At 41.4% G+C, this 72089-nt stretch overlaps 2 protein-coding genes across 4 annotated transcripts in view; one reads left to right on the top strand and one right to left on the bottom strand.

Moving 5' to 3' along the window:
- The window catches only part of FOXJ3 (forkhead box J3), an 83328-nt gene extending 60129 nt beyond the window's left edge, over window positions 1-23199 (top strand). Inside the window, exons 6-14 of one of the 3 annotated variants that reach the window (XM_063436581.1) lie at window positions 2553-2636; window positions 4598-4696; window positions 5489-5617; window positions 7482-7641; window positions 10505-10909; window positions 14033-14104; window positions 16460-16651; window positions 18391-18498; window positions 22031-23199. In XM_063436581.1, coding sequence (XP_063292651.1) covers window positions 2553-2636; window positions 4598-4696; window positions 5489-5617; window positions 7482-7641; window positions 10505-10909; window positions 14033-14104; window positions 16460-16651; window positions 18391-18498; window positions 22031-22230 — 1449 coding nt within the window. In that variant the 3' untranslated portion in view covers window positions 22231-23199. Of the gene's footprint in view, window positions 1-2552; window positions 2637-4597; window positions 4697-5488; window positions 5618-7481; window positions 7642-10504; window positions 10910-14014; window positions 14105-16459; window positions 16652-18390; window positions 18499-22030 lie in introns of all 3 variants that reach the window. The other 2 variants (XM_063436582.1, XM_063436580.1) reach the window with 2 other exon arrangements.
- A 16078-nt stretch (window positions 23200-39277) lies between these two features.
- Window positions 39278-65062, bottom strand: EFHD2 (EF-hand domain family member D2). Its single transcript, XM_063435768.1, has 4 exons — window positions 64782-65062; window positions 58651-58798; window positions 49933-50067; window positions 39278-39645 (listed from the first exon to the last, which is right to left on the bottom strand). Exons 1-4 carry the CDS (start codon window positions 64979-64981, stop codon window positions 39511-39513), a joined length of 618 nt encoding a protein of 205 aa, XP_063291838.1. The 5' UTR covers window positions 64982-65062; the 3' UTR covers window positions 39278-39510.
- Window positions 65063-72089: the final 7027 nt, after the last annotated feature.

Genomic DNA, 72089 nt, shown 5'->3' with positions numbered 1-72089 from the left:
TCCCCAACTCAACTAGAGCTGGATGGTCCGGGTCAGGACGTCCCCAACTCAACTAGAGCTGGATGGTCCGAAAGCGCACAGTGAAGCTAGCTAGGCTATCAAAGTGACACACCATTGGATCACAGGAAACTATGATTCTACACAGATCCCACAGTTCCACCAACTTCTTTTTCCTTACAGCCACAGCCACGAGGCTCCTAAAAGAAGTAAACAGGCAACAGAAGACCCCCAGGAACACATCCACAGGTCAACCCCCCTTTTTCCTTACAACCACAGCACCGTGGTTCCTAAAAGAGGTAAAACAGGCAACAGAGGACCCCCAGGAACGAATCCACAGGTCCACCCCCCTTTATCCCAAAAGGGGTAAAATACAAACAGATAGACAGACACACTGAAGACCCAGGCAAATCCCCTCAGGTCCACCCCCCTTTATCCCAAAAAGGGGAAAACAAGCAAGACAGAACCCCAGGCAAATCCCCTGCAGGTCCACCCCCCCTTTATCTCAAAATGGGGAAACAGGCAAACAATTCAAACACACCCAGGCAACAGATAGACTAAAATGCAGGTAAACAAGTGAGTAACGAGACACCGGGCAAGATATTACCTGTCTTTGATGTCCTCCCGGGAAGCAGTCACAGACACGTGGACGGGTCAATCAAAGGGGCCGGAACATACCGGTGGCTCTGCAGAAGTCTCTACCGTGTACCTGGAGGTGATCAATCTCCTTTCCTACCCCCAGGATTCCCCCGTCCAACAGTATCTTCCTTAGGACGGCTCACCGGCCAGACATAGCCCGATGCCCCACGTTGGGAGCCAAATTGATGTAGATTAATTTAGAAATAAACAAATATGTTTAAATGTCTATCTGTTCCTGTCCAAATCTGAGATGATTAAATTGCGTATACGCAGAAGTAAGCTCACACTGACACATGGAGTTCAGGTTAAAAGCACTTCAGAAAATTTAATACAATCTGGTTGGAAAACAGTTGTGCAGATCTTTTTAAAAGCAAAATGACATCATCATTGAATATCAGATAATAACAAATAAACATCATTGATTGGATTAAACATTATGTGACTAACTTCGTGTCCACCCACCAATATTATTAATTGGCTCAGGGGTTTGAGTGACCAGCTAGGTGTCCTCCCACCGGGAGGTGGTATTGTTCTGGACAAGGGTGTGGACAGAAGGCTCAGGCGCCATCTTTCCCAGCATGAGGTTTACTCGGTGGAAAGGGGGGCTTGAGCGTCATTTTACACAGTCAGTGATATCAGGCCTCATGTCCAGGTGCAAGGTCTCTTATGAATAGAACATTTCATTACTACTGTGTTCTCGTGGCCTTCAAACTATACTATCTTACAAGTCCTAAGGAGTAGCCGGCAAGTCTTAAGGAGTAGCCAGCACCTCCTGGTACTTGTCCTTGTAGGAAACACGGTCTTTGTCTACTGTATTAATTGGGTTGAGAAGTTCAGTCACGTAAGGTAGTTTTAAAATGAACAAGTTAAGTCATGAGGACAAAATGGAGGATTTGAAGAAGTCAGGTTAGGAGGACAAAATGGAGGATTGTCACAATATAAGGTTAAAATGGAGTTAGTACAATAATTCAATACAAGTACAATAATAATTTTTAATAATTCCACATCAGTTATAGTGCTTGGAGTACCTCTTTACGTACAGTGGAACCTGGGAACTTAAACGGTCCCGTTCTGGAACAATTCGGAAGTTGAACAAAATTAGATTAAATTAAAATTAATTAGAATAAAAAACGTTTCGGTACGCAAAGTTTTTCGGTACCCGAACAAATCATGCCACAGACATGTTCAATTAGACACACTTAAGACAAATTTTAAATGCCAGACAAACAATAATACTCTTCACCTTTCCACTTACGCTATCGACTCTCATCATTACAGGTAAAGTGAAGTTACATTTTCATTTAATTTACTGTACATTTTATTTATTATTATTATTTTCTTATATATTTTTTTTTTATGCATGTAAGGCATTATTATACTATACAATTTGTGTTAAAATGCTGTTGTTATTTTTGGAGTCTGGAACAGATTAATCAAATTTACATTAATTCTTATGGGGAATGTTGATTCGGTTCTCAAACAAATCGGAACTCAAACAGCCTTCTGGAACGGATTAAGTTTGAGTTCCGAGGTTCCACTGTATAACTTTAAAATGGAATACATTTCAATGAAAATGAATCACATGTTTTTTAATTAAGAATTTTATTGAAGAATCTCACCTGTTCCAAAACCAATATTTACGACCTAAAAAGGTTTGTGCTTTGTAGATGGAAGAGTTTGTGTATGTTCATTTCTCTTGTTTGGTTTGCTTAAGTGATGGGAATGAGCTGAGCTGGGTATCAGTTTATTTTCTAAAAGTATGTATTGAAGGCATGAATTAACATCACTTGTGTATTTTGTAGAGTATTTTGTTGTGAGTCTCTATATTACAGATTGCTGAAAATGCTTTATTAGAAATAAAAACCACCCAAAAGAAAAGGTTAACGTGCAACGATACTATGTCATTTTACTTTTAGGGTTCCTATTGGGCAATAGACACAAATCCAAAGGAGGATGCAATACCAGCACGGCCAAAGAAACGGACGCGGTCTGGAGAGCGGGTGAGTTTGCTTTTACCCATTTCTTATCGAACAAAATAAAGAACATTGTTGCTTTTTTAATTAAAAAACTAAGTGGGGGAAACATGGGCTCGACAATGCCTAGCTTCCAATACTAACTATAGCTCTATTCTCATCTCTGAATAAATGGGACAACTGGAATGGACATGTGGGTCCCATAACTTGTTCATTGACATTTAATCGTTAAAAAAAAAAAAAAAAGCCCACTCTGCAATTTAAAATTGTAAAATAAATTCTCTTTCACATTTTTAATAATGTGAAAATATCTAGTAGTATAAATGCAATTTCCTCATTGTCAATGTCCTTATAAGGATATTGCTTCTAGTAAGCTGTTTTTTTGTTTTTGTTTGTTTCATTATCATAGTTAATTATGATCACTCCTGTTTTACCTCTGACTTTGCCATTACTTGGTTCGTAGCTCTGAACTCAGACATATTTCCATGTGTAATTGCCAGGAAGAATGTAAACATTGTTTTCATTGAATAGTGGCTTACTATTGAACCACATGGAATGCTGGAGGGTGTGTAGACTAGTACACATTTATTAAACAGTAACAGTATTACTGACTGTCATAATGTCTTAAGCAATGTCTTAAGCAATGCAGTTTCCACCAATGATGACTTTATAGATTAGAATGTCCTAGATAAAGCAGAGTTGATGCAACACTGTGTTCATTATTTAAACATACAGCAGCTCACACAACATTGCAGCGATTGCTATAAATATAGATAATTAGCCACACAAAGGTAGATTCACAGATGTTTTAAAACTACAACTTCCATGATGCCTTGTCATTCTAAAGGCATGCAAAGACACACAAAACATCTGTCGCTTTGCTCCAAACTCTCTGCCATCCATAATGTATAAACAAGGTAGTTAAAAAAATAATGCATCTTTATTTGTTGAAAAAATGATAACATGCCATAATAAATAGCAGACAGACCTCACAAACAACAGGGCATTTAAAAAAAAAAATGTAATAAGAACATAGTGTCCCAACGACACCAACGCAAAAAGAAATAAAAAAAATAAAAAAATAGAAATGCTTTCCTATGTACTGACTGAATGCGCGCGCGGCTCTTGACGCGCATGCGAATTCAGCCGATAACGTCCAAAGGAGGAGGAGCCCGGAGAAAGGTAAGTGTTTAACCCCTTCATCCCACTTCAGCCCGGTGAAAGGGGGGCCATGAGGGTGGGGGAACCCTCAGGGCACTATAGTGCCAGGAAAATTAGTTTGTTTTCCTGGCACTATAGTGGTCCTTTAACCCCTTAAGGACACATGACATGTGTGACATGTCATGATTCCCTTTTATTCCAGAAGTTTGGTCCTTAAGGGGTTAATGTATTTCTCCTATAGCTTTTAGTATTCATTACAGATACATCCAAGCTCCATTTTCTTTTTCTATGGTCATGTATGGCAAAGATTCCCATATTTCTCGTTTTGCCCGGGACATGTGTATGGCCCCCATTCTCCTGTTCTCCAACCTGGTTTAGTGATATATAAGGTCACAGTTTAGAACATCAAAAACTTGGGCATTGCAGCAAATCATGGATAGCTAATACTAAATACTATATCTTGTTTCCCCCTCTGCTCTAGATGCTATGTATATAGGTATCAATTCCCTTTTTTGAGTTTTATTGGAAGGAGACCTTTGGAAGTCTTTGCCTTTTTTTGCAGAAGCTCCTGACTGTAACATGCCTACTTGGTATTCGGTATCCCAGTTAACACCATCTTTTCCCGCCAGGAGTCTTGTCACTGTCATGCCTAGCTCCGAAACACTTTAGGGGTTTGGTGTGTATAACCTTTCCCTGTTACTTTTTGCTTTGTGCCGATTCAAACCTCCTGTGGCCCTTAAGTGCTTGCAGTGGCGTTACTTTTCTTTTTGTTTTTTCTAGGACATATTTATCTCTGTTTTTAATTATATTATTTTTATATATTTCAGGCCTCAACACCATACGCGGATTCCGATTCATTGGGAATGGATTGTATTCTCTCTGGAAGTGCCTCTCCAAATCTGGCTATCAACACTGTGACTAACAAAGTACGTTTACTTTCTTTCCTTTTTTTCTTTTGATAATTAAAATGCTTCAAGTATTTCAGTTTATTTATATATATATATATATATATATATATATATATATATATATATATATATATATAAAATGTTGGATGGTGGAACTTCATGGGAGTTCTAGCTGTATAGGTCAGTGGCATTACTTTTATTTAATGCACATAGTGTTTCTATTATGTTACTAGATTATTTTATTTATTTGTCTTAGGGGTAGAAGTTGTCACGGGGTTTTAAGGGTTAAATTGTTTGGCAAATCTTTAACCGGCGATTCTCCAAACTCTGGCCCTCTAGATGCCACTGAACTACAACTCCCATGATTCTTTGAATTAAATAGTAGCCAAAGAATCATGGGAGTTGTAGTTCAGCAACATCTGGAGACCCAGAGTTTGTAGAACCCTGTAAATGTTCTTTGTATCTGAGCTTCACCTGGCCCTGTCTGTAACACTTTAAATGATGGGCCTATTCTGTTGTAGAGAACATGGTTTGTTATATATATATATAGATATATATATCTATATCATATCAGCTCTCTGTATGTGCAGAGCACCATGAGTGAAGTCTTTCATCTGCTTCATCAGTATAAACCTTTAATCCACCTTCATGAGGTCTATTGACAGTTGTGTAATATTACTTTTCAAATTTTGTACTGCATGCATCGATCTGGCTTTTTAGAGAAACAGACCCCTGGAGAAATTAACCTGAATAACGGCTTATTAGGCTGGCTGCTGATATTTTCTAATTTTCAAAATTTTTGTTTTCTAGGTAACCTTAATTACCCCAGATCAGGATGGCAATGACAGCCCTCGAAGTAGCCTTAACAACAGTCTTTCTGATCAGAGTGTGTCGTCTTTAAACTGTAAAAGTGTTGGCAGTGTACATAGCTATACGCCGGTAAGCGTTCTGGATCTGGGCACACAACAAGCTCTTTCATTTTTCATCCAGTTCTTTGTTTTGTGCTATTTCTTTCTAAGAATAAGAGTGCTGGCACAATCTCTGTGTTTGTACTGGGTAGGCATTGTGCTTTTTACAGGAGTCCTCAATGCCAGGCTTTTTAACCCCTGAACATCTCGGATTATTTGGTTGTGTTTTTGTGTTTGTCTTGCTTTAATTTGTAATTCGTAAGATTCCATAGTTAGGGGAATGTATGGTTTATCTTTTAGTTTTGCCAAGTATTGGACTAATGGCCAAACAACTTAATATATTCTTTAAAATAACTGTTGGGTGGAAAACCCAAAGCTTTCTACCTGTTTTGAATTTAGAGGTTATTACCACATTTTGAAAAGAGTGATGGCTCTTATTTTTAGTCTAATATTTCACATCCCTGTCACCTGTAGGTCATTAGGTAAATGGCGATTGCCATTTTCATGTTAATGACACACACTCCTTATATGAAAAAGGGGATCATTCTGGATCATATCCCTATTTATGGACATATAAACAAATCCCTTTTCAAATAAGAGGTCTCATGCACCTCAAAGTAGTTAGTGGTTGCTATAGCAATTGAAATCTACTAGGTGACTTTTGGGGTACCTTGCACCCTAAAAGTAACTTTAGAAAATGTCAGAGCTGACAAGGGGCAATTTTTCTAAGCCACTAGCTCGCAGGGATTGTGGGCTACAGCCACGATTAATATAGTGGGGTGTGTGTTATGGTATCTTTTGGTTGGATTTGTACAGGGCCTTTGCTAGCTCAGCTACATGGTTTAATCTATGTACAATTATACCTCCCATTTTTATTTATTTAAATTTTAGATTGTGTTCCTGACCTGTAGGCTGATACCCACATACAGAACAGTATAGTATGTTTATTAAAGGGTGTTGTTACATAAAATCAATTAACAGTACTGTTGCAGTAATGGAACTTTTTAATAGCTAAAATGTTTATTAGTTGTACTAATTTTCATTTCAATCCACTCTGTTTTTTTTTTCAAATTTCTTTTTCATTAAATGCACAGCTGTCCATGCATAGCCTGGCATCCAATACTAATGTCTCACTGTTTCCACATTTACTCTGTGAATGCTCATGCACACCCATGCAGTATATGCTTTAGTAGTGTTTAATGATGCAAGGAATATCTTAAGAATGCAATGCTGGTCAAATCTTTAAATCGGTAGGATGCAAGGTGACATTACTTTGCTGTAAAAGAAGTCTAGCTCTGCCGTAATGTATCTGAATACATATTGGTTGTTATGTTAAGTCTCCTTGTGTGCAATACGATACTACATCTTTTATTATAAGTTTGAATAATAAAGGCGTTACGAGGTGGAAAGAGACACAGTCCAGTTTCTAAAGGAGCATGTTGTACAGTGTGTTAGGGATGAACATTCAGGGGCTGATATGAAGCTGTAGATCCTGCTCACATTGAAAAAATCTGTTTTGACAATTGTCCTGCTACCTGCTTTTTAAACACTCCAGATGAAATCCAGAAAATTGATGATAATGAGTTGGTCCCAACTCAGAGAGCTGAAATTTAATGTCCCCTGCTTTATGGGGTTCAGGATCCTTAGAACGTGCAAGGCAGACATTTTCACTGTCTGGAGTAAAACGGAAGTGCCACATATTGCTTATGTTGGTGTCACTTTTTAGCATCCAGCACTAGTGAAGAATAATAATTGGTGTATGTGTTGGTTGAATTAATTAGTGGGTAATGCACGTTAAAGTAGAAATGTGTATTTTAACTTTAATGCCTACATTATAGAGTTGTGCTCTTCTGCTAACTACCATGTAAACTGTTCCTTAATCTTCTTTTCATTAGGTAACAAGCCATCAGGAGCCATCTGCTCACACATTAACCCAGCAGTCACCATATAACACACAGGAGCAGGAAAAGCATTTCCCTGAATATAATTTCGACGATCTCAGTGACTCATTTAGGAGCTTATACAAGACTGTTTTTGAGCACTCTCTAAACCAAGGTGGGTATCTGTTGCTGTTTTGTGTTTTAAATGTATTCTTTTTTTTTTTTTTTTTTTTTTATTCGTGCATGCCTTTCCCTTTTTAATGAAAATGTTATTTCTGCATTCAATCAGACTTGCACTTTGCTCTGTAGAATAATGGTGTTTGAAAACCTATAGGAATTGATCCTTTATCCAGCCACGCGATGATGATACATGGTGTGTTCTGTATTCCACAACAACTGGCAGCGGTTCACTAATACTGTACTTTGGGTCACTTGCTTAGTCAGAACATCATTGGGTGAAACAACAAGCAATTTTGTATTTATTTTTTTATTTAAAAAAAATAAATAAATTTGGGTGGGGGGAAGGTCTGTTTATAAACTAGGGATATATGGTATGTGCTAGTTCTTTAATATTTAAGTTTATTTAGGTAAACATATTCTTGATGTGCATAAGGCACATCAAGACATTTAGTTAAATTTCTCTCCCCTTTTCAGTATTCTGCTCGTGTTTGCAGTTCATGGCAAAAATTGCCCTCTAGTTGTTCTGATGAAACTGACGGGCTCCATTTATTTAAATACTACAAATTGCAATCTTGAGTTCATTTAGAATGAACCCCAGGTGACATCTTTGTACCTGCGAGTACATTCTTGTTCATCTTATGCCTTACTATCACCAAGTTAGCAAACGCTGGGTTATCCTTGATAACACTAATACACATTATTTATAGCAAAATGAAACCCAGAAAGTAGGGATGTGGGTGCAATAATGGGACACGTTTCTCATAACGGATGAGCATGCTACCTAGTTTGGCTGGTGGAATATTTCATTCACGTCTGACAGATTAGTTATTTAACCAGTGTTAATTGGGGTGAACAGAATGTGTAAAAAAAAAAAAAAAAAAGTTAGTGATTTTCCAGCTATTAAAAATGGATTCATATCAATAAAATAAAAATTCTACAAACTAGTACCTCTGATTAAAACCCTATTGCAGTTTATAGCTAGTGGTGGCATATGTTGATAGTGGTCCCGGTGAAGCAATAGTTCTGTCTCCCTCCTATTCATCATCACAAATTCCCCCAGATTATTTCACTATACCTTGCTTTTATTTTTATAGAAAACTGTCACCGGCAATCCTTGTCCAGTTTAATAAAGTTATCTGTAACAGACATCACTGCACTAAGCAGTTTGCACGCTGCAGTGCTTGCCCATTTGCATTCGTTTGTATTTTAGAGCACATCTGCTATTTTCCAGGAAGCAGTGTGACCTACATAACTTTTTTTTACCTGTGTTCAGATGTAATAGCACAAAAAAAAACGGTGCCATCGGAGTACGCTATATTAATGAGACATGTTTAAGTCTTCTGTGACCATATGTCTCTTTACTGATATCAGTCCCCAGGGAATGTCTTATTAACCTAAATCAGGACTAGATATACCCAGATCTCTATGGCTTCTGACTTTAATTGTGGACGAATGCTACTACTTTATTCCTGCTGCTAATTATCCTTGTAATCGTAGGAATGAGCAAGCAACAGTCACAGTGCAGTTTAAACCCCTTCATACTGCTCTTTGAAGTTTCATCCTGCCACCAGATCGCATTGACTGTAGCACCTGATGTATCCAGTAATCGGTTTATGGCCACCATTGTCCTTCGGTGTCCTATCAGAGAATGGAAGGGAACATCCCTTCTACTTTTTCGACATATTTACATTGCAGCCAAATACATGAACATGTTCCATTATTTAGCGTTTTCATTTTTATACTTGTTTATCAAATGATGCCATCTGTGACCAAATGTCTCTCTTTACTCATACCAGACCCCAGGGTACGTCTTATTTACTGCCACCCGTTGTTTGCATAAGAAATGTCCCACACCACATATTTTCCTTTTGGACTCCTAAAATCCTTGACAGATCTCAGAATTCGTGTGCTTTTTCTTTATTTATTTAAACCCAGACTTTGTAAAACATCTGTGCAAGCTGTTCTTTTATAAATATATTCCTAGATTGAAATATAAGCTCTCCAAATCCCCCATTCTTTGTGCCAGTACCATCAGAAAGTGCGCAGGCCCAGCAGACTGCTGCCCGGTCACGATCAACCTTTGTGAGATTCTATGCGGTTTCCAAAAAGAAAGTGTTATGGTGATTTGCTGCTGTTTTACGGATAAACACATTGTCTAAACGTTCTTCCATTCTAGCTTTAGATCCCTGTTTAACTCCAGCCCGCATTTGATGTGAAAGACTTTTTCTATGAAAATGCATTTTTGTGGCTGTTGGGTGGGAGTCCTGAACATTTTCACACAATGTGTCTGTTCAAGATCCCTCACAGTCCTTTGGACTAGAATGTGCTCTGAAGTGCTCCTTGTTTATTTCATTTGCCAAACTCTTTCTTTGTCATTGTGGAGGTGAGAACATGAGGGTGGACTGGGGGAAAAAACTGGAGGTTTTAGGTTTTTCTTGCCTTCTAATGTCATGTAAATTCTTAGTCTGTCTAATAGTTCACAAGCTATAAATATGGACTTTTTCAATTGGAAAATGGAGGTCTTCCATATCCTGCTCATGACATCTTCTACACCCAATAAGATGGGTTAAACAAAAAAAAAGTAGTTAAAGGTAACAGAGTAAACCAGCAGTTAGGTTGAATATATCCATAATACCTGCAAGATGTACCATATGTGAGCAACGGGTGGCATACGACTAGGAGTTGCAATTTAACCATATAAGGACACATGACGGAGATATTCCGTCATGCTGCCCTTTTACTACTGATCTGTGTTCTGAAGGGGTTAATGTATATTTTAACTGTGTATGCTTCTGCCCTCTATGCTTTGTCTTGGCAAAGTACTTCTCTGGGTGATATGAATATGCTTTCTTTTACAGGTCTGATGAACATGCCTTCGGAGTCACCCCAGCAGACACATTCTCCTTGCTCTTATCAGCACTCTCCTAGCAGCACAATGAGTTCTCAGCAGCACAGTAGCCAAAATAACCTGACAAACAGCCATGCAAGTAACCTTGGCAACACCGTAGGCGACTCCATGGTTCACTTGACCCATCCCCTCCACACACAGCAGTCTCAGCAGTCCCCGCACATACACCACAACGTTGTACATCATCCGCACACGCAGCAGTGTACCCAGCATACATCACACTGTCACCAGCATAGTCCTCATCAAGCACCCCACCCGGCACAGCATCAGCATCTGCAGCACCACCCCAACCATCAGCATCAGACCTTAGCGCATCAGACATCTCTAACACAGCAGCAAATTCCCTGCGGGAACGGTAAGAGCCTATATATTCTTCCAAAACCCTTCATAGAACAGGGGTAATGAACAGGTAGCGGAGGAATTCTGATAATTCTAATCCCACAATACTAGCATTTTTAAAGAGGATCTGTCTTTTTATTGGGTAGGGTGCGATTTATGGATCCAGTTAATAAATATAACTATTGTGTAAGTTGAATTTAATCATGGGAAACATGAGAGAGAGAGAAAGTGTGTGTGTGATAACTTTTTTTAATTTATTTATATAGTGTTGTGCATCACCTACATATCTCAAGTTAAACTTTGAGAAGTCCCCCTTGTGCACAGAAACTCCGATTATCTGATTTCCACAGCTACCCCATAGTTCCCAACATGATATGTAAATGAGCACAGACAAGCATTGTGGTTCAGACTGCATACTGCATTTATGCAGGTTCCCTTCAGCAGTGGACACTGAATTAAACACAAGATCCCAAAGGATCAGTGACCAGAAACCAACCATGTATTCTTTTGACCTTGAGCAAGACAAACAGAGAAGGGGTAGGAATCTGTTTGAGGTGTAAATATTTTTTTTTTAGTTCAGCTTTTGGAAATTGAGAAATGTACATCTTTTTGTGCTTGGTCTTAAACACTAGCAACACTAAACAATTATTTTAAAAAACAAAATAAAGGAAATCCTTTTAGCTATCCCGTTATGCCACCAGTTTGCCAGTATCACCACAACTCCTAGGAGGGCATGTGAGTTGCTTCAGTGGGTGAAAGGGTTCAAAATCACTATTTGCCTGCACTAGATGCAAACTAATGACTAAATTAGCTCTTAGCACCACTTACATCTGTAGTATAAAAAAAACTGCCACCACCAAGGCAACTTCAAAATAGGGTGCTTTAGGTTACCAAAAAAAAAAAAATTGAAGTTAAAAACTCCACAAAACAGTCTAGTAGAATGTCTATGAAATCAAAATTCTATTGAATAGGTCTCCTTGGGAAACGTAGTTATATACCATTCCATGGCAGAACTAGATTTATTATGAAAAGAAAATTGGTACAGTGCATACATATAAAAAATAGACATTTAATTACACCAACAAACTGATAAAAAGGAGAAAATGAACAAAAAATCCTAGTTACTTTCTGACTTACCGTATATTTTCTGTCCCGGGGAGCTTTGTCAGGAAAGTGTCAACTTACTGCAAAATTGAATTTTACTATTTGCATTGTGCAGAGTTTTGATGTTTGGGCTCCCCACAAAAATGTTTTGGTAGATAACTATATTCTCTGAGAGAGACTACAAATTCCAGACCAAAACCAGCACCATGCTGACGAGACCCAGAAGGTCAAAACTGTACATAGCTGGTTTATGGTCACTGATCCTTTTGGATCATCACCTATACTTTGGTCTAAAAAAAAAAAAAAGCGGTGTTTAAAACCGTGTCCCTTGCTAAGATTATCTGCAGAAGTGCAGGGTGGCCCCTGATGCATATCAAGCTGGGACCTCTGGGATAGTTGTGGAGAAATTATCTCATTTTGTGCCCAAGGGGGACTTCAAAGTCCAGTTTGAGATATCTAGGTGATGCACAACATTGTTTTATCACATAAACAGGTGTGTGTAGGTTTATTTAAAAAAAATAAGATATATATATATATTTTTTTTTTCTTCAAACCCATTGCTCTTTTCACTTGCTAGATGTAAATAGATGTCACTAATGCATGCTATAGCAGTAGTGTCAGCCGTGATGAACACATTTTAAAAATCTAAAACTGCCAACACAAAAATATGATCGTTCCTTTTGAACTATCTGGAGTGTGTGTGTTTCATTTATTTTTTTTGTGGAAGATTTTAGGTTTTCTTATGTGCAGCAGTAATTAGTGGCAGCTGTGATGTGCCTCTGTTTTTTCTTAAATTTAATCAAATGATTGAAATCATTTGCAAATAGACATGTTTGCAGTTAAAAGGAAATGTATAGATCAGTACAGTAATGTACAGTTCAGACATGGAAAACCCTAGGCAAACATTGCAAATGAAGAGGAGGAATGTGAACATTGAGACGTGTCGGTTTCCCTTTAAGGACCAATAACGCTCTTATCCCTGATACAACATGAAGCATGCCCAGCTCACTTAGTGTTAGCATGTCTAGACAGAGTATGAAGGACCTGAATGTTTAATGCAGGCAGCATAAAATGTCTTTTGTCCTTAGGGGGTTTAAACAATGACCGTGGTAAAGAGTTCTGTTATACCAGCAATGTTAAAGGACCACTATAGGCACCCAGACCACTTCAGCTCAATAAAATGGTCTGGGTGCCAGGTCCCCTCTAGTTTTAACCCTGCAGCTAAAAACATAGCAGTTTCAGAGAAACTGCTATGTTTACACTGAGGGTTATTCCAGCCTCTAGTGGCTGTCTCACTGACAGCCACTAGAGGCGCTTCCGCGATTCTCACTGTGAAAATCACAGCAATGAGTAATGCTTTCCTATGGGCGGTTTGAATGTGCGTGCGGCCCTTCCCGCGCATGCGCATTCGTAGCGGACGTCGGCAGGGGGAGGAGAGGTTTAAACCCCTTCAGACCAGCAGGAGGGGGGCTCTAAGGGTGGAGGGGTGGAGGGGGGGGACCTAATGACCCTATTGTGCCAGGAAAACGAGTTTGTTTTCCTGGCACTATAGTGGTCTTTTTAAGTCAGAAAATCACTTTCAAGGGTTATTGACATCAGCCCTCATATGGCTGCTTTGCTTCTTCAGATAACTTATACCATCTGTTCTCTCCGGATCTGACTGATGTTACATAATCTTGTGTTTCATTTAAACATCATGTCACACAGGGACATTTTATACCTTTCAAATACAGAGATGTCAAAGTCTGCTGAATGTGACTGATGTTGTTTTTGCTAATTTTGTAGGCAAGTTAGAAGAATTTACCTTAACCGCGTATTTTACATGATTAAATTCAATCTTACATTATAGTACTAAAAATATTTAAAATATCAATGTGGGCTGCATTTGTCTTATCTGATCTCTAGCAAAATAGATGGCCAATTAGTGATTTATCAGGGTTGTTTTAATGCATCTAGTTCCCAGAAGATGAAACCTTATTATTGATAGATGTTTCCGACCTGTTATACCTTTTGATAGATTGGTACTCCACTTTAGATATGCTGAAAGAAAGCTGCCGAATTGCCAGCAGTGCCAATTGGTCCGACGTGGACTTATCACAGTTTCAAGGTATGTGTCCTTTTTCTTGGTTGAATCACTGCAGCATTCGTTGGCCCATTTTAATGAATTATCTAGACTGTACATCTCAAAAGAACCTTCTCAGAATGAGTGGAGAATGCCTGTACAAATCCATTAAACGGTTGCTACAACCACCACGACCACTTCTGCTTTTTGAAATGGTCATGGTGGTTGGAGTCTGTTTCTCAGCTGCATGTACTGAGATATTTGCATTTGTGTGCTGGGGGCTAGTTACACCCCCGGCACAGGTGACTTTGGCAGCTCGATACTGTGTTCCAGACTGCCAAATGTCAATTATGTGCAAAAAAAACCTGTTGTCAGCGTGCACTGCATGATGGCAATGGACATAATTGCAGAGCCTACGAGAAGATGCATTTTCTTCCTTCCTCCCTCCCTCCTACCATCCCTCCCTCTATCCTTATCTTCTGGATTGGTTCTGCACATTTTATAATACACTTTAGGATAATGTTGTTTCATCGTAGGCTGCCTGTCTTATTTGTCCTTAAACAGATTGGGGTTCCATTTTCTTTGCTTAACCTTCTATTGTGAATACCTTTAAGAAAACACGTGGAAACCATTTGTAATGTGAACCTGTGCAAACTTCATAGCCTGGCACCTTTTGGAGCCGTAGTATTTTCCCAGCAAACAAACTATTCTTTTTTTTTTTTTTTTTTCTTCACTCAAAATTTGGCAGGAGAGAGCCAGACTTGGAAAGATTTCCTGGAAGCATGGATTTGCGCAGGGTTTGCACGTCAATATGTACATTTATGGGACTTGCTCTCCTTTTCCAATGCTTTTCTGTTCTTTCTAAATGAACTAGATCGTTTGCGTACAATAAGATATACAGTGCAATTATTTTCTTAGTATTACTCATTGCGGTTTTAAAGTATATGACATTGTCGCTTTATAGAGCAAAAACTATGCATTGCGCTAGCCAGATTGCTTGGCAGTTTGTAGATTTAAGCTATTTTTACTTAAAATATTTTAGCTTATTTTCTGCTCTGTCTGCATAGAGCTAAAAACTGCAAATATGGCCAATGTATGGCAGACACATGGGGCACTGCCAAGCCTGATATCCCATAATTTCTAGTACCTAGAACCAATCATTGAGTTGTCATGCTCTGATTTATGGGAGGTCAACAAGCTACAGCAATTATATTCATCATAAAATAAAGCAAAAGTAAGTTATACATTGTAGTACCTGCATAGGCCGAGCAAAACCAGTTAATGCTCATGATGCCGAATAATTGTTTATTGGGTTGAGCCTGCTGTCTAGTCTTGTGATCGAATTCTAAGTAGACTACTGCTGCTAGTTTAAAAAAAAAAAAAAAAAAAAAAAATTCAGTTTGTTGTGTAATGATGCCATGTACACAGTATGCTAAATAATTCTTCTTCTGGATTTTCATACGCGATACTGTATGGTATATTATATATACAATTATCGAATCACAGTTTACTATTTGTTCTACAATTCACAATGTGAGAAATATGGCATTTGTCAGACGTAGTGAGTCATTATAGTGATAAAGATAAACAAAATATGATCACAGCAAAACAAAATCCGCTGTGGATGAATGATTGACATTTGCAATAATCAGGAACATATGAGCCAGATTTTAAAGACAACCAAATTATACGCATAGAAGTAGAACAAACAAAGGTAGAAATAAGCAATGAGCAAAAACAGACAACAATAAAAAAAAAATCTCTTGAGGATTCCTAAAACTTACATTCAACTCTCATACGGACAGTTTAGACATCTTAAAGCTGGTCAGTGAGCGCTGGTCTCATATTTTGTAGACCTTGTATCAGATGCTGATACTGAAACCTGCACTGTTGGGGATACCTTGAGAATTGATGTGTGTCACACTGATTTAGCCAAATTGGTTTACAACTCTAAGACCATTTTGAAACTAACTAGATAAACATTTAAACCTCTGTTTCTCCCCGATGTCTTTAATTAATGCATGAAGCCAGATATGATTGGCAAATTCACAGGCACCATGAGTACTGCTGAGTGTACTTGGCTCAGATAAAAATAATAAATGCACACAGATATAATGCTTCCAAGAATTGCCATGTCTCAAAGCTACAGGGTGATGCATCAAATGTCTTCACCAGCCATCCGAAATTCAGTACGTCTCCGTCTTGCCATTTGATATTTCTGTAAAAGCTGACTTGTGGTGACGGGACATATTGTTTTAAGAAGCAACGGTCAAACTCAGGATTTAAAGAAAGTATCTTACCTTTTGGGAGCAACATTTTATGCTCCCCCAAATTCAATTTTTTTTATTTTGATTTTATTAACTTTTTTTCCCCCCCTCAATCCTTGTTTCCCCATTATAGGTTTAATGGAAAGCATGAGACAAGCAGATCTTAAGAATTGGTCACTCGATCAAGTTCAGTTTGCCGACTTGTGCTCTTCGCTCAATAAATTCTTCACACAGACTGGCCTCATCCATTCACAGAGCAATGTTCAGTCTCCAGTTTGCCATGGTAACATGCACACGGCAAAACCCACACAGCACCTCGGATCAGGCAAGTTCTCTATTTTAACAACCTTCCTATGGAAACAGGGGTGTTCAAATTATTGTTGGACTAGAGTACCTTTCATTCTCCCAGGATTAGAGCAGCTGGAGGGTTGTGCTTGGACATCTGTTCTGTAAGCAGAGAATGTATGATTCCAATAAATTAGTGCCTCCCCGCAGCTCTACAGTAATCGATATGGTGCGGTAAAAACTTTAACATGTTGTAGATTTTGTAAAATCGTTCAATGTCCAAAAGAAATTATCCCATGATGCAGACACAGTTCCCATCCCTCATAAAGCTTACATTTCATTCAAAGTTTTATGTACTGTTAAGGACCCCAAAATGCTTAATACAAGAGAATTTTAACGCATTATCTCTTTGAGAACCTTCCATTCCAAGCATATTGCCATTATTGGTTCACAAAAGTTTGATGTTTCATTCAGTTGACCCTTTGCTAACCACATGTACAGTGACCATGCATATTACGATGTATAACAATTTTGCTTTTTATCCCATCATCTCTGATATTTGTGGGTACTTGACTGCACTCACCCTATAATGCTTAAAGGGAAACTATAGTCACCTAAACAAACAACTTTAGTTTAATGAAGCAGTTTTGGTGTATAGATCATGCCCCTGAAGTCTCACTGCTCAATTCTCTGCCGTTTAGGTGTTACATCACTTTTGTTTCTGTTCATGCAGCCCTTACCACCGCTCCCTGGTTGTGACTGACATAGCCTGCATGAAAAAAATCGCTTCTGTTTCAATCTGGTGTTAACTTGCTTTAGATATTTTTTATCTCCTGCTCTGTAAATTGAACCTTAATCACTAACAAGAGGCTCCTGCAACTATTAATAGAGCAAGAGATAAGACATTCTAAATGAAACAGAATTAGTGTAAACATTAGATATCTCTTTACAGGAAGTGTTTAGGAAGGCTCTAGGTCACATGCAGGGAGGTGTGACTAGAGTGCATAAACAAAGTGATTTAACTCCGAAATGGCAGATAATTGAGCAGTGAGACTGCATGGGCATGATCTATACACCATAACTGCTTCATTAAGCTAAATTTATTTTGGTGACTATAGTGTCTATTTAGTCCCCCAAGAACACTGGGCCAATCACAGGGAAAAGACAGGAACACGCTAATACTCCTGAAAATGTCAAAACAGCTAAGCTTTCTTTGTTTACTCGGTTGGAAACTGACAAAAGGGTGGAATGAAAAAGCAGAATTACTAGATTTTTTTTTTTTTGTACATGCAAAGGGTAGCATATTGATAGGCCAGGTGGACCAGCATCTTGTAAATTCATTGGGGGGGACAGAGTGTTTCTCAAAGTGTTCTGAAAAGTGGCTTTTAGATGCCATCATTATTTTGATCGTTTTTATTAAGGTGATCTAAAAAGCGACACTTTTCTTCATAGTAAATTCTTCCTGTTTTTGTCGTAATTTCCATTTCAGAAGATCACCAAATATCTAGTGGCAGACATATTGCACCCATTTTTTTGACTGCAAATATTCCTAAATCAATTTCGTCAGTGAAGAATTTACACTCATTCAAAAATGGTGGTTAGGGTGCAAGAAAAACAGATGGGGGGAGGGGGGGAGGAGGGGCGAAATCTGACATTTAATAAATTGCTCCAAATATTTCCCTAAAGTTAGATGGAAATGTACAAAGCTATAACTTGTAAATGGTTTGGTTTCTTGTACTTAATTTTGTAAAGTCACCTCTGGTATTTCTTGTCGTACAGGAAATGTTTACCTTGATTCTCGGCAAAATTTACCGCCATCAATGATGGGACCTCCGAGTTACCCCCTCATACCACCACCAATGAGCACTACAGGATCCGCCATGACAGGTACATATCGAATACACTGCCTGCTTGGGCTGGTATTTTGAGGTCACAAAATTATATTCTGTTTCTACTGTATAATGCCTGTTCTTTATTCCCTTTTTTTCTTTTATTAGTAGTAAGCCATTGTTATCATACCTTGTTAATCTGCCATATTGTAATTGTTTTGAATTCTGGATTATAAGACTTTGTTTTTATGTTTACAGAACTTCTGTCATTTTTATCTATAAATTGCAAGATCATTTTTTCTAAAGTTTAAAAATGTATTTGTTTGAATGCTACATCTGTATAATGCAATAAGACTCTGCTCTATCTACCACCACCACCACGTATTATTTCTTCCTAATCATTTTGACCTCGCTGTTTTGGTTGAGTTTAGTCTTTTCTGTCTTGAACCTGGTAACTTTTGTTTTCCTACCAGAATCCCCTTTTTCCATTGTCGTACAAAAAAAGCCTTTAATACCGATGTGAAAACAAACTGAAAAGAATATATATTTTTTTTAATCCAGCACAAAATATACAGTCATGGAAAAAAGTATGTACACCCTCTTTAAGTTTATGGATTTACATATCAGGACATAACAATTGTCTGTTCCTTAACAGGTCTTAAAAATGGGTAAATACAACCTCAATTAAATAACAACACGTAACATATTCCACTCTTTCATGATTTATTTAACAAACATACAACCAATATGGAAAAGCCATGTGTGAAAAAATAAGTACACTACATGATACAATAGCTTGTAGGACCACCTTTAGCAGCAATAACTTGAAGTATCAATCTCTCCCATCGTTGTGGAAGAAGTTTGGCCCACTCTACTTTACAAAGTTGCTTAAGTTCATTGAGGTTTGCTGGCATTTGTTTATGCACAGCTCTCTTGGGTCCAGCCGCAGCATTTCAATCAGGTTGAGGTCTGGACTATGACTAGACCGTTGCATTGATTCTTTTCTTTTTCAGCCATTGTTGTAGATTTGCTGGTGTGTTTGGGATCATTGTCCTGTTGCATGACCCAATTTCGGCTAGGTTTTAGCTGTCGGACATTTGACTCTAGAATACTTTGGTATATAGAGGCATTCATGGTCAACCCAATGACTTAAAGATTCCCGAGTTCTGTGTCTGCAAAACAATCCCAAATCATCACTCCTCCACCACCGTGCTTAACAGTTTTTATGAGGTGTTTGTGCTGATAGGCTGTATTTGTTTTTTGCCAAAAGTGGCACTGAGCATTGGGGCCAAAAATCTCTGTTTTGGTCTTGTCTGTTTGACATTGTTCTAGAAGTCTTGTGGTTGGTTAAGAAGCAACTTTGCAAACCTAAGCTGTGCGGCCATGTTCTTTTTAAAAAGAAGAGGCTATCTCCTGGCAACACTTCCAAACAAACCATGCTTGTTCAGTTGTTTTCTGATTGTACCGGCATGTACTTTAACATTTAATATTCTAACTGAGGACTGTAGAGCCTGAGATTTAACTTTTGCTTGTTTTTTTGCCTTTTCTCTGAGCATTGCACGGTCTGACCTCAGGGTGAATTTGCTGGGACCACTTCTGGGAAGATTGACAACTGTCTTCAATGTTTTCCATTTCTGAATAATCTTTATCATTGTAGAATGATGGACTTCTAATTGTTTGGAAATGGCTTTGTAATCCTTACCAGATTGATGGGGATCAGCAATTGAGATCATGTCTGAAGTCTTTCCTCCTCGGTATTGTGTTAACACACACCTGACTGCTCCAGACCAGCAAACTGTTAAAACTTCAGATTTTGTAGAGGTGGTCACTTTTGCTGATGATCAATCAAGGGCATTTGATTAGCAGCACTTATCTGGATGCAGACTTTTTCACACGTCTTCTCCATTTTGGCTTTATTTTTGTTAAATCACGACATGTTGTCATGTATTGTTGTTCATTTGAGGTTGTATTTATCTAATTTTAAAGACCTTCTAAGGAACAGATGATCGTTATTATGTCCAGATTTGTGATACCATAAAATTCAAAGAGGGTGTACATTATTTTTCCCATGGCTGTAAACTTTGTGCTTTATTAAAAAAACATTCTTTTCAAATTGGTTTTCTCATTGCTATTAATAGCTTTCTTTGTACGGCAATGAAATAAATAAGGGGATTCTAGTAGGAAAAAAACATTTTCCTGGTTAACTATCAAGATTGGGAGGCCTAGTCATGGTTTCAAGGACCTTTCTGTGCTTAACCTGTAGGTCTCAGAGCGGGTCCTCCCTTTTGGGTGCAGTTGGGCTTCTGGGTACTCACTATGCTCTTCCTGCACTGCAAAGGGAAATAAAATGAAAAATTGAATGACACACTTGCACTATTCTTTCATGTGGGTTGGTAAATAATGTTTTTCATGTATGGTGAGGCTGCTTGTGGTATAGTGTTTGTGTGGAGGAGGCTGTTTGTGGTATAGTGTGTGTGTGGAGGAGGCTGTTTGTGGTATAGTGTGTGGAGGAGGCTGTTTGTGGTATAGTGTGTGTGTGGAGGAGGCTGTTTGTGGTATAGTGTGTGTGTGGAGGAGGCTGTTTGTGGTATAGTGTGTGTGTGGAGGAGGCTGTTTGTGGTATAGTGTTTGTGTGGAGGAGGCTGTTTGTGGTATAGTGTGTGTGTGGAGGAGGCTGTTTGTGGTATAGTGTGTGTGTGGAGGAGGCTGTTTGTGGTATAGTTTGTTTAAAGGCATCTGTTTGTGGTGTATTATGTGTGACTGGGGGCTGTAGCATGTGTATGTGGACATGTGTGCCTTGGGGTGTCTTTTAGCGTGTCTACTAGGAATTGTAGTGTGTGTATGTTTATAGGGACTGTAGTGCTTGTGTACATTTGCATAAGGGTGTGGGGTGTGTGTGTGTGTGTGTATAGAGGGTGCTCTGTGTGTATGGTACCACATATGGTATAGTGTGTGTTTGTGTATGTGTCTTTTAATATTTGATTACCATAAACAAAATCATACCTCCCCTCAATGTTGTTACTTTCTGATCCCTGGTGGCCCAGTTTGCTGGGTAATACCAGGGCTCCAGCACTTAAGTGCCAATGTTGCCATGGTAACCAGTGGCAGCCCATTGATTGGCTAGAGCTTAGTACACAGCTATTCATGTTCTGCCTCTTGTGGAGGTGCACACCAGAAGCTGCATCTAGGCATTCGAGTGGGACAGACAGCATGGCACCACACCCAGTGGCACACTAAGCACCATCAGTCCGTGACATTGTGTGTGGCAAGTCAGTCGACTTCTGGTTGTGAGCTGTGTTGCCCACTGTGTGCCCCTGTTACCATGGCGCCCTCTGCAGCTGTACACCGCAAATGCTGGTCCATTATACACGTGCTGCTTAACCCCTTAAGGACCAAACTTCTGGAATAAAAGGGAATCATGACATGTCACACACGTCGTGTGTCCTTAAGGGGTTAAAGTGGTGTCCATGATCATGTGCCTGTAAAACATGGTCCATTCCTCAATGTTTTATATTTTCATTGTATGCACTTTTTCAATTCCTTAACAAATCTAATTTTGTTTTGTTTTTTTTTGTTTTTTTTATAAATAGAAGCAAGCTATTTATTTCCTTCTTGCAAAGAGGAGTATCATACAAACTGCAACCACCCTGACGTCATGCTTTGTAATTTAACAGGACATCACGGAGTAATGAACCAGCAGCACATGATGCAGTCCCCCAACTTCCACATGCGCCGTCCGCTTCCTGCAGATGACATTCAAGATGACTTTGATTGGGACTCTATTGTATAGCACTATTAAAAAAGTGATATTGTCTTGTTAACCCCCTCGTGTTCTTGGTATACATGACCATGAATGTGATCCGAAAAGGTAAAGAAAGTATCCAAATAACAAAGCACTGCTCTCCTTGTTGACTTTGATGACAATCAGAATATACTTAGCAGGATAAATTAAACGAATGCTTTGAGTTGACGTGTACAACTTGTCCGTACCCTTGGTAAGCTGCAGTCGCTCACTATCGTTATGTGATTTAGACAGCTTGTTCAGCTTTGTGTTAACTAATGTTGACCACAAGTGCAACACTGAAATCTGGATAAAATCTCTCCCCAAGCACAACTATTAGACTATCGATTTGCATTTCAATCCTTCCTCCATACTGCAAAGTGGAAAACAAGCATTTCTGGGACCCTCTGTCCCCCTGTATGTTTCCCAGTTTATTTATATGGTCTGTTAATATTGTACTTTGTATTATTTTGTGAAGGACAACTGTTCGTTATATTTACACTGCCATTTAACCGCGCAAGCCAAGCTAAGAGGCGCCCTTCATTTTTTGTGCCATAAGAGCCAATAACACAATTTTGATCTAGGTCAGGTTGCAGTTTGGCTGTAGGTATCTTGGGTATTCATGCAGTCAAGGGTTTGACATTTATGAAGGCTAATGTAACAATATAGCACGTTACATATAGTGTCATATTTTGCAACGACCTTTGACGTTGATTGTAAAAAAAATAAAATAAAAAATATTTGTGCTAGTCCAAAAAAAAAAAAGAAAAATTATTCTATGTTTCATTTTGTGCCTGCTAGTGATTTCCAATTTTTTAAACCGATACCCATTGACGGTCTTTTCATACCAAGAATCTCACTGCTAATACACATGCCCTCTAGAAAAGCCATGTGCTTACAATGTTAAAGGATTTGATTTGTAATTTTAGAAAAGTCTCATCTTGTATTCTCTTGTATGCTGTGGAATTCTGTACTGTCTTGCCCTGGCTTATTGTTGATCCAAAAAGGAATACAGATACCCATCGGAGGTGTTGAGCAATTTTTAAGATCAATATGATGTCTTGTTGTGGTCTAGAAGTCTCTAATAAGGTTTACAGTTCTGTATAATCCCTTTGTGGCTTTAGTTTCACCGATAGGAATTGCAAAGCCTAGTCTGCATGTATATCTCTAGGTGACCTGAAGCCAACTCTTAACCTCACGGTGTTTTGACTTAATAGGAAGTAACCATGGCACTACCAGACAGTTTTATATACAGGAAATTCGCTTTGAAACCTGATCACAAAATGCCTCTGAGGTTTTTCGACTCTGTGCAATATTGCCATTGCAAAATAATTCTATATGTTTACATTTTTCTAGATCTTTGAATGGTTTCTTCAGTCGTTGTATATCCGTGAAAAAAAAGAGCGCTATTATTTAAAAAAAAATTCCTCCCATCTTTATATAACTTATTTAGGCCTGTTAGAACTTAAGAATGATGTCCAGTGCATTTAAAAGGCAATTATGTCACAGAATCGATTTCATGGTACTATAATTGCATCCACTAGCACACTTTTTTCTTAGTTGTGTTGTGGATTTTTTTTTCTTTTCACCTTTTATTCAAAGTTTAATCTGATGCAGGGTATAGTTACATTTAATAAGTGCAGTGTGCAAGATCGTTTTTTTTTACTTTGTTGAATTATTTTAAAACTGCTGCCTATTTTATCTCAATTTGGTTTGCTATCCAATTTAGATTTTTTTTTTTTTTTTATATTTTTGCATGGTTTTTATTTTCTGTTAAAACGGCGTTACTAGTTTGTTAATTATGGACGTAAAGCATATAAATAGATTTAAAGAATAAGGTTGTAAAATTGCTTACAAGCATACCGCAGGGGCTCTTTATGTTCCCTATATAGGAATGCCATTTTGTACAAACAAGAGAACCTATTAAAAGGAAAAAAAAAATCTTGAAAATAAAGAAGATAGAATATATCTAACTTGGGTAAAGTGTAAGATTGTGAAGTCTAGCACTAAAAAAAGAATAGCTAGAGACTTTATTGTAAGGGCTTCCTATGGAATGTTTCTGTGTCTGTTTACATACATTGTAGTTAGAAAAAAAGTGGTGAAAAACTGCCTGCTAATTTAAGTCTGAAACATAAATACATTTAACTTCTATGTAAAGTTTTATTGACTCAACAGTGAATTGTAGTGTTTTGTAATTCAATTCCAAAATTTGGGCCGGAACAAAAGATTTGTAAAATTTCTGCAACGCTGCTACAGTCAAAACGTGGCTGTTTTGGCCTGAATATTGCAATTCAGTTTCACCACAATTCTTTGTTTAATGAATAAACCCTTAGGGTATATATTAGTGGGCAGGGGGGGATTCTCCCTATTAGTAGTGGCTCTGAAAAATTGTTTATTTTTAATCAAATAGCTCTTCTTGGGTTATTTAGATATTACACTTTTAGCTCAAAATCTTTTTTTAAATAGATTGGTATGCATAAGGGAATGTGTTAAAAAGAAAAAAGAAAATTAATAAATGCAAATGCTGTTTGAGGTCATTTCCAGATTTTGTAAGGCAGTTTGGGAGTGTGGAAAAAACATTTTTTTCAGAGTTAAGTTGTTCTTGTATATTTTTTTTTTTTAAAACATTTTTTTTTTTAAAAGTGTGTATTATGTATTTAGAATGTTTAAATATATATAATGCATACATAAATGTTTGTAAGTGGAATTTAAATGCTTCACCAAATAATAAATGCCTGTTTGATTGGAAGAACCTGTGGGTGCTACCTGTCCCGCATTTAGTGTCTGTAAGGCAGAGTGGTTCTTAAACATTTGGTCTGGACCCAAAAAGTGATCCCCATGTCATTTAAGTGGAGCCACTCTTAATAGTAGTATAGTGGAGATTGGCCAGGCACTGGGAAGAAGCTACGGTGTTATGCAAAGTGTAATTATTGTTAATTACATGAAGAATGCAAATTGTCCTAGTGTAGAATGGTCGCTAAGCTCATACCCCATCTACAATTTGGGTCCCATGCCAACATGGTTTAGAACCCCTGCTTTAATGCAAAAAAAAGTTTTCTATACTATACACTATATGGGCAAAGGTATTGGGACATCTGACCATTACACGAACAGGAAATGTTATGACTTTGCATTCTAAATACATAGACCTTAAAATGTAGTTAGCCCCCTCTTTGCAGCTGTAATAGCTTCCACTCTTCTGGAAAGGCCTTTCACAAGATTGTGGAGTGCCAGTCAAGTTCTTCCATATCAAACTCATCCAACCATGTCTTTATGGACCTTGCTTTGTGCACTCGGGCACAGTCATGCTGGAATAGAAAATGGCCTTCCCCAAACTGTTCCCACAAAGTTGGACGCATAGTATTGTCCAAAATGTCTTGGTATGATGAAGCATTAAGATTTCCCTTCACTGGAAGTAAGGGGCCTAGCCCAGCCCCTGAATAGCAGCCCCATACCATTATCCCTGCCTTTATTAAACTTTACAGTTGGCACAATGCAGTCAGGCAGAAAACTTCTCCTAGCATCCGCCAAACCCAGGCTCACCCATCAGACTGCCATACACTCCACAGAACATGTTTCTTTTGCTTCAGAGTCCAGTGGCGGCGTGCTTTACACCAATCAATCCGACGCTTGGCATTGTACTTGGTGATGCAGCTGCTCGGCCATGCAAACTCCCGATGCACCGTTTCTGTGCTGATATTAATTTCAGTAAAAGTTTGGAACTAGTCCGCTATGGAATCAGCAGAGCGTTGGCTACTTTTACACACCATGCGCCTCCGCACTCGGTGAACCCGCTCTGTGACTTTGTTGGTCTTCCTTTTCATGGCCGAGTGGCTGCTGCTCCTAAACGCTTCTACTTTCCAATAACTCCACTTCCAGTTGGGATATCTAGCAGGGATGACCTTTCTTGTACTGACATATTGCCTGGGTGGCATCCTATCACAATACCACACTTGAATTCACGGAGCTCTTCAGAGCGACCCATTTTTTAAATTATTTTTTTTACAATTGTTTGTAAATGCAGACTACATGGCTTGGTGCTTGATTTCATACACCTGTGGCAATGGGTCTGATTGAAACACCTGAACTCAATCATTTAGAGGTTTGTGTCCCAATAAATGTGTCCATATAGTGTGTTTCTGTATATGTATGTGTGAGTGTATATATAATAAAATGTACGCACTGTCACTCTAATTTTAACCCCATATGCCTTGGTGCATCCAATGCGGTATGAATCAAACTATGTATGTGTGAAACTGGGGCATTCTTAGGACATTATTCACAGACCAATGTTGTTTTAATGCAAAAAATAAAAATGAAACCATGATTACATTTGTGACCAACGTTTCGACCTGGTTTTGGGAAAGGCCCAAGGATATTGGTTGGTATATAATATCCTAAGAGCTCCAGGGGGGACACGACATTTGGACATGCACATGTTATACTACAATTGAATGACCTACTATTTTGTGTTTTCTATCTGTTTTTATTTACATTTCTAAATCTGTTTTACTACTCAAACCTTCTTATATACTTGTATAACAAATGGGATCTTTCCAGCATAGCAGTAATTCTGGCATTTGTGGCTCCTGTGAGTCAGTGTGTGTTTGTATGTTAACCTTTTCTTTTTTCTTTGTGTAAATAATCTTGAAATTGTCATGTTTTAAGGCAAGAGGCAAAGCTCTAGGAAGGATATTTCGATAAGGATAGATTATTTTGATATTGTTTATTAAGAGGATGATCTATGTGTACATATCTATATTGTATATATGTGATGAAATCGGCTCCTTTTTTGTGCAACACTACCTTTTATGCGTACTGCTGTCCTACAGTCCGTGTTTTAGTGTTTATACTTTTTTTTTGTCATTGCACGGTTTAATACATTTTGCTGAATAAGAGGCAGTACAACTTCTTGTAAAACTGCAGTGCTGTAAAATTATTACAAGTGTCATTAGGATGTTGCTGACAGACCTGATATGCATGAAGGGCACTTAAAAAATAAAAACATGCTAACAGATTCCTTTATATCCTGTGATCTGACTGTTTGTTGAAGGACTTTTGGTTTTCTTCAGAAGGGAGTACAGGGTGGTGTGTGTGAGCCAGGACCTCTTCTTTTGGAGTACCTTCCAAGTACGTTTTTAGTTTCAATCTTTTTATTGTCACGAAAAGCTTTGATACATTTTTTGCATAATGTAGACAAAAGTTTTGAAAAAGAAAGGTTGGAAGTTACATATGTAGCTTTTTGCATGCCATTTTGTTTTTGAAAGATCTAAAAATAAAATAAAATTTAAATACACCAATTAAAATCACGAATAAAGGCGCACGTCTGAGCATTACATTTTGTGGTCCCTTACAGTAAGTTTAAACCCGTAGCACCCATGAAGTCAAATAAATATATACATGCATACAGCATTGAATTGTAGCAAAAAGTAAATTAAAATGGCCTATTGACCACACAACAAGCAGGAGCTGGGTGAGTACTTAGCAGATATATAACGGGCCACCCTTTTATATCTCCCAGGAGAACATTGTGTGAAATCAATTTAAGCTGTAGAGTGCTGTATAAAAGGAGAAGGTAATAAAACAGAACTGACTAAGAGGCACTGTAAAGCATTTAGGGAAATGGAGAGCAGTTTTTACTACCTATAAATATGTAAGGATGGTTATTTCCAAAAACGTAATTATGGTGAAAGGAGGAATATTGCTGAGAACATGAATAGAGGGTTAAAAATGAAATTGTGTACCATCTAAACTGCCCATGGCGCACACCTTTTCTGTAGAGGACGGACAAGAATTTGGGAGAACCAGATTTAGCCCTTAGAATGGCAGCAAGTCCTTTCATCAATGCAAGATCATTTTTACTGCACTTTGTGCATGCCTGATAAAGCGTAAAGATTGCTCCCGCCTGACAGTCCTATCCATGGATCATGACGTGCACGTTTAAAGAGTATACCACCAGATTTTTTTTTTTTCCCCAATACTTAAAAAACATACCACCTTGCAGCAAGCTAACATTTGTGTTTCTTCTTTCAGCCGAGTGGAGGAGCTAATAAACCGTAAAAGCAAACAGAGATTACAGTTGTCATCATATTGCCTGTAAAAACACAACAATGAAACCAAGCAGGCTATGTCCTTGTTCAAAGAAATGAAAAGATTGTAAATAAAATAAAAAAATTGAATGATATGCCTTTCAACAAATGTATCAGATCTTCTGAGAGGCTGATCGCACATTACCTTTATCCTGAGAAGTTCTTTGTTGTATTAAAACACAAATTCAAAAGAGATTTAGTTAAGGGCACTGTCAGTATGTGTTGCATAGCGTGCAGATGACATCCTTTTTCTTACAGTATTTTGAAATGTTTGCAAGGTTTTTACTTCACACTGTATTTTTAGGATTCAGGAAAGTGAAGAAAGGCATATATCAGGAAAGGTGAAAGGCATATTTTTAAATGATGTGATTTTATTTACCACAACCCAGAAAGCATGATTTGCAGTCAAAATGCTGCTGGCAACGACATTCATTCTTATCTGTGACAGAAGAAAGGTTTTTGTTTTTTTTTCCCTTTTGTGTTTTTACTTTTGAATGTATTATTTATTTACCTTTGTGGTAATACGGTGATATTCACCAACACACAGTGTTTTGACGTCAGTTTTCCCTTGTGCAGTCCACCTGTTTGTGAAATTTGCAAAGGTGGCTTGAAGCCATTCATTTTCCTAGGCAACATGTATTGGTTTAAAAAGTGGAAACCAGTCACGTTGGCTTGGACACCCAGTAGCTTTCCAGATCCGAACAGTGGGGCAGCTAAATGAACCTAGACTTATGGATCCTTATGGAAAATGGCTAAAATAGAAGAACGAAAGGCATAGACTTTGTTCTGTGCTAAAGTAATATCCATCTACAGATTACGTATTTCAAAACTCCTACACACAATGATTTTGTTGGAGATGTTAAATTCCATGTCATTCTTATTTGATGACTCTACGGCCCTGAAACAGGCCCTCGGTTACAGTAGAATAAAAATGCGTAAATAGTATTCAATGCTCTCCATTTCCCCCTTGTGATTTGTCGTAACTATGGCAACAAAAATATCACACATTCTTGGGAAATTAAAAACCTTGTTCCAAATGTATTGAACAAGGAAATATTTTATATGCTCAGAAACGATTGGATGACTAATGCGTAAATTGCTGTATATAAATATTTAAAATAACAGTCTTTAATAGATTAACGATGGTGTTAGCCAGCCTCCTATTGGAGTGACTTTCCAATTAATGTTTTGCTGTGTTGACTGTGTTGACTTAAAAAAAAAAAAGGGATTCTTTCCTCATTAGAATGGTGAAGATAAAATTGGTTGCAGGTATTTGGATGTGAATCATGGGAAGTATAGTTCATAAAATGATAGCCCTCACTGGCCTGTAATGCCAAGTAATCAGCATTTTTAACCACTTAAGGACGTGTGACGAAAATTTATATTTCCAGCAGTTTTTCCTGCTGGTCACTGGGACCCCAGGTATCATTTGATTTCCGGGGCTCTCCTTTGTTAGTGCCCTAGACTGACTGATGCTCTGTTTGCAGAACTCTAAGTGAGTGCTTTAACATGCATTTATTTAGGGATAAAAGCCCCAATTGTTACAATGCAGTGTGAACAGGGTTACATCTTTGCTCACACCAGGTAGTCTCCGGTATCAATGCATAACTGGGGCTCCCCTCTGTCATCTAGGGCCATTTTTAGTGACCCCAGACTTAATGAGCTGCATTCAGTGCTGACACTCAGCAATGCATATAGCTCTTTAACTCCATAGAGAACAAGTTCATCTAACGTCATTCTCTTACTGGATATGATCTAACCACCATCTGAACAGATCCTGGAGGGTCACGCTTCATGTCCGGTGTCCTTCTGATTGGTGCTGTGCTTTGTCAGTTGCCCGTTGTCTATCACAATGCATTGAGCATATTATTTTCAGCATTATGATAGGAGACTGTCATAATGAAAATAGCCAGTAGATGGCAACATACCAATCTGTTTTACCTTAGAATTCCTTTACAAATATCTGTACTGATCTTAACAGAAGGAAACCTTTTGGGATAAAGATAAAATTAAGGATTAACATTCTGTTTAGAATAAGTATTAGATTTATTATTAAAGGGCTACTACAACCATTCAAAGAGGGGGGACCTTCCCAGTGTAAAATGCCTTTTATTTGCATTACTTATTGGAAATCCAGCGCCGGGCAAAGCTCCTTCCGCTGCTTTACCGTGCCCCCTTCTGATGTCACAGTGTATGTATGATCACAGGCTTCTCATAGAACCAATTCACTGGCTCAAAAAAACAAATAAGCGACAGAGGGAGCACCCACAGGGAGTGATGGTGGAGCTAGCTTCCCTTTGCAGGCACTCGAATTTTAATGTCTTGTCAGCATTCTGCGTGCGCTAACAACAGACTTAATTTATTTAGGCTGCCAGTGTCATGTGTGCTGGGGGTGCAACTAGTCCCCAGCACACAGTTGCAAATATCTCTGTATGTGCATACAGTGTTTAACCCCTTAAGGACACAACTTCTTGAATAAAAGGGAATCATGATGGAATATTTCCGTCATGTGTCCTTAAGGGGTTAAAGCTAAAACTGGTACTGACTAGCACCCTGACCATTTTGCTTTCCACGCTCATCAATGAGCCATGGGTGCCTATGACCCTGATTTTACCAGTGGTCCTACCTTGTACCACGTTTGGTAGGCACTAACCATTGCATAGCAGTAACACCACATAAGAGTTGCCTTTTTTTTTTTTTTTTTAAATGTTCTTACCCAGTCACCCAGCCTTGTCAAAGTCACTTAAATCTTTTCGCTTGTCCATTTTTCCTGCTTCCAACACATGAAATCCAAGAACTGACTGTTCACTTGCTGACAAAAATATCCTAACCCTTGACAGATGCCATTGTAACATATACGCTGGCTTCACAAACTGCAACCGGACAGCCAATGAGACAGCCAATAGAGGCTGGATTAACCCATTTGTAAACATAGCAGTTTCTTTGAAACTGCTATGTTTACAGCAGGCAGGGTTAAACCTAGATGGACCTGGCACCCACACCACTTCATTAAGCTGAAGTGGTCTGGGTGCCTATAGTGGTCCTTTAAGTGCAAGACAGGCTTTTGAAGCTGTGTCCTTAAGGGATTAACATTGACTCCACATGTCAATATAAACATTCTATAATCATTGCAGAAGTAAAATCAAGTTTATATTGATCGGGGATCCCTACTAAAGGTAATGATTTGTGTCTTAATCCTTTTTTTCAGTCTGTCATGAATTCGGTATTTAACTGTAATTAGAAAATTAGGCAATGGTGGTATAACCTCTGTCAAATCTAAAAGGTTTGACAAAGACCAAATCTAGTTTTAATTTTAGGAACACAATTAGTCAAGGACTGCACATACCTTCTTGCTGATCCCAAGAAATGGACAAAGCCAATTTACTGGACTTTCAATAGGATAACAAAAGTAGAGAATAATGTGGTCAAGGTGACATCCATTTATCTCTAGACACTGGCATACATACCGCGGTCGCATACATACTTGCGACCGGGTACCCGCCATCACCATTTGTGGCCCCAGGTCGCATGGCGGGCCGCCGTCCAAGGGGTCCATTGGATGGATATGGATTGTAAGGGGGCCCCGTCAGCACTTTAACAGCGTGACTGGGCCCCCTGTGATGACATCACAAGCTGGAGGAAGTGACCACACGTCACTCCTCCCAGCATACAGAGAGCCCGTGCGGGAGGAAGGAGGAGGTAGTCAGAGTGGGAACTCTGACTCCCATACAACTGAGCCACCACTGGACCACAGGGAAAATCACCCTCCTGCACCTAGAAGGTAGGAAAGTCAGGAGGGTGACTTAAATATTATATGTGTGTGTGTTTGTTTGTATGTGTGTGTCTGTCTGTCTGCCTGTTTGTGTGTGTGTCTGCCTGCCTGCCTGGTTCTATGTAAGTCTCTGTATGTGTGCGTGTGTCGGAAGGGGGAAATGGGGGGGAATAGGGAGGGGGGGCCCACGGATCCGTTTTGCACCGGGGCCCCATGGATTGTGCGTACGCCACTGTCTCTAGACACATTGGCCATGAATCATGGATGGGCTGCCCTGTTAGAATACGAAATTATTTTTCATACAAAGTACCGTATAAACTAGAGTATAAGCCGACCCGAATATAAGCCGAGGCCCTTAATTTTACCCCAAAAAACTGGAAAAACGTATTGACTCGAGTATAAGACTAGGGTGGGAAATGCAGCAGCTACTGGTAAATTTGTAAATAAAATTAGATCCTAAAAAAATTATATTAATTGAATATTTATTTGCAGTGTGTGTGTGTGTGTGTGTATGAGTGCAGTGTGTTTATGAATGCAGTGTGTGTGTGTGTGTGATGCAGAGCCTTGGTGGGGGGTGGGCATTTTTATTATTATTTTTTTAATTATTATTTTAATATTCATTTTTTTTGTTATATTTATATTTTTTAAATGTTATTATTATTTTTGTATTATTAGTAATATTTTATTATTTATATTTTTGTATTTTATTTTCGTCCCCCCTTGATACATTGCAGGGAGGGGGGCTCTCACTCCCTGGTGGTCCAGTGGTGTGAACTGTGTAGGAGGGGGCTGGCAGAGCGTTAACTCCTCGTTCAGCTCCTCTGTCAGCTCACAGTGTAAGTCTCCCGCGGCTCTGGCGAGACTTACACTGGGAGCTGACAGAGGTGCTGAAAGGACCGGTGCGGAGGAGGAGGGAGCTGCAGGAGAGGTAAGCAAATGCTCTCTGCAGCCCCCACAGCCCCCTGTCTGTATTATGGCAATGTAAGTTGCCATAATACAGACACTGACTCGAGTATAAGTCAAGTTGGGGTTTTTCAGCACAAAAAAATTGATGAAAAACTTGACTTATACTCGAGTATATACGGTATCTTAAAAGCCAAACTATAAACATTATGCCAAATTAAGAATTTTAGCAGGAACCATAAGTTTGCTGTGTTGGAAAAACTTACCCAGACCACAGGACATCTTGAAGGTAAGATTAATGGTAATCACCAGTACTGTTTGAACGATAAGGCAATAGGAGTATGCATTTTAACATGGTCTGTTAATTAAATGTCAATTGTGTTTTTGAACATTGGGCCTAACTTACCTCTATTCTCTTGCTTTTGGTTTTAAAATTCCTCAGTCGGCCAGTTTTCATTAACAAACGACAGGATTATTTACTAAAGTGAGAATTTAAAGTGAATTTCACGTGTAGGATCATAGTAGCCAAACCGGAAAAATTCTTGAAGTCCGCTATGCTTCAATTTTGGCTACTTTGCAAGTCAAATGTGGAATTTCCTTTTAATTTCTCATTTTAGTTAATAAACCTGTGAATTCAAACAGAATTAAGACCAACGCACCCCTGCTATCTTTTTTTTTTTTTTTTTTAAACGGATTCTGAATTCAGAGTTTAATGAATAGACCTCTAGGAAACAGAATATTTTATTTATCTACATAAGCATTACTGAAAATGTGGTCCAACCTCATGTTCAATCCTGTATTCGTATCCTTTTTCAGAATTGCATAGCCTTTATCTATTGATGAGGGATCGCTACAATTTCTATTTCTTTAGACTACAATCTGTCTCGATCATCCAACTCCTTTTCATCTTTTTCTATTAAACATTTGTAATTTCATGAAAAATATCTTGAACTGTATGCATTTTAATGTGGGGCTTCAAGTGGAAATCAATCTTTGTGGCTAGGTTCTAAATATGTAAGACGAGAACTCGATCTGTAAAGTTCTTTTGAGAGGGCTCCCGAGGTGTCAAAGAGGCTGTGTCATATATTTATATCAAGTCTGAGAATTTTTTGAAAGATAAAATCTTTCGGAGCTACTCATTGACTGTGCTAGAATTTCATTTTTAATCAAAAGAAATTCCGAGATAAAAACTTGTGATCAAGCCCAAAGTTGACAAAACCTGGAAAGGGGAGATCTTGCACGATAAAATTAGCAGCCACACTCTCAACGGGGCTTCCCTACAGTGCGGGGATCTCTGGTGCACATACCATGACTTACCGGGATCCTGCTACCCACCTAAGACTCAAAAAACGCTGCTGCGGCCTCCTGGGGACGGAGCTGGGAGAGGCGACAGATCTTGCTTCCAGAAACTCTGTATTACTACCCTCCTACCCCCTCCCCCCCGACCCAAGGGGGTTATCCGGGTCACCACTGAACATACTGGGGCAGCCCACTCTGCACCTGCTTATGAATTGGAGTGTCCACTGGTGCCATCTCACCTCCAAGATGGCGACAGACTCCTTGCCGGATGAGAAGGGCCTACCTCCAGGACCAAAGCCTCACTGCAACGCCTGGATGTCCTCTTTGATAGATTTGGGCGGAATATAGAGGAGCGTTCACAAACCCCAGTACCTGAGCGACGGGAGACAAGGAAGGAGGGCACCCTGTTGGAACGGAGCAGACATCCTCCTGGCGAAACTCACGAGCATGTATATACCCTAAGGTATGCCTGCCTGGGTTGAGAACCCCTCGAGGCATGGCCTCTACACATCGCCCACAGAAGCGCAGGATCACCCGCTGGGAACGGCGCTCAACATCAAGGCCCTCTGCTTACACCAGCCGGGGGAAGGACTTGACCCTACGAGGTTCCCAAGTCAGTGCTAAAAAGCTGCAGGCTCTCACACAAGCCTGGGGTTGGAGGAGCATGCTGCCCTGCTATGCCGCAGCTGCTATACACCTGAACTCTCCCATGTACAACACACCCTTGCCTCCAGTGGGGATCGGCTGAGGTGCCCAGCAAGCAACCATGCAGCCAAATGTGATAACAGTGGAGTCGGATGCCATGTTGGAAGAGAAAAAGCTCTATACAAGCATTTGTTTGTTTGATTTTCTGCTTAGCTTTTGTTTCTCGCTGACCTGCTCCCAATCACATATCTTTCATAGTGCACTGAACCCCAAAATTAAGCCTGAGAGACCCGACGTATATAGCTCCACTCTTAAAACAAGTACATTCTTGTAAATACATAGCATGATGTGCAGTAGTTTGAGCAGTTAGGATCCTCTCCACCAACACTCGCCATGCTGTCTGTCACTACCTATATTGATATAGAGCATGTTCCTATCCCACAATTTATCATTGTACTTTACTATACCGCCAGTATACATACTCCGACATACCTACCACTTCTGTATTGCTGTTCACTGGCGCAAACAGACCTAAGCTTGTTTCTATACTAAAAAATGTGCAGTTTCACTCATGTCATGCTATTGTCCTTGTCGAAATGCTTATACGTGCTGTTGTGGCACTGTAGACCTGTATGTCAATCTCATGCACAGCAAAAATAAAAAATTACAACAACAAAAAAATGTCAAAATGCTTTAAAGGGCAATTCAAATTCAACAGAGGCTGCTTGGTTGCAGTTTGTGTAGCTCAGTCACCCATGCTGGATTTTTCTCATTTCAACAACATAAAAAGTGCAAATTGCGTAAAAACGTCAAATTGCCACAGCCAAAGGAATTTAGTTGCTGTTCAAAATGTAATAAATAAACTCCCAGAAAGAGAGAAACAACTAACTTTAGCAGTGCTGCAAAAATACAGCAATATATGTGAAGATCAATCTGTATGTGGGGAACGAACATTTCTCATTTATTTTATCTCTACTTAAATGTCCATGATTTACAAACGCTGCATAACATTGAATGTTTGGTTGTTGACATGTAGCTAACCCCTTAGAGAGCAGACCATTTTTCAATTTTCTTACCGTTAAAGGGACACTCCAGTGCCAGGAAAACCATTCCCCTCTCCCTCCCACCCCCCATCCACGGTTGCTGATGGGGTAAAAACCCAGTCAGTCACTTACCTGAGACCCCCGCCGATGTCCCTCGGTGGTTTCGGGTAGCCGCCGCTCTTCCCCTTCCTTACGTCAGCTGGTGGGCGAGACAGATCCCGGCGGCTGAGGAGACCTAATGCGCATGTGCGGCAATGCCGCGCACGCGCATTAGAGCTCTCCATAGGAAAGCATTGAAAATGCTTTTTAATGCTTTTCTATGGGGAATTGAGCGACGCTGGAAGAAACCAGGAAGTGCCCTCTAGTGGCTGTCTAGTAGACAGCCACTAGAGGAGGAGTTAACCCTGCAAGGTAATTATTGCAGTTTATAAAAAAAGTGCAATAATTACACTTGCAGGGTTAAGGGTAGTGGGAGTTGGCACCCACACCACTCCAATGGGCAGAAGTGGTCTGGGTGCCTGGAGTGTTTCTTTAAGGACCAGGGCTGTTTTTACATTTCTGCGGTGTTTGTGTTTAGCTGTAATTCACCTCTTATATATTAAATGTACCCACACTTATTACATATCATTTTGTTCAGGAGAAACAGGGCTTTCATTCCATATCAAATATTTATATATGAAACATAATTTAATATGAAACAATCTAAAACAAATTGAGAAATGAAGAACTTGTGTTAATCTTTTAGTTCTGCGTGGCATTTTAACTGTGAATGTCATAATGTTGCTAGCTGTTACTGCAATAAAATACATATTTGTATTCAGCGTTGTCTCACAAGTAAAACAGTGCCCCCCATATATAAATATATAGGGCAACGCCCTATTTCAAGGTATTGGGAGTCGAGGGTAGTAGGTTCTCCTTGGAGGCCTCTCGTGTGTGTGTGTGGTGCGTTATCATATAAGTAATAACTGTGAGCAACGTAAAACAAGTTCTGGTATAACACTTAGCAAGTAGGTTTACAGTCTCCTGGGGGTTCAGGTCTCTGTATGCATGGCCGAACTGGCGGCAGATATGAATGGGACTACTCGGGAGGGGTTCCAGCTGCGGACGTTTGCCCGTCTGTCATCTGTCGTCGCATGGGATGGTAGGCCCAGGGCCATGAGGAGGGTCGGGGCAGCTGTCAGAGACAAGAGTTTGTGTACTGTCCCTTCGTGGTTTACCACCAGTAGCCTGGGGGACATTCAGCGGTATTTGATGCCAGCTGTTCTCAACTGGCTTGTGAGGGCTTGAAGGGACCTCTGCCACTGCAGGGTGGACCTTGTGAGGTCCTGGTAGAAGGTAAGGCTTGCGCCTTCGAATATGAGTGGGGTCTTGCCCCGCGGTGCTGACCAGATAGATATTTTGTCGTGGGAGTGTGAGAATTGGACTATGGCGTCCTGTACAGCCGTTGCTGGGGCTCTGCTGGGTTTAGGTAGGCGGTATGTTCAGTCCAGCGTGACTTTTTTGGCTTGTGCAGCTGGCAGGATGGTGGCCACTAGGCGTCTCACATAGTGGGGGAGTTCCTCTGGGGTTACTGTGTCAGGTATGCCTTTTATCTTGAGATGAGTCCTCCTGGACCTGTCATCCAGTGTGGCTTGGTGCAGGGAGAGTGATTGTTGCATGGTTTGTAGGTTTTGGATGGTTTCTTGTACCAAGTTCATACCTTGTTTAAGGTTGGCAATGTTCCTCTCTGCTGTTCGCACTCTGTCATTGACCATCTGCCTGTGTGGCTGCCACGTTAGCCGCTAGTAAATGTTTGATTTCTCCCACCAGGTTTTGAAAGTCCAGCTGAGTGACCGGTGCTGAGCCGTCCCCTGCAGCCGGTGTGGTAAGCCCAACGTGTGGCAGGACGGGTTGAGTGTGTCTCTGTCGGTGTTGGACCCTCCGGTATTTCCGCGGCCCGGTTTTCCTCGGGCAGCGCCATTTTAGCTGGAGCATAGTCATGTTCTGCATCACTGGTGTGGTGTGTGGGGGCGATTTTTGGGACTTAAGACCCATCTCGGCAGGTGATGTAGCTTATTGTGCCGGCCTCCCTCCAGACTTGCCCGGCGGAGTGAAGGCGCCAAACAGTACCCCCAGGGCCATGCTTTGGGTGGTGTGGTAGGCCCTGGTTTTTCGTTTTGGCCGCTTGGAAGAACGGCATATGGCGTGTCGGAGTTGCGTCCTCTGTGCTTTCAGGTAAGTTGCCCTTGATTGCAGATGTGTTAGCGTGTTTTTGAGGTTTTTTTTGGTTAGAAGTTGCGGAGCTGGTGTAAATGGCGACCGCTCTGGTTGAGGCGCAGGCTCCGCACTGGTTAACGTTTTTTTTAAATACCACCTGTAGGGATATTTGTTTCCTCACAGAATAGCATTTCACAGAATTCTGTTTACAGGGTCACTGTAGGCACTTTTACAGCTGCAATATAATGAAGTTGTCATAGTGTCTGCAGTCCTGCCTCCCTCACCTAACCCCCTAAAACCCTATAATAAACTAATTAGATAGCTTAGAAGTTCTGGGTATGTGAACTGGGAATATTACTTCCTGACTCTCATACTGTAACATCAATGATTGCACAATCTTAGGCACGTCGAGGCGAATGCGTGGTGCCCAATACTACTCTATGAGCATTGGATTGGACCGCCATCCTGGAGGCGTGACATCACTCATGGAGGATGCAGCAGCAGCAGCAGTTTTTATATTTACATATTGGGAGGGACCTAAATTACATGGGGCATCAGGGCTGTAGCGTTATGAATACAGTTATGTATTCCTAAAGCTACAGTGCATGTAAGAACTTGTTATATATTATTAGGCTGGGTTTTGAGAAAATAAATTTAATTTTTAAGTAACTAAATCTACTACACATTGTATAATGCTTTCCTGAGGGGTTTTTTGGTGACGCTGGATGTCCTCATGCATATGAGCTGAAGTGGTCTGGGTCCCTATGGTGTCCCTTTAAGGCCAAAATAGTCCAGCTGTGCATCCATTTTGGCTTTAAATTTTAAATTCAGTTTGAATTTCCAACAATTCTCATTTTAAATAATACTATTTGACTAAATTACCAAAGCTGTACCCATAAGTGTGTTGGACAGTCATATGCCAGTTTGGATATTCTGACATAGATTTTGTTTACAATTTAACCCCCTTCTCCGTTTAGCGAATACATCCCAGTAAAACTGTTCTTAAGTTACCTTGTGGAAATAAAATGCTTGATCTCTATATGCAAAAAAAAAAAAAAACAGACTTAAATGTAGCTGCCATCCAATTTTATTTACACATTTCACGCAAACACAGAAAAATAAAATTAAAAAAAACCAGCCGTTGAATGACATAAAAAAATATTGTCTGCAAATTAATTTAAAAAAATGTAATCACTTGTAAAATGGTAAACTCTATTGGTCCACTCAACCCTTAAGCAATAAATCTGAGTGTTTTTTTCTCTATAGTTTATATATCATTTTATATATATATATTTATAGATTTTGTCTCTCTCTGCATGCTAAGAAAATATGTAACTCTGTTCTATGGCTTGAAGGCAGATTGGAGCTCTTTAAATGCAGCTTTCCTCTGTTCTTTCTCCTCCGCTTGTCTCTTCTTTTCTTCTTGTTCTGCTTTGATCTCCTGTTCAAACCGGCTGCCATGATTGATTGCTTGTACCTGAATGTTTAAAGGAAACACTTGTGAAAACAGGGTATGTTTTTCAGACGGAGATATTTAGATATTTCAGACAGTAGACTCCAGTGAAAACAGTATTTGCCCTATCCATGCGTTTATTTACACAAAATTGTCTTAAAGGAAAACTCCACCCACCATAAGTTTAATGTAGTGGTTATGGTGTCAAGCTTCCCCCCACCCCCTAAACCTACAAGCTATGCTTAACAGCCTTTCTTTGTACAATGAGGCATTTTATTAAACATGTCACTGTGGTGATGGTGCTTGAGGGAGGAGGTAACAAAAAAATATATACATATGCAATACATTAAAAACAAAGCATGTTTTCAATGAATGAATTATAAATCTGTTTCTGTACCAACAAACGCCAGGATATGCTATCACTTTAAGGAGCCATTCTAAAAATACAGAGTAGATATGATTTAATTAGATGCACCACATTCCATGTGACTGATATTTAAAGGGACCTCCCCAATTATGAATTTATTGTACAGGTATGAAAAGGGGAAAAAAGCTTTCTATTGTGACTCCTGTCCAGATAAATAACAAATGATCAGCTTCAAGCCCACTCTTTATTTTCCATGGTAGTAATGAGTATCTCCTTATTCAGAAATGTGCAGCAGGTGTTATGGGATATGTAGTTCATTCAGCATTTGTCAGCAGTTTTATTCAGATTTCTGATCACTAGAAGTGCTTTCCAAACATTTCATGCAAGAATCCTAGCATGGAAACTATAAAAGCAAAGCTGAATGTACTCTGGCGTGGCACCCTGACAGGATTAAAGGGACACCATAGGAACTCAGACCACTTCAGCTAATTGAAGCAGTGTTCCTTTTACACTTAGTGCTGCATGTTAAACATTACAGTTCCAGAGAAATTGCAATGTTTACATTGCAGCTCTAAGTCTGCCTCCAGTGGACAGCCACGAGAGGGCGTCCTGGTTCGAAACAGACCTTTGCTCCGGTATCTGACGCTGGATGCCCTCACGCTCTGCATGAGGACCTCCAGCGTCATTATTTCCCCATAAGAAAGCACTGATTCAATACTTTCTTATGGGAGGTCTAATGCGTGCGCGGTACCTGGGTGGGTGAGGGAGTGATAGTGCTAGAAATACACTATAGTATCCCTTTAAGTGAGTAGTTTAGAGATTATATATCCCTAGTATCCCTTTAAAGCCACAACAGATTTTTTTTTATTATTATAAGTCAAAAAAGAGAGATGTTTGTTGCACCTTAACCAATAGTAAGCTGCTGGTGTTTCTTTAAACAAGTTGAGACATTCATCATTTTGTTTCTTTCAACCCCAACTTTTACATTTTTCTAATATCTATTATTTCATATGCTATTACTTATCTACATCTGTTTACCTGTCCTTTGGCCCAAAGACTGTCAGCTTACAGACAGGGCTGTCACAACATACCGTACTACTTTGTTCCCAGCGCTAAACTTTAAAACCTTGTTCCGAGCCTGAAGTAAGTATCGACCGACATTTTTACAGAGCCAATGCTGATACAGATTATCATTGTCAATATTCTGTACATTTAAAGTTTTGAAAAAGCAACAGAATTTCTACAAAACTCTGGCATTATCTAAACAGGTTGATGGCAATCAGACTAATACTCTCAGGCAACCAGTACATGCTGGGATCACTGTGCTGTTACATAGTTACATAGCTGAAAAGAGACTTGCGTCCATCAAGTTCAGCCTTCCTCACATATGTTTTTTGCTGTTGATCCAAAAGAAGGCAAAAAACCCAGTTTGAAGCACTTCCAATTTTGCAACAAGCTAGGAAAAAAATTCCTTCCTGTTACTGACTGGAGTGTGATTGCTGACAAAAATCACTCTCAATCAGCCAGCCCACTACATTACAGTAGATTATTCAGTCTCACCTGCCTTTAGCTGAGCTCTGCTTAAGGGGCTCACAGAAAGTGATGACGTGCGGTCATGACACGGTGCCTCATTTGGCTAGCGGCTGTTTCCGGATGCGGAAAACTGTGGTAACTGGCAGAGTGAAGTAAGTTATCAAAACCAATAATTGGTCTATCCCAGGGGTAGGCAACCTTCAGCACACCAGATATTGTGGACTACATCCCCCATAATGCTTTTACACCCATAATGCTGGCAAAGCATCATGGGAGGTGTAGTCCAAAGCATCTGCAGTGCCGAAGGTTGCCTATGCCTGGTCTATCCCTAGCCTGAGGATTAAATGCCATGTTATCCTTCGCTTGTGTGTGATGTATGAAGTTACTTATTGCAAATTTCATTTTAGGGGGGCGGGGCCGGGGCCGGCTCTGAGCTGAGCGGCGGCCATCTTCACTGGGTCTTGCGTCGTGTCCTCCCTCCCTATTAATGGAACAGCTGCAAGAGTTCATGATTACATGGAAATGCTGGTACGAAAAGGAAAGTTCACCTCCACAGAGAAGCTTTCTTATGCTGCTCCGATGACCTTAACAGCTGCTCTCCTGTGAAGGGATTCCCCGGGCGGCCTACCCTCTGGAGAAGTAACGGTCACTGTCTTTTTGTTTGAGGGGGGCCCAGAGAAGATTGTCCCCGATGCAGTGAGTCCTGTGGGACAGGAGTACATAGACCTTTCCGGTGTGCCGGTGGCCATGAGGGAAGTGCCCCAGTACCCCGTGCCGGGTGAGGTCCAAGCGCTTCACAGAAGCTTAAGTGGTGCTGGGGACTGTCAGTGCATGGACTCTTGGTAGGGGGGTCCGGTAGACTGATTTGGACTTTGAGTGATTAAGATACACTGCGTCTTCAGGATTGATTGTAGTCTTCCTCCATGCCATTACATACCAATATTGTCTCTTTGACTCCTAGGCCATATTAGACTTCCCAATTGGGCAGACTAGATAGGCCGAATGGTTCTTATCTGCTGTCACATTCTATGTTTCTCTGACTTACAAGAGCAATGCACCATCGTGTGTGAGGCCGTATATACATAAACAAACCCTGATATCAAATGCTGATTTAAATTTGACACAAACAGCGTATGTTCCAAGTAGCCCAACGCCTAATCATGCATATAATGGACGCTCAAGAGAGCGGATTTTCTTTTTCTAGTAAGGCTTTCCTTTAATATACTAAACACGGATATGCTTTCATGTTAAGCTTCAGTCTCAGTTTTCATTTTGCATTTTATTAGTTTTGGCGATTATTTTGTGGATCAAAAATAGAACTCTATCACACGTCCCGCTGTCACCGCATGCATACTAGATATTGTGTTGTTACAAATTGTTCACCATTGCCTATGTAAGCATTGTTCTGCAATTTATTATGTTTAACTACTTTAACTTATAATCCTCTGCGTAGGCAACCATGTGCCTCTCATATCAGTTGGCAATGTTTGCTTTTACTCTGCTATCAAAAAAAACCCCAAAAAAAACATTTAACACAAATGAAATGTTATCGGACATTAAGAGTAGGGACAATAATTGCTCACCATCTGACGGCTACTTTTCTAACAGACGCCTCAGGTTAGCTGGATTGCAGGCTGATGTCAACTCCTGTTCTACTCTAAACAGCTATCATTTGGCAAAGTGTATATCTCCAAAGTTACTCACAGCTTTTATAAAAAAACAACAAAAAAAAACTGCAACTGTAGACCTACAAGGTTATTCACCAAAGTGAGAATTGAAGGTGAATTTAAGGTTAAACTGGAAAAACCGTATATTCTCACTTAAGTAAATCGATCTTGTTCAAGTCCCACAGTGTCACAATGCAGAAAAGCTCCTGATTTTGGGCATTTAGCAGGTCAGAGTAGGTCTGCCTCCGAGTCTTGTCCAGGATATTGCCTGGATAATATTAAAACACTGGCTGGGATACATTGTTGTAGTACTGGAGTAAGGTTGGGAAATTACCTTGTCCACCAAAGTAGTGTAGTTATTAGGACAACATATAGCCTGGGATAATTTTACGGTTGTAATTCAGAGCCCCAAACGTTGACGTGATCATGAAGAGGGGGTATGAATTGATTTTAGATAATACCCACTCTGAATGATGTTTTGCACAGATCTTTTGGCTGTGGGCTTAAGAACAAAGGTCCTCCGGGCACAATAACTTCTTTGCTATAAAGTTGAAATGGTGCCCGGAGTGTTCCTTAACCCCTTAAGGATACATGACATGTGTGACATGTCATGATTCCCTTTCATTCCAGAAGTTTGGTCCTTAAGAGGTTAAAGGAACAGTGTAGTGTCAGGAATACAGACATGTATTCCTGACACTATAGTTCTAGTAGCATGCTTTAGGATTACATCCCCCACATTCCCTATTAAAAAGGTGTTTTTGCTCACCTTTTTTTCCCCACTGCTGCATGGGTCTAGTTGCAGCTGGCCCCACTTCTTCTTGGCTGAGATCATCAAAACTTCCCAAAGGACCTACTGAGCATGTGCACCAAAACGCAGCACTGCACCAGTCCACATCTTCTCATAGAGATGCATATCTACAAGGAATGTTTAGCAGAGTGTGGAGAGTGTGCGGCACTGACACACTCAAACATAATCCTGTCCAGAAGGTTGTTTGAAAACCGATTTGTTCAAAAACCGAATTAAAATTTTCCATAAGAATTAATGTAAATTAAATTAATCCGTTCCAGACTTCCAAAATTACAGCATTTTTTTTTTTTTTTATTCTTTATTTATGTCATGCATGGATTGACAAACAGATTTGCACAGCCACAATAGCCTGTGCAATCTCTTCAATAAACAACAGTGAACAACAGTGTGGCTTTATGTACAATGCACATTTTCTTTTTTTTGTTTTTAAACAGTGGAGGATTATCTTAAGAGCTGGAAATATATCTCTAGATTGCGCATCTGTTGCATATTTACCATAGGATGTACTGTCTAGACTGAAAGGAAATTATAGCAAATGAAATAAGAAATAGATTGAAATAACTAACTATATAACATCGATGAGTTGGTTTAGACATGCTAAGCTAGACAAGCTTATGAGGAGTTAGGTCACGTTTACAATCATGTTAACTACATAACTTTGCGTTCCTGAGGAGGTCGAAGAATGGTTTTTTTTTTTTTTTTTTTTTAAACAAATGTTACTTTTATTATCATTATTTTTACTTTGTACTTATTTGCTATTTGTATGTGATTTTAGTATGGTATAACGTTATGCTGCTATTATGCCTAGGAAGGCCTGGATGTGAACTGAGAGCTTCTCACTGGATACAAGCGACAATATTCCTACTCGAAATTAAGCAGATTAAACAAAAAATAAATAATAAAATTGCATTATCCTGTTGAAAGATTTAGATGTTTGCTTCCCATTGAAAAGACATTAGAAACTTCTAACAATTGAAAGTCTCAGTTACCCATCCTGGGTAAGAAATAAAAAGCTATACAGAAAAAAAACAACAACTTTTAATCCTTCAAGTTGAAACACATTGTATAGTTGGTGTATTAACCAACAATGCAATCTGCAGCTACACAACTAGCATAGTTAACTTGTTATCATTCTATTGCTGTGGGCAGTTTCTAGGTGAGAATATGGTCTATGTGACCCTGGGGTTGTGGATCGTGTTAACAACATCCTCCAGACAGACACGTAAATTCTCAACTATAGAGCTTGTTCGCTTAGCCTAAAATTGGGTGCCATTAACAGGAGAACTGAACATTTTACGTATTATTTCCAGTCTAAGTACATTTCGGCCTAAAACATCCATTATAGAATTGCGAAGTAATGCTCATTTCTGTAGACAGGAGTAACGCAGATCAATGTTAAGGGTCACATATCTTATTATAACGTCTTTAAATAATCATTATGGTGTTTGTTTTAGAGGAAACAAATAAGGGAAAAACCCTATGGCCAGTGTGTTCCCGGCGTGTGCTGGGGTCGTCTCGGTCAGTGTCCTGTTGTGTGCAGCCATATATAAAGTGGGGCGGTAATTGCCCTGGTAGTAGCATTCCACAGAGAGTCAGATAAACATTTGGAACCGGGAACACAAGAGCATCAAAAATGCAGGTAGAGGCTCAGGCAAAAGTACCTTTGGATATGGGTAAGAACCCTGAGCTATGGGCCTTCAGTCTTAGTTAAAGTTCAGGTTGTGGCCGCATCGGCCGGTAATTTGTCTGGCCGCCTGGGGACAAATTCCGGAGCATTAGCAGTGGCCCAGTTTGGAGGGTGTGTGGGACTCGCTGGAGGCTTAGACAAGTTAGGCATGTCCAAGGGGAGGTCTAGATGCCTCAGGGCCATAGTTGCCTCCTGCAGGGACCGAATGATGTGCATGGTTTCGCCTTTGGTAACCTGCAGGGTGTGTGCATGGCCCCAGCAGTACTTCAAGTGGTGTGTTCGCAGGTGGGCAGTAAAGGGCTGCAGAGCTCTCCTCCACGCCAGGGTGGCCCCAGAGAGATCAGCATAGAACTCAAGGTTCATGTCTTCGAAAAGGTAGGTTGGGTGTTCTCTGGCAGCTGTCTGGACTGCGGTCCTGTCCCTTTGGGTTTGGAATTGAAGGATCACGTCTCTTGTAGCCGTGGCTGGGGCTGTTGCAGGCTTTGGGATGCGGAATAAGCCTTACAGCGTCACTGCCTTGGCAGACTTCGGGTCAACAGTGCTGTGATGAGCCTGCGTGCAAAGTGAGGCAGTTCTGCATCAGGTATGTAGTCCTTAACGCCCCTGATCTTTAGGTGTTTCAGGCGGCAGTTGTTTTCCATCGTGGCGAGCTTCAGCTCAGTCATTTCGTTTTGCTGTTTGAGCTTTTTAATAGCATGCTGCAGCTCCTTTATTTGGCAGCAGTGGGTTTTTATGGTGGTGTCCACAACCCTGAGCCTGCCGTCTAGGCCCTGCAAGGCCTCCCGGATTGAAGCCACACCGGCCGAGATTTTTTGGTGGTGTTCTGCCATCAGTTCCCTTATTGCCTCCATGCTCACCGGCGTGGATTTTACCGCGGCTGGCTGGGGCTGTCTTCGATTCGGTGGCGGCTGGGCCGGAGGGGTCATTTCCTCTGCTTCATCGGACGTTTCCTCATAAAAGTCTGAGCATCCGCCATGTATGGACGCCATTTTGGAGCTAGTTGCGCCCTGGGCCTGCTGCCAAAGTTCGTCGATGTGCAAGTCCATTCTGGGTTTGTCGGGTTTGAGTTTCTTAGTTTTTCGCCCCATTTTGGTGCCGGTATGCTTTGGGGTCCCCACGGGGATGGATTAACCCATTTGTAGGGGTTGAAAATGTTGTTTTTTGGTTGTGGTGACCCGGAGCTCCTCAGCCATGCGACCATTCGCTTCAGTAGTCAAGCGCCGCCCCCCAAAAGTACAGCATTTTAAACACAAATTTTACAGTTTAATAATACCTCGCAAGCATAAAATACAGAAAACCTATTTGCTGACAGATTGGAGCAGTTTGCTGACAGTAGGGAGTTCTGTTCGCTTTGTCTAGTGCTAGGAGGCCAATGTGTCATACCAACGAGGTTCCAATGAGGTTAATGCTGTGTGGTTTTGTTCGGGTACCGAGACATTTGTTTTTCTCAAATATTTTGTTTAAATACCGTATTGTCGGAGTAAGGGAGCGTTCCAGAACTGAGGGTCCACTGTAATTTTCAGTGACTTATTTATGTTCAGACACACTCCTTTCTGGGCTTTTTGTTGACTAATACTGACGTAGGCATTTGTAAATACATTATCTTTACCTTTTAATCCCTCTTTCACGTATCTTGCTTTATTTAGTTTTATTTTAGTATTACCCTGTGTATAATAAAAGTTAGGTTTTATGATTACCTTTACCTCTTACTTAAGGACAGATCATTCTCCTCTTACATAGAAACATAGAAAGTGACGGCAGATAAGAACCATTCGGCCCATCTAATCTGCCCAGTTTTCTAAATACTTTCATTAGTCCCTGGCCTTATCTTATAGTTAGGATAGTCTTATGCCTATCCCACGCGTGCTTAAACTCCTTTACTGTGTTAACCTCTACCACTTCAGCTGGAAGGCTATTCCATGCATCCACTACCCTCTCAGTAAAGTAATACTTCCTGATATTATTTTTAAACCTTTGTCACTCTAATTTAAGACTGTGTCCTCTTGTTGTGGTAGTTTTTCTTCTTTTAAATATAGTCTCCTCCTTTACTGTGTTGATTCCCTTTATGTATTTAAATGTTTCTATCATATCCCCTCTGTCTCGTCTTTCCTCCAAGCTATACATGTTAAGATCCTTTAACCTTTCCTGGTAAGTTTTATCCTGCAATCCATGAACCAGTTTAGTATCCCTTCTTTGAACTCTCTCTAAGGCATCAATATCCTTCTGAAGATATGGTCTCCAGTACTGTGTACAATACTCCAAGTGAGGTCTCACCAGTGTTCTGTACAATGGCATGAGCACTTCCCTCTTTCTACTGCTAATACCTCTCCCTATACAACCAAGCATTCTGCTAGCATTTCCTGCTGCTCTATTACATTATCTGCCTACCTTTAAGTCATCAGAAATAATCACCCCTAAATCCCTTTCCTCAGATGTTGAGGTTAGGGCTCTATCAAATATTCTGTACTCTGCCCTTGGGTTTTTACGTCCAAGATGCATTATCTTGCACTTATCCACATTAAATGTCAGTTGCCACAACTCTGACCATTTTTCTAGTTTACCTAAATCATTTGCCATTTGGCTTATCCCTCCTGGAACATCAACCCTGTTACATATCTTAGTATCATCCGCAAAAAGACACACCTTACCATCAAGACCTTCTGCAATATCACTAATAAAAATATTAAAGAGAATGGGTCCAAGTACAGATCCCTGAGGTACCCCACTGGTGACAAGCCCAAGCTTTGAATATACTCCATTGAGTACAACCCTCTGTTGCCTGTCACTCAGCCACTGCCTTACCCATTCAACAATATTGGAATCCAAACTCAAAGATTGCAGTTTATTGATAAGCCTTCTGTAACGGCACCCCCAGGCATAAAAGAGTTAAACCGCCGTTTAGTAGATTTTCCCCTTCCAGAGACACAGGCACAGCTACCGTAGACACCAATCCACCGAACCGGAGAAGCATATGAATGCTGTAAACAGGCAAACCGGAACCATACGAATGCTGTAAACAGCCGAATAGGAAAAAACTTCCGAATAGGTTTACACTCCTAGCAGTCAAACTGGAACAGCATACAATAAATCCCACCAAGAACGAGACAAGGCTCAATTTTGAGGGTCAAGCAATAACAGGATCGAATATGTTCTGGTAACTAATGTCCCTTATAAGGCATATTATAGCAGATGCTCTCCTTTAACTTAACTACTAACCCCTCCTATAAATAGCTATTCACTGCCTTTCACTACACTCGTTGGCACAACCCCCCCCCCCCCCCCCCCAAAAAAGTGTTTCCAAAACACTTAGTTAGAGCCTTACCTCAAAATAAAATTGATGTTGTCCCCATAATCTCATAATAAAATATATGATGTCCCCAATCAGGGCCACCATCAGGGAGTGACAACAGGGAGCCCAGCTAGCGCAATCTTCTCATCACTCCAAACAACCCGAGCCCCCAGCCGTTAGAGCATAGCCACAGGTTAATATGGCAACGCTCTGCACGGCACGCAGGTCATCCTCGCAAGAGCTGCAGTAAGAAGTAGCTTGAAAGACAAGATGATACTGACTGGGCCCCTTCTCACCACATGCTATGTGTCAATGTTTCCTCTTATCTCATCCTGACTCATAACCAGGTACTTCCTTGCACTACACACACTGCCACTTCTCACTTCACTCTACCACCTTACACACCATTACTTTACACTGTACACACTGCCACCTTACACACCATTACTTTACACTGTACACACTGCCACCTTACACACCATTACTTTACACTGTACACACTGCCACCTTACACACCATTACTTTACACTGTACACACTGCCACCTTACATAATACATACTCTTACCTTGCACTATACACTGCCACTTAACACTCTGCATCCACTATACACACATACACTCTGCATCCACTATACACACATACACTCTGCATCCACTATACACACATACACTCTGCATCCACTATACACAAACACTACACACACACACACACTCTCTCTCTCTCTCTCTCTCTCTCATCCTTCACCAGCCCTAATTACAGTGCAGAGGTTGGTTGGATTGTAAGTAGGCCCAACCTGCTGGTCACAGGTAGGACAGGGGTGGAACAGTGATCTTGCTGGATGGATTTAATGATGCAGAGCCTGACTGGTTTAAGGAGCACAAGGATAATCGTGTCAAAATGAAAGCCTGCACATTTACTGTCCCTAGTGAAATCACCAATTGATGGAACTGATCTTTTACCTTCGCCTCAAAGAAATTTTTGGCTCCTTTGACTCCTTCTGTGGATACATCGATCTCCGAGAGCCTTGCTAGGGCATGCAAGCCACTATCTTCCTCCAACTCTCCGGCAGCTGCTTTGCGGAAGATTAAAAGAAACTAAGAGAAAGGAGGAAAAAAAAAAAGAATAGAAAGGGATCATGCATCATTTGAACTTTTAAACAAATATATAAACCAAAATAAAGCATGACAAACTATGAAAAAGTATGCAATGTTTGTTCATAAACTTACTAAAAACAACCTGCATTATTGGGCATGCCTCTCAGTTAGGGGAGTCTCTTCAGTCCCACCTTTCCTTCTTGCCCACCCATCTCTGTTTCAGACCAGTCCACTAATGAGAGAAACAGGGCATTGTTGTGCATCAGCAGGAGAGCGAAAGCAAACGCCAGAGCCTGCTCTGCATGATCACACTGATCAGACTCCATCTCTTCTCCCCATGTTAGAATTTTACAAGGTGAAGAGGTCTTCCACTGCGAATATTTGACCGGGGTCATGAATCCTCATTAATCCCTAGATTCTGCAGTCTGTGCAGACCCCTTTTGCCTTTTACTCTGCTCTGGAGCTTTACCGGTGAGTCAGTGTCGCCATAATAACCCATAGCAATGCTCTAATTCAGGGGTTCGCAACTCATGGTGCAATGAAGTTCTCCCAGGGTTAAGTGAATTTTATTTTTTTTTATTGCGGTTTTGCCATGAGTGCAACTGCCCCACACAGGCTATGAACCGCAGGGCTCTAAAAGTATGTGTATCTGCAGCTCTGTCTGTACATATGTATGTGAGTCATGTTTGTATCTGCGTGTGTCAGTGTTTGCTTCTGTGACATGTTTGTATCGGTCTGTCTTCGTTTGATTTTGTGTCTGTCTGTATCTGCATGTATGTCTGTGTATATCAGTGTCTGTGCAACTGCATGTGTGGTAGTGTTTGCATCTGTGTCATTGTTTGTGTCAGTGTGTCTATCTGCATATGTGTTTGTATCTGTCTGTTCGTCTGTGTATCTGCATGTGTGACAGTGGAACAAAAAAGCTAAGTCAAATGTTAAACAAGACAGGTAAGTTCATCTTTGACCCTGCAAGAGCTTCACACAGAATGACACACACACACACACACACACTGAGAAAAGTGGGGGGAAAAAAAAGCTCTAAATCATTGAGAAGAGCTGGATTGTGACGGACAGTTCCCTACGGTGTCATTGGATGTGCACACCACAGGCTGCCTTGTGCTCTGAGTCGGCCGTGGAGATCGTGTGCCATAGTTTGTCGACCCCTGGAGTAGGCAGATTTATAATAATAAAAAAAAAAGCTCCTATGGTGGTTATAGTGCACTGTTAGGATCCGACAGTATACATTACATTCAGATCCAATTTTGTTTACAATTGATGCTTTGTAAATATTCAGAATCCTATACTTTGTATAGGGATCAGATTCAAAAAGCACTGAATTTAATCCGGACTCTTACCAGCCTAATTTTGAAAGATTTGTAATTGGTAAATATGAGAATTGACATTCCGATCGGAGTTTGGCCATTTTGACGATCTGGACAAAATCCGGTATTAATAACCGTGGCTATCTCTCTACATGCTTGATTGACAAGTGGGGAAGGAACTTTTTTTTTTTATGTAAATGTATACATTTAATAGCACAATGTATTGGATGAATGTAATTCTCTTTAACGGAAAGGGACACTATAGTCACACCAATCACAAACTTAATGTAGTGGTTCTGGGGCAAGGATAGTGTCCCTGCTGGTTGAGCAGTGTAAACACTGCCTTTTCTGAGAACATGTATTGTGTTTACATTGCTGTCTAATACTTGGATTCTGGATGCGTTCTTGCAAAGACTGAGCTACTGACTGTCAGCTTCTCTACGATCTGCCTGGAGATACCAAATGCTCCCCATAGAGCTACATAGTAAGTCAATGCCTCTCTATGTGGAAGAAGCACAGGAATTACCACACTAGTATTAATAATTGCACCTAGCGAGGAAGGTAGCTGCTGTGTGGCGGAGCGCCGGGGAAATAAAGTAGGTAAAGCGTTTTATTTTGCTTAATTAAGGGGGGTCTGCCATCTAAATAGTCAGTATAACACTAGTGTTAGTTTTCATTCCTACTCCTAGAACATTTATTGTAACTTGTATGTACCAAGCCAGGTATACTGCAAGATATTATGCAAATAATTATATGATTCATCAATGGTCTTTCTTATTACAAATACCGGTAATACTTGAATGCAAATAACAGTGTCTCTCTCCCTCTCTCTCTCTCTCTCTCCATTTCTGAGGTCTTTAGGCCCCTTTGTCTGTTTCAAAATCACTGCGTCTATATCAATGTGTCTAAACATTTTGTACTGAATACAGATGGCCAGTTCCACTTTGTATCTGAAAGTCCCACCTTTTTAATATTTATAGTTGCCATGGAAATGTTTCCAACCACCGCAGGTTCTTACATTTTATTTAAAACTGGTACTTCAAATTCTTCAAAATACCAAATCTTATGTGTAGATCAGAATCCAAATATTTGGTAAAAGCGATATTCCTGAACAGCTAACCTCACATTGACCAACCCCCAGGCAACTGAACCGTGAAGAATCTAACGAAGACGCTTCTCAAAATCACTATTTTCTTTTACTATTGAAATTACAGATAGGTCATCAGACAAGTTCCAGGGGAACAGTTTACGTCCGTATCACAACAGACCGAAAATGAAGAGCCTGTAATGAAGACCAATGCAGCCACCTTTCTTTGCCTTTCAGTCTTAGGATTTCTCCCTTAACCCCTTAAGGACCAAACTTCTGGAATAAAAAGGAATAATGACGTGTCACACATGTCATGTGTCCTTAAGGGGTTAAGAGGCTGGTATTTCTAATGCCCTGGAGGGGCAATAATAAGATTATCTTCTGTAAATAAATTAAAACCCTTAACCCTTTAAAAGGCAAGGCAAACACGAGAAATCCAATCCATTACATGTGAGAGCTTCGGGAAAAATCAATGCATATCCTTAAGTGTAACGTAGAGGGTTCCTGTAGAAAATACATAGCAATTAATTTGCTGCAGAAAGTGGTTTTTCACCTGCCATTGATATACAAAACACTGTACAATAATTTACTGCAATGCTTTTGTCGTTTACTATTGCTGAACTATCTGCCTGTCATTTATATGTGCAATTAGTGATGCACGGCACATGACAAATAGCACTGAGAACAAATTGACAGATCTGTGTATCACGTTAGTAATTTACACTGACGGCTGGGTGATCAGCATCATGGTACACGCAAAGAGAAGGCTTCATCATTACAATACTAATGACTGCTACCACTAGTTCCGAGAAATGTATATCACAAACACATATATAGAACATTCAACTAATACATAGCATTAGCCTGCTTCTTAAAAATCATTGGATTCACTGAACAACTCATGGTCCCTACTGGTCTCCAAAATGAAAATAAAGAGAGGGACAGGACAGAGTGCAAAAAAATAAATAAAAAAAATTAAAAGAACCACAGGAAAAAATAAAAATAAAAAAGGAAGGGAGTCTTTCTATTCGCCCACTCCTCCATCACCATTCCATACGGTCAGATAATGGGATAATGGTACAATACTCCATCTCTAATTCCACAGAACCTTTTCCTGACACTGAAAACCACCATACCGAATGGAGATGGGGTTCCCAGTTCACCTTCTATAATATGCATCTGTGACGGTAGTCACCATCACCTGGGGGTTTCAGAAGGGCATTTTATGTAGGACCTTGGACTATTCCTATGTTTAAGTCACCCTGTGTCCATTGTGTGTGCGTAATGTGGTTGGTTGGGGTTACATGTTAGTGTGTTCTCCTGTCTTGCGAATGCTTACAATCAACAAGATAGATTTGGCTCTGGAGCCTCTTCAGCACCACCTGCTGGTTGCAATAATCTACCAACCACTGTATGCACTACCTCTATAGCAAGGATTGTTAATTTGCATTTTTGGGTAGATTTGCATATTGCTAATTCTGCAGGCAGGAGAGAGATGTTCTGTTAATTAATGTCTTCCCCTTCCTTTTATAAATATATTATGCTATTATTATTTTGTGGCATGTTTCGGTTATTTGAATTTTATTAGGTTTGTCACAGCAATGTATATGTAATAAAAGTATGGGCTAGTCCCAAGTAAAATAAAATATTGAATGTTAGTTCCATTTGGAACGGTGTCCTGAATGGATGTTTATGGATCCCAGCCACAGAGTTGTCGTAGCTGTTGGCTAGCCTTGGGATAAATTGAGAGAGCTAGACCTGAGAGCAGCAAGTGTCACTGTAAAGGCAATAGAAATCACATTGCAGACAGAGGAAGATACCTGCCTGGAAGAAAGACTGCAGCGGAATAGGCAGACGGGTCGATACCTCCACGGAAGAAGGGCTGCAGTGGAATGGGCTGAGGAACGATACCTGCCTGGAAGAAAGGCTGCAGATGGGACGATACCTGCCTGGAAGGAGAGCAGCAGCATGGTCGGGTGGAAAAGCTCCAGAAGGACCCCAGTCAAGGCTTGGTTTGACTGGGGCAGAAGAGTGTCAGTTTTCCCCAGTTCCAGTTAGGAAACGATCCTGGGTGGAGGTACCCAGCCGGGATACAGGGAGCTCCGCTTCAGCAGCGATGTCCCAAACCAGGAACAAAGAAAGGGCAACTAATATAATTTAAAATAACCATCTCTTAGGTCCAATTCTAGGAGGAAACTCAATCCCCTGTGTCAACAGTCAGAGACAGTATCAGTTTTTCTATCAATAATATTGCCAAGCCCACCTGCAGAAGGGCTTATGAAGAACAGGGCTTTCTGACTGCCTGGGCTTCTGTCATTCGCATCGTTTAGCTAGGATGGAGAAGAGGCATGACCATTTCCTGGGTTAAAAAAAATAAAAAGCTATAAAATGGATGTGTTTGGTTGGTATATATTTTTATTTAATAACCTCAGATGCTTATTTAAGTAATAATTTTTGTGTTCTGGTGTACACAAATGCACAACAGATAAACTAGTAAAATCACTCTAACCCCAAGATAAGCTCTGGTGGATCTCCATTAATCTGTGATACATGTCTGATGGATGAGCGATCACTCTATTTCTACCACAAGGTCTATGTCTAATGCTGGAATGGGGTGATAAGAAGGCACTTTATTTGGGTGTTGATATTTGGGGCTCGCAGTGTTGAAGAGTTTCCCCTTTTCTCACCCTGTTATTTGTCTTTTCTCTTAGTTATCTAATCAAAATCACTAATGATCCATTGTCTATACATTACATTGTGCTTTTTCTACTAATGTATAATGTCACTTTGAAAAATAACATAAAAAAATAAAAGTATCTAAACCCAAAATGTCGAGTAGCGTGCGTCCTGAGTTACACGAGATAAGAGTTGCACAGTTTTTATTGCAGCAAGCATTCACATGTACAAATATAGTTACATATACCTTTATACATACCATGGAATTCTTCCTGACCCCATACTGACAAAGTAACGGGTCCTCAAACCTACACTACCCAAATAAGATCTCGTATCCCCCCCATCACTGTCCCATAAACACATTTCCAAACTACCTTGATACATACAGTACTCCTGCTGTTAGGTTTTAGTACTTTTAACACTTACAGCGTTATTCGCAAAAAGTGAGAATTGAAAGGGAATTTCATATTTAGGTTAAAGTAGCCAAGCTGCAAAACAATATTTAAATGTTTACACCAGCCACCATGAGCCGTTCGATGATTTGAATGGGTCATGGTGGTAGAAGTCTGTATGTGCAGTGTTCCAGATAAGTAAAACCTTTTTGTAGCCCTAGGTTTTAGTGAAATTGGAGCAGGGAGCCCTTATGCATAGTGCCCAATAGAGTATTTTACACATAAAAAGTCCCCCAAAGTAACCATTTAAGTTGGCTGTGCCTTCGGTTTAGCTACTTTGGCCTTAAATTTGAAATTCACTTTGAATTCTCAGTTTAGTGAATAACCCTGTTAGTCAAGCCAGGCAGAGGTCTACCTGGGGACATTGTGAGTAGGGGAGCTCTCCAACACTGAAGTATAAAGAGCCCGAGATAAGTAGGGGGTTCTATAAAGCCAGTTTTCTCGTCATCTCAACCCAGGTCGTCACTCTGCAGTAACTCCACCTGGACTCTCACCATCCAATCCCACCCTCACATGGGATTAATATAAAGCATAGATTACTGCTGTTCATTAGTTTCACTTTTTAGCCAAAATGTAGCAGGAAGATTTAAACATTAGCCTGGGGGACTTTTTTTAATTCTGGATTCCAGTGCTGCCCATAGGCATGATCCTAACTGCCCTCTGTAATAATGAGGTTTTATAATGGTGCCTAGCAGTGTTCTGTGTTGATTTACACTGCTGTAACAGGATATCCATCGTCCATTTCAGATACCTCCTGGAAACATGTCATATTTTCAGCTAAGGAATTCAAAACTAATCAGTGCAGATCAGTTTTGCTCTGTAAGTCTCGTTTGAGCTCCTGGAACTCGATAGTAATATTTCATATCATAATAAGATCACCAAAGCCTCTAAACACGTCTTTGCTCTTGCTAGAATCCGAGAAATGTTCCCAGCTCTCTGTAGAGTATATTGTGGTCCTATTGATCAGCCCAGCCATATATGCAAACTAAGACATCACCCTGGGATTCAAGTCACATTGAGGCTGTGTTTCATATCTAATTTACCAACATAAATGGATTGAGATATCTCTTCTTTCCCACCTTGCTAACTGCTGCATATGTAAAGATATGAAGACATGCATTTGTGTAAGCTAGGAAGCAGTCTAATTGATGGGAGGATAATGAGCGGGTAAGGCAATACCATGCTCAAATTTTATCTAAACTACATAAGTGGGGGGGCGGGGCCGGACCGCCGAGCTGGACGGTCGCAGGCAAGCAGAGCTTCTGCAACACCACATTAAAAACGCCTAAAAACCATGCCTTTTAAACTGAAAAGCAGACCGAAAGCAACGATGCCTAAAGCAGAGGGACTGCTGGATGCAGGGAGAGGCTGGCTCATCGAGCTACAGCTATGGACGGGGGGGTTATCCCGGTCCTCACCCTGGAGCCTTGATCGGGATGCTGCGGCTGAAGCTGGGAGGTCAGACCGCTAGGTCCAAGATAGCGGGCGCCATGTGCGCAAGTGACGAAAGGAGGAGCAGCAACCAGCTGCCCGAAGACCAGTGCCCACGGCTGACAATGAGACTCCTGCAAAACCGAGAAGCGAGATCGTTGTCTCCTACCCCCGCAGCCATTTGAATCAGCGACGACAACAGCGGCACAGGGGGGACGGAGGTAACCCGCCAGCGTGAAGACAGACCAACCACTCACCCGACACCCGGCCTGCAACAAAAGCACCCAGAGACTGACAACCACATGCCGACGACACCAAGCTCCCCTCCACGGCTGACGCCGACCCTCAGAGAACCTAGAGGGACAAGCATACTGAAGCACAGCTGCAGAGTCAGAGGAACCAGCGAGAACCTTACAGCGCCCCATGGGTGGACTGTGTCCTGATGCCTGCTCTGATGGACACTCGCTCCATGTTACACAGATAGGGCAGAGCAGGTATCGAATGATAGAGGGACTCCCACTGAGTGTAGGGTCTCTGGACCACCAAGAAGAGGCAGCATGGGCGGTCCCGGTCGGCAGGGGTGATAATAGCATTAAAGCAATTTACCTATATGTAGCCTGTTGCTAACCAAGGCACGATTATTGTTTAATTATAAAGCTTTAGTTTACTTTCAGAATATACATACTAAGCATTGACCCAGCCTAAAATTACCATATAGCTACTTCTACAATCGATTGTTTAGTATTGTCATTAATTTAAAATGTGCTTGTTCATCCTGTGCCCCGCATGTTGAGCGTGGGAAATGCTGGAGGACTGCTCTTGGGGCACCTCTTGCCTGCCTGTAATACACATATGCACAACAAAAATAAAGAATTCAAAAAAATTCAAATAAAAATAAACTACATACTAAGTGTCTCCAGCAGTCCCCGTTCAAACAATGTTATCGAGGAAAGAAAGAAAGCGCAGTGATACAAAAATGTTACCAAGTGGAAGGATGTAGGGAAACTATTATATTGAGAAAATTAGATGCATCATATATTTAATGATATATTATGGGAAAATAATAAAATCCAGTGTTACTGGACACATAATAAACCAAGAGCACAAAGGTTTAGAAAAAGTCTCCTGAAGAATCCTGAGATGGTATTATAGTCCCCTAATACAAAGCTTCAGCGTTCTGCATTTTTAATGTTAAATTATATTTTAGGCTTTGGTTAGTGTTACAGTTGAGGTTTGGACTGCAGGTGGGTTAGGGTTAAGAGTAGTCTAAGTGTCAGGGAAGTGTAATAGTTTGGGGTTAAAGCGCATCTGTCACTTCTGGGGGTCTTTGCATATCTAACAAAGACCCCTAAAAGTGATATTTCGGCAAAGACATAGTAGTCCATATTTTGTATCACGGTATCTTTGGATTTTGTTTCAGTGAAATTCCAAATCAGTCTGGATCAGGACTGATTCACGACTGAAAAGTGACAGAGCTGCTCTATGTGTAGTGTAGGGGTTAAGGGTCAGTGTCGGGGTAGTTGTAGTGTAGTAGTTAAGGAGAGGTTGTTTTTTTTACAGTTTGGGCAGCAAGAGGATACAAATTAATCAACATGTTGCGAGAACAGAGACTTACCTCCCTAAAACTAAGTTTCCCATCAAAGTCTTCATCCACTTCTTTAATCATTTCCTTGAGGCCAAGATGGGTTTGAGGAGCTCCAAGTTTCTCCATCATTCGTTTAAGTTCCATAAGATCTATGAATCCATCCTTGCCCGCATCATACCTATGCAATAAATACACCAAATAGGTAATATCGAAGAATGTACAGGGGGGAGAAAAACAACAAAACATGCAGAAATCCACCTCGCATAAACACGGTCTGGAGTACGGGGTTCTAACCTTTGGGCATAGCTGATATCGTAAAATTCTGAAACACTGAAATGGCCCTAAGGCTATCAAACATTACATTTTATGTATATAACAATAACAGAGTATATAACCAGGAAATTAGCATTTAGATTTTTGCAAATTTCCAAATACTTCCTGGGGTCTATGGAATATAACCAAATGATTTATTTATATTTAAACTGGTACATTCGAACTTTCATATTCAAGTTCAGTTTTGTTCACCATCCTTTTACAGGCAGCACCCCCACCCTCCCTTCCCCCCTCCGAGTAAAGGCTCTGGATGACATTATTGACGTACTACAGCATTAAGAATTGTGGCTTTAAGGCAGTGGCTTTGTTGGTCTAAATGTAGCATTACAGCTGCTGGGACTATATTTATTATCATAATTCTCCGTTCTACCTAGCTCAAGTGGTTATGGTGGTTAAAGTGTTCATTTACAGTTCGACACAATTATCATAAATTTGAAAATGTTAATAATTATATTTTTTTAAAAACCCGCAATTTTACTGGTTTCAGAGCAACAAATTGCTCTGCATGCCAATCAGGAAAATAGCAGCGAACAACAAAATTTACTATGCAAGTAGGTCTTTCTATGAAATATTCCATATTCTCCGACCCCCACCCAACCCTGTGCAAATAAGTCTATTGTATTTGCTTCCTCCAAACAAAGACCCCTTTATTACATTAGAACAAAACATGAATGAACAAGGGGCCGATGCGTTTTCATGCTATTTTTAAAAGCCCCATCCCCCAGCGCTGGCAATAAACCCTCTAAACCGCTAACCAAAGTCACTTCTTTCATGTATTTCGATTGTTCTGCATTAGAAACGCTCATCAAAATCAGTTTACTGTTTGCAACTGGCCTGGACATGAAACCCGCTGTAATTACAATGTTCAGCTATTTAATTTTAATTGTGAAGCAGCTACAATTGCCTTGAAAGCAGAGGCTCCACTTCATCTATATTGGAAAATAGCTTTCAAAGTCCTCCTTCCCTAAGGCTGGAGTCTCCAGTGACATTGACAAAATGATGTTCATGGGACTCTCTCTGGGGACGTTAATTCTCAGTCTGTCAATATACTAAATATTGTATTTTTGCTATTCCATAGAGATCGGATGTACTATGGTTGGAGGGTTGGTGTGGATTACATAATTATAAAGTGGGGAAGAATCAAAGTTTAATCTCTCATGTGCCAGTCAGGTGTAACATTTTCTGAGATACCAACATGTGAGGAAGGCTGAACTTGATGGACGCAAGTCTCTTTTCAGCTATGTAACTATGTAACATGCATATTACACTCATTGTGTTCTACAAGGAAGTTCCAAGATTTGGGATTTACTAGATTCAAGGTGAATGAGTGGAATCAGCCATATTTTTATTAAGCATATTCTGCAGCAGAGTACAAAGGGCATATGAAGATCAAACATATAATCTATGTATTTCAATACAATTATTATTTTTTTCTACATATTTAATATATAATTTGTACCGTTGCACAGTATGTAAAGCGATATACGGGTAATTGATGGTAAATATTTTAGACATATTGGGAAAAATTATGATGCAATATTTGCAGGAAATAATGTCGAATAGGATATATGAAATATTATATCACAATGTATTCATTAAAACACAGAACAAAGTAGCAACGGTAACTTACAATCATGGAGACAATTTTATTTACCAAAATTGTCACCTCTCATCCCTTCTTTAAATGAATCTTTAGATATACATTTTAATAAATATCACTAAAGTGAATCGTACACCACATGTTGGGACTACTATATAAAAGGGTTCAGTGCTTTGAAGTTTTTATGGTGGAGGGAGTCAGCTTGAAACACTGCACATTCAGATATATTCTGAATTGTGTTTGGGGGCTAGCTGCACCCCTAGCACACCTGACATTGGCAGCCCAGAACTGTGTTACGTGCTGAATGTCAAGTCTGTGCATATTTTGCGTCTGTCATCAATGTCGACAGATGTGATTAATCTTCTCCCTTCCAAGAAAAGCGTGTGCAAAGAGAAGATGACAATACCCTCCCCTCCCACGCACATTGCACTCCCTCCGCAAACAAGCCCTTCCGGAGCACGTGCACTCACTCTGCGCTGTCAAAACAGACCAATCACAGGCTTTTCTATGAAAGCCTGTGAATGGTCCAAACACAGCTCCTGTAACATTGGAAGATGGAGCATATGTCAGTATCGGGAGGTTTGCCGGATGCTGGATTACAGGCGAGTAAAACGTTTTTGTTTTTTTAACAGGATCGAGACCTCAAGAGATCCATCACCATAATGCCCACTGTGGCATTTTAAACCAAAAACTCCCCTCCACAAGGGTTGGAATAACCTTTCATAGGAACCCTCTGGCCCCATAGCATCATTATCGCCTTCTCCTAGGAACCGAACGTTAATTTAATTTTTTGTTATACATTTTCCCATTTAATTGGCTGAGAGTTTTGTTGACGGGTTTGCTCGGCACTCTCAGCCAATCAATGCAGTCCAGGATGAACAAAATTGATGATAATAGTGTTAATTATGGATTATCATTACTGCAAAGAGCAGCTGCGGTAAATCATTCTTAAATTATTTGACGTCAAATCAAGCTGTACTCTACAACGAGCATGGGTGGCCAAAAGGTAGATCCCCAGATGATGTTGAGCTACAACTTCCATGAAGCTTTGCATGCCTTTAAAATGACAAAGCATCATGGAAGCTGTAGTTTTAAAACGTGAGGATTTACCTTATGGGCACCCCTGCTCTAGATCCTAGCTTTTAGTTTCTTAACCCATGCTATGCATACATGCGCACCAAAAGCAAGTGGTACACCAAGAGGCGGCCTTTTAGGGAAGAATGGAGGCGGAGGTGGCAAGGGAGTTGTAACCTTCATTATCTTCCAGCACTGCTCCCACACATGCCTTGCTGTGATGCCGAGTTATGATGTCAGTCTGGCCCCGGAATCACTAAACAACATGTGAGGCAGATTTCCCAAGTCCCACATTGGACCCAAGGGAAAGGATCGACTCCAGCTCTCCCAAACAAAGGTAGGAAGGCTGTGTGAGTGAGTGCGTGTGAAAAAAATTTGTTTATGCAGGGTGTGGAGATGATGTATGTCAGTGCTGAACACTGTGCAACACTGACCCAGGAAGCACCACTAATGACTCTCTGAGTGACTGACACTCGAGGTGTTACCATTCACCACCAATGTAAACACTGCCTTTTTTTTTTTTAAATCAAATAAATAAAAACAAAACAGGAATGAGAATATATTGCTAAATGGACACCTCATACAATAGTCTACCTAAAGAATAACAAAACAAAACAAAAAAAATAATATAAATACTCTTAACTATCCTCAACTTCTATGCAAACACAAATCCTGGATATCGTTAATTTAGGAAATGCTACCCGAGTCATAATTTTGCTTTTAAAAGGCAGATGTTCACATCGAAAGGAGAATAATTTGCGAGACCATCATTAACTAAACACCACTGAATGAAATACAAGTTTTGAAGCGCAGCATGTAGCTATGCTCTCAGGACTGAGCTGGAAAGCCTACTGAAGGCGCCATTTTGAAAGAAAACTGATGGTTTCTGTCTGCAGTTGAAGAATGGGAAGCGTGTTTTCATCTTGCTGTGCCTGATTTACTTCTTGCTACCATAACGGTCAGTCAAATTGTATGATCACTTATTGCAGCCTATTAATTGTCAAAGTGTTTCACCTATTCCATTTCGGTTACAAGACCGGATGGTCAGCTTCCATTTTAAAGACTAAGAAATCAATGTATTCTTGCATCTCAAAATACATCTGACTGGTTAGCTTGGAGTGATAGAATCCTGGTGTGTTACATACAAGTTCACTGATGCATATAGCAGCCCTGTAAAATGTATTTTGAATAGGCTTAAATCTGTTGATCATTTCTCTTACAGCAGCTTCTCTCGAATTCACAGACTGTTTCCATCGCACATAGAGTTGTACCATGTGTATTATACAGTCTGTTGCAATAATTTGCTTACATGGAATCTGAAATGTCAATGTACATGCAAAAATTATTTAACAGGCAGATTTTTTTTATTTTTATTTTTTTAAATTACCAAAAGGTATATCTCTTTTTTTTTTTTTTTTAAAAAATTAAAAAATAAAATAAAACTGTGCAGGATATTTTTTCCCAACACCTGACTAAAATATATATTGTCTTGAGCTTATAATTTATAGCTATTATGATTGCAGAAATTGCAAAAACAAAACAAAATACAAACACAAGCTACATTTTAATAGCACAGATACAATCCACCGTAAATACATTTCAAACCATCCATTTTTTCAATGAATAATGAATTTCATTTAATGCCATTATCTCCAGTGCTACATTAAAGATAAAAAAAAAAAAGCATTATAAGGTTTATTATGTATAACCTGTTGCTGGTTTGTTGACGTACAGTTACAAGGAATAAAAATGGTGTTCTGGGTGGATATTAAATGGAGGAGATGCTACATATATTGTAACATTGCTAATAGGCAACAGGCATAAATAAATCTGTCAGAACACAATCTTTTTTTCCAATACAAACAATAGCTTAATATTTGTAACTGATCCTAGGTGAAAGTTACGATGACCATTAAAAACATGACCTTAAAATTTAATTAACAGAAAACCCTGCTATGAGGAAAAATGTCAAATTTCCTTTTTCGCTGGCAAAAACTGGTTTAACGTGCTGCATTTGCTGCAGTCCAACATCTTGACATCAACAAGCGAAACGACAATGAAATTGATGACAATATGTCTTGTGCACACATCCAGATGTGCATCATCTGTGTGTTTATACAGATAAAATATTCTCTGGCGGTAAAGAAAATCACAATTAAATCCCCTCACTGAACACACAGAGCTAGCACTATATTGGTTGTTGTTTTGGTGTGCTGAGGGGGGCTCAGATACCTTATTTCTGTGGAGAGATGTTATTTAGACTATGCTTAGTCTGGGGGGGAAATGGTTTTAGGGCATTGAATAGTTGTCTATCACCCACATTCTAGAATGTATTTAAATAGTTCAGGACAGCTAAAGATGTCACTAGTCTGCCATTGACCATCAATTCTCTGTATTCTGTATCTCTTGGAAAGCAGAGCTGTCAATCACTGTGCTCCTTTCTTAAATCCAGTGGTCCATGAGCTAAGAGGTTCTGCAGAAACCTAGGCATTGTATAATCATATGCATTGGGGATAGCTGCTGACCCCAATACCTCCCTATGTTCTGACCCCTTCCACCACCCCAGACACACAAGGAGCTATGGCCCCAGCCTGGCACTCCTGGTTGTGAGTACTGGGAGTTACTGCAGTTCAGACCCTTTCAACCTCCTAGGCACAGTCAATGCCACAGTCTGACACTCCTGGCTGAGAGTAATGGGAGTTGCTGCCGTTCATAACCCTTCCACCCCCCAGACACAGCTAGGGCCCCAGCCTGGCACTGCTGGCTGAGAGTACTGGGAGTTGCTGCAGTTCAGACCCCTTCCACCCACCCCCCCCCCCCCCCCCCGACACAGTTGGGGCCCCAGCCTGGCACTGCTGGCTGAGAGTACTGGGAGTTACTGCAGTTCAGACCCCTTCCACCCCCCCAGACACAGTTGGAGCCCTAGCCTGGCACTGCTGGCTGAGAGTGCTGGGAGTTGCTGCCGTTGAGACCCTTCCACCCCCCAGACACAGTTGGGGCCCCAGACTGGCACTGCTGGCTGAGAGTACTGGGAGTTACTGCAGTTCAGACCCTTCCAACCCCCAGACTGACACTGCTGGCTGAGAGTAGTGGGAGTTGCAGCCCCCAGCAGTTGCAGTGGCAGGCAGAGATGATGGGGATTGGTTGCACTCACTGTTTGAACATGCACTCCATGTCCTTGATCTGCTTCCTGGTGAACTCCTTGAACTCGGTGTAGGGTTTGAAGACCCTCATGCAGGGCTGCCTCCTCTCGCCGTCGCTGTGCTGGTCGGAGTCCGAGTCCCCGCCTGCATCCCCGCCGGTCCCCAGCCTCAGCCGCCTGTTCAGCCTGGAAGCCAGCTCGTCCGCCGCCATGGCCGGTGCGATGCTCACTGAACGGAGCCGGCTCCCAGCTCAACAAGCCAGCCCGGCGGAGGGTCATGTGACCCCAGAGAACGCCGGCACGGACCGCCATGTAAGGAGCGCGCTGATTGGCTGCCGGCGGCCAGGGGGCGGGGCTTGGTCGGTGTGGTCCAGCAGGATGGGAGAGGAAGGATGCTGCAAGCATTGAGCATGGCTGGCACTGGGATAAATAATATAATAATACTATTATATAACATTATATAACATTATATATCACACACTGCATGGCTGGCATTAGAATATATATATATGAAATCCAAGGTGCACTCACAAGTCTTTTAATGGTACAATGTGATTTATTAAGTCGGGTCTTTTTCAAGATCGGATTCAAAACGTCGATTTTTTTGCTATATGTAATCTTTACTTAATAAATTACATCGTACCATTTTAAGACCTGTAAGTGCATCCTGGATTTTATTTTTTCTATATTTTGGATGCATGAGGATTTGCACTCAGGCTGTTGCAACCAGAATTCTGGTAAGGAGAGTGGCATTTTATATATGTATAACACACACACACACACACACACAATACAAACACCGCATGTCTGACACCAGAGGAGATCTGTGCATGGGTCCCAATAGGGCCATGACTCCAGGCAGCGCTTTGACAGGGGCTGCATTTTGCTGGCCCTGTACACATTAACTAGCCTGCAGCAAGCGTTTATCTGCTTGTCTGTAGCCTGCAGAGGCGACTTACTAATTAGGCAAATTGGGTGGACGCCTAAGGCCTTATGACCGCCTAACTTGTCTTAAGGCAGACTGATCCGTCGGGTCCTCTGTCTGTAACAAAGGGCCTGACACTGGGAAGAGGCCCAGCAACTTGCCCAGTATATCACCAGGTGCAAGTCCCCTCCACTCAGTCTGCCCCAGGCAGGGCCGGCGCCACCTGTAAGGCGACCTAGGCAGCCGCCTAGGGCGCAACTTATCAGGGGGCGCCGGATCCCTGTCCCCGGTGCGCCTCCTCATGCTGCGCCGCCTGAGCACTTTAACAAGCCCCAGGCGGCGCAGCACTGCTGCATGGAGGGCGGCCGGGTTTCAGTGACCGGCAGGAGGGAAGCGCAGAGCGCTCCCTCCTGCCGGTCTCTCCATGTAGCGTGCCGGGCGGCGCGGAACCAGGGACAGGAACCTCTGTTTCCTGTTCCCGGCCGCCGGCGGACTGAAGGGAAGCGCTCACTGAGTGAGCACTTCCTGTCAGTCCGCCGGCGGCCGGGTACAGGAAACAGAGGTTCCTGTCCCTGGTTCCGCGCCGCCCGGCCACGCTAAATGGGCAGGAGGGGAGGGTAAGGACCATTATGGGAGGGGGGTGGGTGGGGAATAACGGACCACTATGGGAGGGGGTGAGGGGGGATGGGGGGGAATAACGGACCACTAGAGGAGGGGGGAATAACGGACCACTATGGGAGGGGGGGGGTGGGGGGGGAATAACGGACCACTAGAGGAGGGGGGAATAACGGACCACTATGGGAGGGGGGAATAACGGACCACTAGGGGGGGGATAACGGACCACTAGGGGAGGGGGGGTGGGGGGGAATAACGGACCACTAGAGGAGGGGGGAATAACGGACCACTATGGGAGGGGGGAATAACGGACCACTAGGGGGGGGGGGATAACGGACCACTAGGGGAGGGGGGGGGGGGATAACGGACCACTATGGGAGGGGGGAATAACGGACCACTAGGGGAGGGGAGGAGGGGGGAATAACGGACCACTAGGGGAGGGGAGGGGGGGGGGAATAACGGACCACTAGGGGAGGGGAGGGGGGGGGGGAATAACGGACCACTAGGGGAGGGGAGGGGGGGGGGAATAACGGACCACTAGGGGAGGGAGGGAGAGGGGGGATAAGGACCAGGGGGGGGATAAGGACCAGGGGGGGGGGATAAGGACCATGAGGGGGGGAAAGGACCACTGGGGATGGGTAAGGACCAGGGGGGTAAGGACCACTGGGGGGGGGGGGGGTAAGGACCATGAGGGGGGGAAAGGACCACTAGGGGAGGGGAGGGAGGATAAGGACCACTAGGGGAGGGAGGGAGAGGGGGGATACGGACCACTGGGGGTGAGTAAGGACCGGGGGGGGGGGTAAGGACCAGGGGGGGGATAAGGACCATGAGGGGGGGAAAGGACCACTAGGGGAGGGGAGGAAGGTAAGGACCACTGGGGGTGGGTAAGGACCAGGGGGGCTAAGGACCAGGGGGTAAGGACCACTGGGGGGGGGGGTAAGGACCATGAGGGGGGGAAAGGACCACTAGGGGAGGGGAGGGAGGATAAGGACCACTAGGGGAGGGAGGGAGAGGGGGGATAAGGACCACTAGGGGAGGGAGGGGGTGGATAAGGACCACTGGGGTGGGTAAGGACCACTGGGGGGGGGTTAAGGACCATGAGGGGGCGGTAAGGACCACTAGCGGAGGGGAGGGAGGATAAGGACCACTAGGGGAGGGAGGGGGTGGAGAATGACCCCTGGGGGTGGGTAAGGACCAGGGGGGTAAGAACCACTGAAGGGGGGGGGGGGGTAAGGACCACTAGGGGAGGGGAGAGTAAGGACCACTAGAGGAGGGGGAGGAAGGACCACTAGGGGAGGGGAGGGAGGGTAAGGACTACTACGGGAGGGGAGGAGGGAGGAAGGACCACTAGGGGAGGGGAGGGTAAGGACCACTGGGGGAGGGGGGTGAAGGAACACAGGGGGAACGGGGGTGGGAAGGTAAGGACCACTGAGGGAGGAGGAGGGGAGGTCCACTAGGTGTTTGGGAGAGGGAGGACCACTAAGGGGGGGAAGGACCACCAAAGGGGGGTAAGGAGGGAGGACTACTAAGGAGAGGGAAGGAGGGTAAGGACCACTAAGGGGGGGGGGGGAGATTACCACTAAGGGGTTGGTGGGAGTAGGGGAAGGTCTACTAAGGGGTTTGAGAGAGGAAGGACCACTAAGGGGTTTGGGAGAGGGAGGACCACTAAGGGGGGAGAGGGGAGTGAGAAGACCACCAAGGGGGGACTGCAGAGGGACAGGGGGCCAAGGGAGAGCACTAAGTGACACACACACACACACACACACACAAAAACCTACAATGCATTCCTACTCACACACAATACATCCCTTACGTTCTCTTACATAACTAATGCACCCCTTACAGACACGCATTGCATTCAATTACATACACAGAAACAAACCTTGCACCCCTTACACACACACACACACACACACACACACACAGAAACATACAATGCATTCCTTACACGCAAACACACACTACATCCCATATAAACACACTACATCCCTTACACAAATTGCACACATAAAAAATCCCCAACTCATGGATGGGCCATGTAGGTGGATTTATGGGTGGGCATTGTAGGCGTATGCCCCCTGGGGGCCCAGACCTTGAGCTGTGTAAGGGGCCCTAAAAAAATGGAGCTGCTTCCTGTTCGTTAATTGTTGTGAGCACTGTTAAAAACAGTCTCCAGAGAGCCTCTTCTACACCAGACCTGTGGAGCCAGACTGAGCCCATCATCAGCCTCTTGTCCTCATCTGGTGGTAAGTAGGCAATCCAATATATTATTAGTGGCACTAATCTCTAATTTACCTCACATTAAATGGATACTATAGTCACCAGAAGCACTACAGCATAATGTAGTGGTTCTGGTGTCTATAGCCTGTGCTTGTATGCTTTTTAATGTAAACACACTGTCTTTTCAGATAAAAGACACTTTGTGAAGACTGGCGTTGGCCCATATGGCAGAGCATATGGGCGGGGCATTGTGATGTCACATGGTGGGCTGGACATATGGGGGGGGGGGCGGCAAAATTGTTTTTGCCTAGGGCGGCAAAAATCCTTGCACCGGCCCTGGCCCCAGGGAAGGGAGAGCCCAACACAGCCTATGTTCTGCAACTCAGCCGGGTAACAGACCAAGTGGTAGAGGTCTTGTGAGCTCAGCCAGAGTGTAGAGGTCTTGTGAGCTCAGCCAATCAGAGTGTTTCCACGGGTTGACACTTCAAATGCAGGAGTACGCAAGATCTCTACTACATGGTCTGACTGCACCTGGCGGAGCTGTAGCTTGGATAACAAAGCCACCGGACCACCAGCAAGAGATACCACTGAGAGCACCAGGGAGGGAGACTACTAAGGAAACTATTACTAGTGTGGGAAGACTGGTCACTAAAACACAGCCTCCTCGCAAGGTTACCCCATCACGCCCACCACTGTACACCCAGCCACCCTTACATTAACTCCTCCTAATCCTGTCACTCTCACCCCCCTCCAGCCATACCACACTCACCTTCACTCACCCCATCATATTAACCCCTTCAATCCTGCCATACTCATGACCCTAACCATGCCACACTCAACCTGTAAACCCTCAATGCTGCTACATTCCCTCCTCCAACCATGTCACTTTCACCCTAACCCTGGGATACTCACTCCGAGCCGTGCCTCAATCATCCTGTCACATTAACCCCCACTAGTCCTGAGACACTTACTTCCTCTTACCCAGTCACACTCCCTCTTCCAACAATGTCACTCTCACCCCCTAACCATGTCACACTCACCCACCCTCATTCTGTCACTCACCCCCAGCAACCCTGTCTCACCCAGTTACAGTCACCCTCTGAAGACCTTTGACATACACACGTAATGAAAAATAGCTTTGCCATAAACACATTGCACAAATACCACATGCAGCACATCACAGCACATACAGTCACAGATACAAACTACACATGCTCACAGAGACCTAAATTCACACACAAGGATACTCACTGTCAGACACACACTCAGGCACATACACAGGTAGACAATGCCAGACACACTCATAAATGCACACAGCCAGATACACATTGTGACTGTATGTCTGTATTTGTCAATGTGTGTGTATGCATGAGTATTACAGTGTGTATATGTTTGTATGTATGTATTAGTGTGTGTGTGTGTGTGTCTATGGCTGCACTGTGATGGTGGTATGGGCAATGAAATGGTAAAGTGGCAACATTTATAATATACATACATATAAAATACATGGGAAAACACATATAAAGAACATTATTATAGGATTATAGACTATGTGGGGAAAATCTCTGACACTTATCTGTATGATTGTTTTTTAAAAGCTTGCCCAAACTAAATAGTAATTTTTGTTTCTAATAACTTCTTCACACCGGCACTTATGTATACAAGACTATGGATTGACTATGGCAAGACTTCCAGGCTATGCAACCATACCCCACAATCCTGCATAATTGCAATATTTGCAAATGCAATGTGTTTACTGCAAATTAAAGGAACACCATAGGGTCAGGAACACACACGTATTCCTGACCCTATAGTTTTAAAACCACCATCAAGTCCCTCTGGCCCCCCCTTGACCCCCAAAATATAGTAAAATCTTACTTTTGCTCCAGTCTGCAGCTGCTGGCTCTACCCCCTGATCTGCTTGCTTGGCTGACTCAATCAAAAGTGTTGTTCTGAGCCAATCACAATGCTTCCCCATAGGATGTGTGGAGACTGTTAAGGAGGTAGATCAGAGGCAGAGCCAAACACAAGAAACGCAACACAGCAAGGCACAGGGTTGGATGGAATGGGCTATTGGATTTGGCAACTGCACGACTGCGTGGCAGCACAAATCTGTGGCTCTGTCGGGACAGATTTGTCATCTTCTGCGGTCTAACACAGAGCAGCTGATGAGGTTCTGGTGACGGCAACTCATATCCGGCGCCCATTTCCTTCCTGCATCCTGCAGAGCGTCACATGAGCGTTTAAGTTCCTTTGCACATCACACTCACGGAGTTCTGTTGCCTGCTGATCCCAACCATTTGGTAAGTAGAACGAATCATTCCCTTTTTTTAGCAGCAACTTTTGAAAGCTCTCCTCTCCTGTCACTACTTTATTTATATTACTTTATATATTTTTTTCATGCTATTTTTTCTTGCTGTTGCATTATTTTGTGAGTATATATTTTTAATAAATTCTTATCTTCTATTTAAATTAAATAAATGAATTCCTTTCTGTGCATCCAACTTGTACAAATAGGCCGAGTGGTCACTTTTAATCTGTGGTTTTTGTTTATAGAAAGCAAGATTATCTGTTCAGTAAATGTTAAACTTGTTTAAAATGAGTTAATTTATTTTTCATAGTTCGTTTTTTTCAAGATGACATGCAGTTTATAAATTTGTGTAATAAATATTCTTGAAAACAATATTTTAATGTTTAGGGGGTTGGGGAAGGGCGCCAAATATAGGTTCTGACCCATATCTTTTGTATTTAAGATGTTTGTTGAGATTTTTTCTTAACAAAATAAAAGCAATGCAACAGAAACAAATTTCTGAGGAGAGAATAACTGCAACAAGTATTAAAAAAAACTGGGTGGGTACCCCTATCTGTGGGATTCCATAAATAATGGTACCTGTGTTCTTAACCCCAAACTTCTGGAATAAAAGGGAATCATGACATGTCACACATGTCATGTGTCCTTTAGGGGTTAAGCAATACAGAGAAGAATGAGACACGAGAGGGGAGACTGGTAAGAAGATGTTTTGAGAAAGGCAGAAGAGTATCTCCCAGCAAGGTGAGCGGGGCAGAACCCACCTGCGGGACTACGCCACCAGAAGGTTGAATCCGGAGCCCAGAGGAGCAAAAGCCTCCATTCATGGTGTTCAAATTTTTAGAAAATGATCTATGGTCTTGTTGTTGGTTGCAGTAATTTTGTCCATTTTGAGTGTATACCAGATCCTGGCTTCCACTTGGACCTGTGACGTGGCCAAGAAGTGCCATAAGGCTGCACAGACTCTAAATATCAGTTTATGTGCTGCACATTATAGGGAGATGTCCCTGTTTTTCCTGTGGAGAAGGCCACCCAGGGCTCTGGCGGGAGGGGTACCGGAAGGCAGCAGGATAGCTTTTCGAAATGGTTGCCCATAGGGTCTGAACCTTTGGACATTACTACCATGCATGCAGGTACACGTCTCTCTTGGAATTTTGTTCTATCAGCTTGTCAATTTATTTAACGGTCAGTATTTTTATTGAGGTTGGTATTCTGAAATACCCCTTCAAATATTTAAAGGTTATAGTTATTA

This window comes from Pelobates fuscus, chromosome 11, assembly GCF_036172605.1.
Source record: "Pelobates fuscus isolate aPelFus1 chromosome 11, aPelFus1.pri, whole genome shotgun sequence".
Taxonomy (NCBI): Eukaryota; Metazoa; Chordata; class Amphibia; order Anura; family Pelobatidae; genus Pelobates; species Pelobates fuscus.
This window is presented reverse-complemented; position numbering and strand designations above follow the sequence as displayed.

Excerpts from the sequence above, each read along its gene's own strand:
- EFHD2 (XM_063435768.1), bottom strand. The coding sequence starts at position 64,981 with ATGGCGGCGGACGAGCTGGCTTCCAGGCTGAACAGGCGGCTGAGGCTG. Across the intron at positions 50,068-58,650 it reads GGAAACTTAGTTTTAGGGAG|TTTCTTTTAATCTTCCGCAA; the intron begins GTAAGTCTCTGT and ends CCTTTCTCTTAG. Across the intron at positions 39,646-49,932 it reads AAAATTTCTTTGAGGCGAAG|GTACAAGCAATCAATCATGG; the intron begins GTAAAAGATCAG and ends TTAAACATTCAG.